The sequence below is a fragment of the Carcharhinus amblyrhynchos genome, chromosome 24, assembly GCF_965287045.1.
Source record: "Carcharhinus amblyrhynchos chromosome 24, sCarAmb.v2.hapA, whole genome shotgun sequence".
In the NCBI taxonomy this organism is placed as follows: domain Eukaryota; kingdom Metazoa; phylum Chordata; class Chondrichthyes; order Carcharhiniformes; family Carcharhinidae; genus Carcharhinus; species Carcharhinus amblyrhynchos.
In genome coordinates, this window is record NC_137347.1 from 43,744,429 (window position 1) to 43,816,517 (window position 72,089).

General features: G+C 42.7%; 2 protein-coding genes and 1 non-coding gene across 5 annotated transcripts; 2 read left to right on the forward strand and 1 right to left on the reverse strand.

The window, feature by feature from the left end:
* Window positions 1-6,781: 6,781 nt before the first annotated feature.
* Window positions 6,782-6,853, forward strand: trnaq-cug (transfer RNA glutamine (anticodon CUG)). The gene has a single exon. It is a non-coding gene; the product is annotated as a tRNA-Gln (tRNA).
* A 5,776-nt stretch (window positions 6,854-12,629) lies between these two features.
* On the reverse strand, window positions 12,630-26,767 carry zbtb8os (zinc finger and BTB domain containing 8 opposite strand). 2 transcript variants are annotated; one of them, XM_080211461.1, is made up of 7 exons: window positions 26,661-26,767; window positions 24,660-24,684; window positions 23,231-23,352; window positions 19,049-19,131; window positions 15,293-15,345; window positions 13,894-13,930; window positions 12,630-13,802 (listed from the first exon to the last, which is right to left on the reverse strand). In XM_080211461.1, the coding sequence occupies exons 1-7, from the start codon at window positions 26,740-26,742 to the stop codon at window positions 13,716-13,718; spliced, it is 489 nt and encodes a 162-aa protein (XP_080067587.1). In that variant the 5' UTR covers window positions 26,743-26,767; the 3' UTR covers window positions 12,630-13,715. The 2 variants fall into 2 exon arrangements, with proteins under 2 accessions (XP_080067587.1, XP_080067589.1); XM_080211463.1 differs by having other exon boundaries at window positions 12,630-13,843.
* Window positions 26,768-26,900: 133 nt separating this feature from the next.
* On the forward strand, window positions 26,901-41,746 carry iqcc (IQ motif containing C). Of its 2 annotated transcripts, none has more exons than XM_080211370.1 (5): window positions 26,901-26,947; window positions 34,553-34,696; window positions 39,133-39,514; window positions 40,342-40,463; window positions 40,607-41,746. In XM_080211370.1, the coding sequence occupies exons 1-5, from the start codon at window positions 26,906-26,908 to the stop codon at window positions 40,643-40,645; spliced, it is 729 nt and encodes a 242-aa protein (XP_080067496.1). In that variant the 5' UTR covers window positions 26,901-26,905; the 3' UTR covers window positions 40,646-41,746. The 2 variants fall into 2 exon arrangements, with proteins under 2 accessions (XP_080067496.1, XP_080067495.1); XM_080211369.1 differs by lacking the exon at window positions 26,901-26,947 and adding an exon at window positions 31,150-31,230.
* The last annotated feature ends 30,343 nt before the right edge of the window (window positions 41,747-72,089 follow it).

Consider the following 72,089-nt stretch of genomic DNA (forward strand, 5'->3'; position numbering starts at 1 on the left):
GTGATGATCAATGGCAATAATACCATGGTGATCAGTTGTGGTGATCAACAGATATGAAGGAATACACTTTATGCATGAACCCGGAACAGTATCCCAACGAATGAAAACTGAAGACTTATCAGAGAGATGTGCACCTAATAAGAAACCTTGGAGAAAAAGTTGAACATGTTTCATTACTTGGAAGTGAGGAATCCACCAGAGTGGAAGTTCACTACAAAATTTGCAAGAACCTGATGGCGCACAAAAATACAAACAAAGCTGTACTTGCATTGTAGAATAGGTGGCAGTTCTACAGGCTCAGTATAATCACATAATTGTTACAGTGCAGCAGGAGGCCATTCAGCCCATTGCGTCTGCATCAGTTCTCCAAATTAGAACATAAGAAATAGGAGCAGGAGTAGGCCATCTAGCCCTTCAAGCCTGCCCCGCCATTCAATAAGATCATTGCTGATCTGTTGTGGTTCAGTTCCACATTCCTGCCCTCTCCCCATAACCCTTAATCCCCTCGCTTATCAAAAACCCATCAACCCGCGTCTTAAAAATATTTAGCGAGGCAGCCTCCACCACTTCAATGGGCAGAGAATTCCAGAGATTCACCACCCTTTGAGTGAAGAAGTTCCTCCTCAACTCTGTTCTAAACCTCCCCCCCTTTATCTTGAGGCTGTGCCCCCTAGTCCTACTGTCTTTTCTGAGCGGGAAGACCCTCTCCACCTCTATCCTATCCATCCCATTCATCATCTTATATGTCTCAATGAGATCTCCCCTCATTCTTCTAAACTCTAACGAGTACAAGCCTAGTTTATTCAGCCTCTCCTCATAGCTCAACCCCCTCAACTCCGGCATCAGCCTAGTAAACCTCCTCTGCACTCCCTCCAAGGCCAAAATATCCTTGCGTAAGTGTGGCGACCAAAACTGCACACAGTACTCCAGTTGTGGCCTCACCAATGCCCTATACAGCTGCAGCAAGACCTCCCTACTTTTATATTCAATCCCCCTCACTATGAAGGCCAGCATCCCATTAGCCTTCCTGACCACCTGCTGCACCTGCAGGCTGGGTTTTTGCGACTCATGCACAAGGACCCCGAGGTCCCTCTGCACCGTCGCCTGCTGCAGTTTTTCGCCACATAAGTAATAGTCCTGTCTACCATTATTCCTACCAAAGTGGACCACCTCGCACTTGCCAACATTGAATTCCATTTGCCAGTTCCTGGCCCATTCGCCCAGCCTATCTAGATCCTTCTGCAGACTCTCCACACCCTCCGCGCAATTTGCCGTTCCACCAATCTTGGTGTCATCAGCAAATTTCGACACCATACACTCGGTTCCCTCCTCCAGATCATCTATATAAATGGTAAATAGCTGAGGCCCCAGCACCGACCCCTGGGGCACTCCACTAGTCACCAACCGCCAATCCGAATAGCACCCATTGACCCCCACTCTCTGCCTCCTATTTGACAGCCAATCCTCTATCCACGCTAACACCCTACTCCCAACTCCATGCCCCCTGACCTTCTGTAATAACCTCTTGTGAGGCACCTTGTCAAAAAAACTATTTAAAAAGGCAAATGGAATAGTGGGAAAAATTTGCAGAGTAAAGGAAAAGCTACAGAGAAAAAAGAAGAAAGTTGCCTGAATAAAAAAACAAAGGACAGGCAGCGCAGAGGAGAAAAATGAGGAGAAATGTTTTCTGTCAGAGAGTTGCATGACTTTCGAATTCTCTGTCTTAGAATGTGGTGGAGGTGGGGGGTGATTGAATATTTTTAAAAAGGATTCTTGTTAGGCAAGAAAATCAAAGGTTAGATTTGGCTAGATGGGAATGTAGAACTTGACAGAAACAGATCAGCCAAGATCTTATCGAATGATGGAGCAGGCTTGACGGGCCAAATGGCCTACTTCTGATCCTACATCATATGTTCCTGATTGTTATCCCAACACAAAGTTCCTAGTACTTTTGCTTTAATTGTATTCTCTCTGACCATAAATATTTTAATTGTCTTACAGCCAGTTTCTCCAAGGACTATGTGATCATTTACTAGTGTTTTCTTACACTCCAGGTCATGTTAATCATTACATGTTATGCTGTTTGTCAAGTAGATGGGCCTCACTCCTTATTGAGGTGTCACACTATGCATATTAGTTACTTCACACCTTTCCCTATTGGGTGGTTCCCTGAAGTTTCCGTCACACAGCACGCTTTATGGTAATCTTCTCAAAAGATCAAAGGGTATCTCCGTCTCAGGATCTTTGCTTATCTCCCCCTTTATGATCTCAATTCTCAGGCAGTGGCCAGATTATCAAATTCAGTTCTGTTAAAAAGTTCATAGGAAAAGACACAAATATCTCTGAGAAAGTTATCACTTTATTCTTCATGAGCCCTGGAGAACCTACAGTTCAATAAAATGTTTTCGTAATATCTTCAAAACAGAAATTAAACAATTCCATTTGATTCCAGGCATTAATGGAGTTTACTTACTTGTTCTTTCCCCTTAAAGAACACTTTATATTCTCAACTGTACCTGAGGTTTTCACTTTAACATTATCCCAAATTCAAATAGCAGTGTTGTTGACAGATTTTGTTGCTATTCAGTTACTTTCTTCCAAAACAAACTTATTTTTGAGAAAGACTGCTTTTTCATTAGTTTTTCTTTTGAAAGTTGGAATTTTGTTTATTCCCTTAAATGTCAGGTAAATATTTATTTGAGTACTTGAAATAGCAGCTCTTGTTGAGTCATTTTATCAATTACAATTTCAGAAACAATTAAGGCTTGTTGCCTTTAAATGGTAATTTTGAAGCCTGGTTCTTATTGGTCAGTGCATTTGCACCAGATCTCCAGTTCTCAAGTACTTTGTCTCAAAAGATAAGAAATGGTGAAATCTGTCAAAGTCGCTTTGTGGAACACTTCACTCAGTCCACAAGCATGATCTCAACCTTGCGGTTTCTTGCCATTTTAACTCAGCATCTTGCTCGCATGCCCACATGTCCGTCCTTAGCCCGCTGCAATACTCCCAAAGCATTATAATTAATACCTGGCCTCTCAAAGCAGGACAATTTATACCTGTGCTCCCAGAAAATGATAATTAATACCTGTGCTCCCAGAGAATTATAATTAATACTTGTGCTCTAAGAGTATTAATATTTGAAAGCATAGAAAACATTCTTTCTGGTTGTATCACAACTTAGTCTGTCTCCTGCTCTGCCCAAGGCCACAAAAAAACTACAAAAGGCCCAATCCATCATGCTCCCATCCACTGACTCTGTCTACACTTCCCGCTGCCTCGGCAAAGCAGCCAGCATAATTAAGGACCCCATGCACCCTGGACATTCTCGCTTCCGCTTTCTTCTGTCAGGAAAAAGATACAAAAGATGAGGTCATGTACCAACAGACTCAAAAATAGCTTCTTCCCTGCTGCTGTCAAACTTTTGAATGGACCTACCTTGCGTTAAGTTGTTCTTTCTCTACATCCTAGCTATGACTGTAACACTACATTCTGCACTCTCTCCTTTCCTTCTCTATGAACGGTGTGCCTCGTCTATATAGCGCTCAAGAAACAATACTTTTCATTGTATGTTAATATATGTGACAAGAAACAATACTTTTCATTGTATGTTAATATATGTGACAATAATAAATCAAATCAGAAGAGAATTATAATTTATACCTGTCCTCCTAGAGCACTCTCACCTGTGCTTCCAGAGAATTACTAAAGAGAATTAAAAAGAGTATTAATACTTGTGCTCCCAGAGTATTGATACCTGTGCTCTGATACCTGTGCTCCCAGTGCTCTGATACCTGTGTTCCCAGTGTATTGATACCTGTGCTCTGATACCTGTGTTCCCAGTGTATTGATACCTGTGCTCTGATACCTGTGCTCCCAGTGTATTGATACCTGTGCTCTGATACCTGTGTTCCCAGTGTATTGATACCTGTGCTCCCAGTGTAGTGATACCTGTGCTGTGATACCTGTGCTCCCAGTGTATTGATACCTGTGCTCTGATACCTGTGTTCCCAGTGTATTGATACCTGTGCTCTGATACCTGTGTTCCCAGTGTATTGATACCTGTGCTCCCAGTGTATTGATACCTGTGCTGTGATACCTGTGCTCCCAGTGTATTGATACCTGTGCTCTGATACCTGTGCTTCCAGTGTATTGATACCTGTGCTCCGATACCTGTGCTCCCAGTGTATTGATACCTGTGCTCTGATACCTGTGCTCCCAGTGTATTAATACCTGTGCTCCGATACCTGTGCTCCCAGTGTATTGATACCTGTGCTCTGATACCTGTGTTCCCAGTGTATTGATACCTGTGCTCTGATACCTGTGTTCCCAGTGTATTGATACCTGTGCTCTGATACCTGTGCTCCCACTGTGTTGATACCTGTGCTCTGATACCTGTGCTCCCAGTGTATTGATACCTGTGCTCTGATACCTGTGCTCTGATACCTGTGTTCCCAGTGTATTGATACCTGTGCTCCCAGTGTATTGATACCTGTGCTGTGATACCTGTGCTCCCAGTGTATTGATACCTGTGCTCTGATACCTGTGCTCCCAGTGTATTGATACCTGTGCTCCGATACCTGTGCTCCCAGTGTATTGATACCTGTGCTCCGATACCTGTGCTCCCAGTGTATTGATACCTGTGCTCTGATACCTGTGCTCCCAGTGTATTGATACCTGTGCTCTGATACCTGTGCTCCCAGTGTATTGATACCTGTGCTCTGATACCTGTGTTCCCAGTGTATTGATACCTGTGCTCTGATACCTGTGTTCCCAGTGTATTGATACCTGTGCTCCCAGTGTATTGATACCTGTGCTCTGATACCTGTGCTCCCAGTGTATTGATACCTGTGCTCCGATACCTGTGCTCCCAGTGTATTGATACCTGTGCTCCGATACCTGTGCTCCCAGTGTATTGATACCTGTGCTCTGATACCTGTGCTCCCAGTGTATTGATACCTGTGCTCTGATACCTGTGCTCCCAGTGTATTGATACCTGTGCTCCCAGTGTATTGATACTGTGCTCTGATACCTGTGCTCCCAGTGTATTGATACCTGTGCTCCGATACCTGTGCTCCCAGTGTATTGATACCTGTGCTCTGATACCTGTGCTCCCAGTGTATTGATACCTGTGCTCTGATACCTGTGCTCCCAGTGTATTGATACCTGTGCTCTGATACCTGCGCTCCCAGTGTATTGATACCTGTGCTCCGATACCTGTGCTCCCAGTGTATTGATACCTGTGCTCTGATACCTGTGCTCCCAGTGTATTGATACCTGTGCTCCGATACCTGCGCTCCCAGTGTATTGATACCTGTGCTCCGATACCTGTGCTCCCAGTGTATTGATACCTGTGCTCTGATACCTGTGCTCCCAGTGTATTGATACCTGTGCTCTGATACCTGTGCTCCCAGTGTATTGATACCTGTGCTCTGATACCTGTGCTCCCAGTGTATTGATACCTGTGCTCCCAGTGTATTGATACCTGTGCTCTGATACCTGTGCTCCCAGTGTATTGATACCTGTGCTCCGATACCTGTGCTCCCAGTGTATTGATACCTGTGCTCTGATACCTGTGCTCCCAGTGTATTGATACCTGTGCTCTGATACCTGTGCTCCCAGTGTATTGATACCTGTGCTCTGATACCTGCGCTCCCAGTGTATTGATACCTGTGCTCTGATACCTGTGTTCCCAGTGTATTGATACCTGTGCTCTGATACCTGTGCTCCCAGTGTATTGATACCTGTGCTCTGATACCTGTGTTCCCAGTGTATTGATACCTGTGCTCTGATACCTGTGCTCCCAGTGTATTGATACCTGTGCTCCCAGTGTATTGATACCTGTGCTCTGATACCTGTGTTCCCAGTGTATTGATACCTGTGCTCTGATACCTGTGCTCTCAGTGTATTGATACCTGTGCTCTGATACCTGTGCTCCCAGTGTATTGATACCTGTGCTCCCAGTGTATTGATACCTGTGCTGTGATACCTGTGCTCCCAGTGTATTGATACCTGTGCTGTGATACCTGTGCTCCCAGTGTATTGATACCTGTGCTCCGATACCTGTGCTCCCAGTGTATTGATACCTGTGCTCCCAGTGTATTGATACCTGTGCTCTGATACCTGTGCTCCCAGTGTATTGATACCTGTGCTCTGATACCTGTGTTCCCAGTGTATTGATACTTGTGCTCTGATACCTGTGTTCCCAGTGTATTGATACCTGTGCTCTGATACCTGTGCTCCCAGTGTATTGATACCTGTGCTCTGATACCTGTGTTCCCAGTGTATTGATACCTGTGCTCTGATACCTGTGCTCCCAGTGTATTGATACCTGTGCTCTGATACCTGTGCTCTCAGTGTATTGATACCTGTGCTCTGATACCTGTGCTCCCAGTGTATTGATACCTGTGCTCTGATACCTGTGCTCCCAGTGTATTGATACCTGTGCTCTGATACCTGTGCTCCCAGTGTATTGATACCTGTGCTCTGATACCTGTGCTCCCAGTGTGTTCTCACCTGGGTCACACTGAGCTTCAGTTCCGCTCTCCAGCTGTAGGGGCAGTGTTTCTCCGGGTGCCGGGTGGAGTTGCCGCGGCCTCGGGGAGCTGCGGGCCGCGGGTCCCGGGTCCCGGGGCTGTATTTCGGGGGTCGCTGGGCGGTGGGAGCGGCCCGTGTGCCGCCTGACGCGGTGATTTTGCGGTAGTTTGGTGTTTGAGCGGTGAGGTGTTGCGGATGCGCTGCGGAGCGGCTCCCTGTTAAACGGGAAAGGCGCAGCTCTCCGCACGGTTCCATGGTGTAATGGTTAGCACTCTGGACTCTGAATCCAGCGATCCGAGTTCAAATCTCGGTGGAACCTTCACTTTTTTGGAAATTGTCATCCTCGCCCTGTGGCTGCAATAAACTTTTCAAAGCAAAGTATAAATCACACACTGCAACTTGGCTTCATCTAATTCAGCTCAGCATTAAATATTAGATGTATTGTAAGAGGTTCTTTGTAAGGTTTGCACAGAAAAAGCTGACAATTTGATCCCAGTGCCATAGAACCATAGGAAACTTACTGCACAGGACCATTCGGTCCATCTTGTCCATGCACCCATGTTCCCTTTCTAATCCCACCTTCCTGCACCCAGCCCATAGCCCCTGTAGTTTACAGGTGCCAAAATGGACGATAACCAGAGCACAGGAATTCAAGAAGTCTCACAACGCCAGGTTAAAGTCCCACAGGTTTATTTGGTATCGTGAGCTTTTGGAGCACTGCCCAAAGGACCTCTACTCTTTTACAGCGCTCCAAAAGCTTGTGATACCAAATAAACCTGTTGGACTTTAACCTGGTGTTGTGAGACTTCTTATTGTCCCCACCCCAGTCCAATGCCAGCATCTCCATGTCATGGCATAGAATCATGCAGCGCAGAAGAGGCCCTTTGGCCCATCAAGTCTGAACTGACACCCGAGAAACAGCTGACTCCAAACCTAATCCCAACTGCCAACACTTGGCCCATAGCCCTGAATGCTATGATGTGCCAAGTGCTCATCCAGATACTTTTTAAACAACGTGAGGCATCCGGCTTCTACCACCCTCCCAGGCAGTGCATTCCAGACCGCCACCACCCTCTGGGTAAAAAAGTTTTTCCTCACATTCCTCCTAAATCTCCTGCCCCTCACCTTGGAACCTGTGCCCCTCGTCACTGGCCCTTCAGCTAAAGGGAACATCTCCCCCCTATCCATCTTGTTCATGTCCCTCATAATCTTGTACACCTCGATCAGGTCAATCCCTCAGTCTTCCCTGCTCCAATGAAAACAACCCAAGTCTATCCAACCTTCCTTCTTAACGTAAATGTTCCATCCCAGGCAGCATCCTGGTCAATCCCCTCCGGATTGGTAAAAAATCAAAAGCAACGAGGAGAAACTTTATGACATAGTGAGTGGTTGTGGACTAGAACATACGGCCTGAAAGGGTGGTGAAGGTAGGTTCAAATCGGGGCTTTCAAAGGGAACTGAAATGTAGCAGGAGGAGTAGAATTTGCAGAGTGCTAGGAAAGGGCAGGGGAGTGGGACCGGCTAAATTACTTTTGAAGAGAGCCAGTACAGATATAGCGGGCATACTTGCCTTCATCGATCAGGGCATTAAGTTTAAAAATTGGCAAGTCATGTTGCAGTTTTATAAAACCTTAGTTAGGCCACACTGGGAATATAATGTTCAACTCTGGTCGCCAGACAGATGTGGAGGTTTTGGAGAGGATACAAAAAAGATTTACTAGGATGTTGCCTGGTATGGAGGACATTAGCTATGAGGAGAGGTTGGAGAAACTTGAGTTGTTCTCACTGGGACAACGGAGATTGAGGGGCGACCTGGTAGAAGTCTACAAGATTATGAGAGGCATGGACAGAATGAATACTTAGAAGCTTTTTCCAAAGATGAAAGAGTCAATTACTAGGGGACACAGGTTTAAGGTGTGAGAGGCAAAGTTTAAGGGAGATGTCTGAGGCAAGTTTTTTACACAGAGGGTGGTGGGTGTCTGGAACTCGCTGCTGGGGCAGGTCGTGGAAGCAGATGCGATCGTGACTTTTAAGGGCGTCTTGACAAATACATGATTAGAATCGGAATAGAGGGGTATGGTCACCAGAAGGATAGGGGATTTTAGTTCAGACGGGCAGCATGGTTGGTGCAGGCTTGGAGAGCTGAAGGGCCTGTTCCTGTGCTGTAATTTTCTTTGTTCTTTAGAGTGAGGTGACCAGGACTGTATACAGCATCTGCTGTGGCCTAATCAACACTCTGTACAACTCCAACATTACCTCCTTGCTCTTATTCTCTACCACAACTGATGAAAGCAGGTGTCCCAAATGCCTTCTTAACTATCGTATTCACATGCTGTGCAACTCCAGGGTTCTGTGAATAATTGCCCCAAAATCCATTACTCCTCTGAGCTACTCAGTGTCCTGCCATTCATTAAATACTCCCTCGTCTTGTTTCTTCTAAAGTGTATCACCTCACACGTGTCAGGGCCAAGACTCCTCCCATCTTATTAGTAACTCCTTGGTTTAATGCTTCAGGCCCTTGACAACAACCACCTATTTATGCAGCATCTTCAACCTAATGAAACATTTTGAAATAAAATATAGCACTGTGCCTTGTGGTGATATGAGGGCAGATGGTGAAAAGCTTGGTCAAAGGGGCAGGTTTGATGGAAGCATTTTAAAAGGAGGAAAGAAAGAGCTTGGGGGCTTCAGAAGCTCTGACGGTACAGCCATCAATGTTGCAGCAATTAAAATCATGGCTTCGCAAGAGAATTAGAGGAGTACAGCTATCTCAAGCTGACTGGTACACCAATCCTCTCAGCCTGTTACCTTCGTGCAATTTCTAATTCCATAACCTCACAGTTTGAAAGTCTGTCAAATCTGCACCATATCACTGGGTTGGTTATCCACCCTTTGATCTGGCTTGACCAATTCAATATTCCACACGCTGCATGAAATCTAATTCTTACTCCTATTTCAGGATTATATTCAAAAATAGTTCCAGCTCCTACTCCTCAACAATAAGCCCCCCTCTGTCATAATACCAGGAGGTGGCGATGCCAGCATTGGGTTGGGGTGGGCACAGTGAGAAGTCTCACCACACCCGGTTAAAGTCCAACAGGTTTATTTGGAATCACAAACTTTTGGAGCACTGCTCCTTCATCAGGTGACTCCGAAAGCTCGTGCTATAAAATCAACTTCTTACTATTACTACCAGGAGTTCAAAGTTTTCGTTTCTAAGCATGATATTACCCATTCATCAGTCTCAGCCTTCTCCCTTTCCAATTTTGATTCCATATAACTTCATCCCAACTCTATCCGGCTCCTTCCAGTTTTAAAATTCTTGTTTTAGTATTTAAATCCTGTACTGGCTTGCACCTCACACCTCACAGCCTGCTCAAGCCCTACAAATCTCCAAGAACTCCTCCATCTACTCTGCCTTCCCCATCATGCCTTCGGCCATCTAGGTTCCCAGCCCTGGGAATTCTGATCCCAAACCTCTCCATCTCAAACAGAAAATGCTGGGAAATCTCATCAGGCCTGACAGCATCAGTGGAGAGAGAATAAAGCCAACATTTCAAATCAATCATGACTCAAAACATTGACTCCACAGATACTGTTAGACCTGCTGAAATTTTCCAGCATTTTCTGTTTTTGTTTCAGATTCCAGCATCTGGGCAGCACAGTGGTTAGCACTGCTGCCTCATAGTGCCAGGAACCTGGGTTCAATTCCTGGCTTGGGTCACTGTCTGTGTGGAATTTGCAGCTCTCTCTGTGTCAGTGTGGATTTCTTCTGCGTGCTCTGGTTTCCTTCTACTGTCCAAAGATATGCAGGTTAGGTGAATTGGCCTTACTAAATTGCCTGTTAATGTCCCAAGATGTGTAGGTTAGGGGGATGAGCAGCATAAATATGTGGGGTTATGGGGATGGGGCCTGGCCAATATGCTTTGTCGGAGTCAGTGCAGACTTGATGGGCTGAATGGCCTTGTTCTGCTCTGTAGGGATTCTACGATCCACAGTATTTTGCTTTTAACTCTCCATTTCTATCCCATCCTCTACAATCCCCCTTAAAACTTATGTTTTGACCATATTTTGGGCCATTTACCCTAATATCTTTGACTTGGTGCCAACTTTTATCTCATTATGTTTTTGTGAAACACCTTGGGATATTTTCTTATGTTGAAAACTCCATATAAACTCCAAGTTGTATAGATTCTGATGTGGGCAAAGATTGCAAGCCAGTTTGTAAAAATACAGGTATTATCAATTAAATGTTTCTGCGGTACATTTAACATTTCCCTTAAAAAAAGCCAATAAGATCATAAATGCTGTTGGAACTTCAGTTACTTTGATGGACAGAGAGCTGGGTTTGTTCTTTTTAGAGAAGTGATTTGATAAACATTCAAATGTTCAAAATCAGCAGGGTTTTGGAAAGAGCCCCTATTGACACGCTGATCCCATTTGAAGACAGGTTGAGAATCAGAAGATAACGATTTGAGGTGATTAGTTACTTTGCCAGTAGTGAACTGAGGAGAAGCTTAATGTTCTGATCTGGAATACAAACTCTGCTGATGATTCAGACCTGGGGGAGACAGCTTGCTGCGTTACAGGGACAAGGAGGGAAAGTGGGATGAACAGAATAGTTCTTGCAGAGATCCAGCACAGATTCAATGGGCTGTAAGGCCTCCTTTGCTGTGGCCATTTTATAATAACTCAGCCAATCTTCTGTAACCAAGTTCTTGCTGACAAGTCAGGCACATATTCTTGGATTGCTACTGCCATCTCTAGGCAGTTAAGGGAATTACTCTACATTCACAGACAAATTGCCCCCATTTTACCAGTGTCACAAACTCTTTAAGTTTGTCTCCATTCTAAAGGAAACATGTTATCATTGAATAATGAAATACTGCAAAGTCTGAAGACATTGGGCTGAATTTTATTCCCAAGTGGGAGTGGGAACAGAAATGGGAGGATGAGGAATTTTGTGCGGCAGGACAGCTTGCTGATCCTCCTAATCCACGTCATCCTTGGACAATTTTCCTAGAGATGGGATTGTGGGGGAAGGCTGCATTCCTACCTGCCCACAGTGGAAGGTCACCAATAGAGCAGTTTAAAATTAATTGAGGCTGATTACAAACACACAAATTGGGAGCAGGTTGTCAAATGTTGATTGGGGTTTTCCACTTGCCTCCATCCCTGCAGGTGGTGGGGGATGGTTTGGCTGCACGGTGCTTTCCAACAGCAGATCAAGGGACCAGTGCAGGATTAGAGACTCTGTCTGTCTGCCTGATGGCGTGGTTCTCTCCCTTTCCCACCAGTAACTGTGGGTTATCCGCAAAGTTCTTTTAATTTGAAAAAGTTCAAGACACCTCCATTTTGGAATGCCATCTCCTTCACTTGACATCCCATTGCTGCTTTCAATCAAGCAATTGGCCCTTCAGTATCGAGTCCATTTGATCATTAATCAGCTAATTCAGGGTAACCCACCATTAACCGTTCCCTACATTGCGGTTTCTGACCCCCCCCCTCCATTTCAGCCTGACAGCAATCATAGAATCCCTCCAGTGTAGGAGGAGGCCATTTGGTCCATCAAGTCTGCACCCACCACAATTCAACCCAAGCCCTATCCCCTTAACCTCATGTATTTACACCCTGCTAGTCCTCTTGACACGATGGGGCAACTTAGCATGGCTAATCAACGTAACCCGCACATCTGTGGGAGGAAACTGGAGCACTTTGAGAAAATCACAGACACAGGGAAAATGTACAAACTCCACAGTTGGTCACCTGAGGCTGGAATTGAACCTGGGTCCTGGCGCTGAGACAGCAGTGCTAACCACTGTGTCACTGTGCTACCCGAAGCCTCCAAAAACATCCTGCTAATGTCTTCAGCCACTGTCACAAGCTCCATGTCATAGTCCCAACTCCATCTCACTCCCGAGCAACTGTCTGCTGCAGAACAAGATTGTTTTCTTTAGGTTTCGTATTTATATCATGCCTCAGGATATCACAGAGTGCTTATAGATAATGGATTACTCTGAAATGGAGTCATTGATGCAGGTAAATGTGACAAACAATTTGCATGAAGCAAACTAAATGAACAAGACCATTATAAACACATTTTAATAACTTTATTGTACATTTTAAAACAGAACTTAAAGAAAAATCCCAATACCTCAAATAATTAATCAGCACAATTGCAGAGGCCAAAACTTTACAGGTTTATGAAGTAATCAAAAATCAGTGGTGTCAAAGAGCTTTTGTAAATAATTCTGAGAACTTTGTTTTAAAGAAATAAACTCAATTTTAATTATGGATTAATAAAAGGATTAAGAAATCTGCCCCACCATCCTCAATGATTTATTTATTGATACAATTCGATTCTTGTGCATTACTACTGGGAAGGTTTTAACGCTGTGATTATTCCAAGCCTATATTTAATATTAAATGCTTATAAAAGTTTGATAATGGTTAATTTTTTTATATCACAAATCATTAGCACGAAATATAAATTCTATGGTGACATCACATTGCTGTCATTGAAAAGTCATTCCTATCGCACTGCCAGCGAAATGATTTGGGATTCACTGGAGAGAAACATTCCGATCTCTCAGTCAGGTGTTTTTCATTTCATTAAAGTTTCACATCTAATAAGAACACACTCTGTGCATCTTCACCAACAATAACAGTAACTCAGTCAATCTTCAAGCACAGCTGTCAAACATACTATCGACGATGCCAGTTCTGTCAGTTGAAGGAAATGAAACATATTCATTCATTTCAAAGGAGTGAAAATTATGTAAAAAAAAATTAAAACCAGATGGTAAATTCAGAGCTGCCACACTTGTTGTTGATTGATCTATCGCACGAGAAGCCAACATTTCCAGTAGATGGAACATGCCCCTTCGCTACAGTATGCCCATTTATAACCTGCTAAATCACCCATTCTGATTACATTTCACCAAAAAGGAAGTAAACTATCGAAAATCCAGACTTTCTATTTGCCTTCTGGTACAGCAAGTTCTTTCAAAAAACCAAACGCTGTGTGTGTGTTAATCATAAATAAAAGGGACAGTTCTCCTGATCGTGGCACTTATCTTATTTACATACTCGATAACAGTTCAATAAAAAGATAAAGATTCACTCTCTGCTGTACATCTTTTGGAATATACAGAAAACCATTCAAAACATTTAAATAAAGTTCAAATATCAATTATGACAAAAATTTGAGGCTTTTCATCCTCGTGAATCTGCATCGCTGAGTAGGTGATAGCTTTGACTTCAGTGCCCTGTAAAAGAGAAATAGTTGGGTCAATTTCACTTGTAATTCCTCGACCAGAGGAAATGTGTCAAGTTAAAATTGAAATGTTCCAGTCCTACCTGCGGATGTTTGGCCAAATCAAACTCTTCTCCCCACCTTTCAGAAAATAAAAAGCACCTTTTTTAAGTGAACCATGAGGCATCAACTTACAAACAACCATCTTATTACGAGCCTTCCATTAGGAAGCATATTTTGTCTTGATTGCTAAAACACTAGTTCAATGGACAAATTTAAATGAATTTCAATTGGCTTAACTTTTAAAGCATTATGAATTCCACTGCCCAAAAGGGCATATGAGTTAGACCCTAAGCACATGCGCTAATAGTCTGTGTGTAATGTTAAATCAATTTTTAATGCTTACATCTTATTAAAACAGAAACAAAAAAACCAATTCTCAATCCACTCATTAGATTTCTTCATCCTTTTCTTACAAAATAGTTTCACTACTGATGCTCAAAGATTAAACAAATGCAAGGAAAATGGCAAAACATTAACTCGCAATACCAAATAGAATAGCCACTGAAAAGAGCAAGTTCACGCAAACAAACTATTTAAATCACTGTGAAAAGGGTTCTCATCCCATCAGCATTTTCCAGCAGTGATTGAGATTGCAGTTATGCCTGAAATAATAAATCTGCACCCGTTGCTATACCAATGGGAATAGTTTTTTTTAAGTGTTTAAAATGGCTCAGCTTGGAACATAAACAGTATTAATAATCGGCTGAAACTCCAAATGCTATCCTATCCCCATTTCTTGGCATTTTCCGCAGTCTATATGTCTGCTTCTACATTGTCTCACTGCAGGAACAAGACAGTTCAGTCTTAGACTTCTGTTATAAAGCTGGTCTCAATCAGGGACTGAGTTCTTTCATGCAAGGAACAGCATTTGGCTGACACTTTTCCCACTAACCATGGAATCCCTAGAGTGCAGAAGGAGACAATCGGCCTCAACAATCCCATTAGGCCCTATCCCTGTAACTCCACATATTTACCCTGTTAAACCTCCTGACACTGAGGGACAATTTTAGCATGGCCAATCAACTTAACCTACACATCTTTGGACTGTGGGAGAAAAGGAAACCCATGCAGACACGGGGAGAATATGCAAATTACACACAGACAGTCACCCAAGGCCAAAACTGAACCCGGGACTCTGGCACTGTGAGGCAGCAGTGCTAACCACTATGCCACTGTGCTGCCCAAAATGAGGCTACAACAGGGACTTAATAAATCTTAGGTAGAAAAATGCTTCCTGCCAGTAAGTAAAAACATTTAACTGTTAAAATTGTAAAATATAATTTAAATCTGGGGCAGGGGAATAGAAATGGGATAATCCAGTGAATGTGTATAAGGTTCGAGTAACCAGCTGGGCTCAGATATTGTCAATTTCCCAAACCTGCCAGCAGCTAAGATTAGTGGTCAATATATTGAATAGTTCAAGTTATACACTGTACGTACCCAATTGATCGAATCTTAAAATTAACTCGATCCAAATAAATCACTTTCATCTCCTGAAAGAGAAAACCAAGAAAGTTAGAATTGCAACTTTAAAATTATTAACAGGAATCAGAAATCAGAATTTCCTACTAAACTGTGGTAAATTTTACAATCATAGATCCCTACAATATGGCCGATTGAGTCTGCACTCACTCTCCGACACAGCATCCTACCCAGGCCTGCGGTTACCCGGTAACCCCATATATTTATCCTGCTAATCCCACTAATCTACACTAAGGGACACTAAAGGCAATTTAGCATGGCCAATCCACCTAACCTACACACTTTGGACTGTGGGAGGAAACCAGAGCATCTGGAGGAAACCCACGGCTGCAAGCTTTGTAGCAACATTTAAAAAGCAAACCCCAGCTATTTTGCAGCTGCTTGGGTTATCTGTTCAGTCAAAATACTCTGTACTTTTTAAAATAAATTTAGAGTTATGAGAGCACCTCTGATGGTTAAGTTGATCAAAGCAGTAGCTAGGTCACAAGGTTCCAATTCCCAGTTGCAGCCTATATCGAGTTACCTAATTACAAAGGCAGTACAAGCCAAGTTGGTCAAGACCTAAAGGACATCAGTGCTGGAACTGGGTCTGTGGCAGCAGGTGATGGAAACATGAAGGAAAAACATACTTGACCTCATCCTCACCAACCTGCCAGTCACAGATGCATCTGTCCGTGACAGAATGAGTAAGAGTGACCACCACACAGTCCTGTCTTCACATTGAGGATACCCTCCATCACGTTGTGTGGCACTATCACCGTGCTTAATGGGATAGATTTTGAACAGATCCAGGAACTCAAGACTGGGCATCCATAAGGCACTGTGGGCCATCAGCAGCAGCGGAATTGTACTCAACCACAATCTGTAACCTCATGGCTTGATAGTATCCCCCACTCTACCATTATCGCCAAGCCAGGGGATCAACCCTGGCTGAATGAAGAGTGCAGGAGGCATTCCAGGATCAACACCAGCCATACCTAAAAATCATCAACCTGATAAAGCTACAACACAGGACTAGTAGTCTCCCAACAGTGAAAGCAAAATGCAACAGAGCCAATGAATCAGATCTAAGTTCTGCAGTCCTGCTACATCCAGCCATGAATTGTGTTGGACAATTAAAACTCACTGCAGGAGAATAACCCCATTCTCAATGATGAAGGAGGCCAGCAAAAGATAAGACTGGAGCATTTGCAACAATCTTCAGCCAAAAATGCTGGGTGAATCCATCTCAAGGTCCCCAGCATCACAGATATCAGACTTCCAGCTAATTTGATTCACTCCACATATTAAGAAACAGCTGATGGCGCTGGAGACTGCAAATACTATGAACCCTGACAATAATTTAGCAACAGCGCTGAAGACTTGCGCTCCAGAACTTGTCATGCCCTTAGCCAGGCTGCTCCAGTACATCTACAACATCGGCACCTAGCTGGCAAGGTGGAAAATCGTCCAGCTATGTCCTGTACACAAAAAGCAAGACAAATTAAACCAGTCTAATGACTGCCCCATCAATCTATTTTTTGATCATCCGTAAAATGATGGAGAGGATCATCAATAGCACTATCGGCATTGCCTCAGCAACAACCTGCTCAGTATTGCTCAGATTGGGTTCTGCCACGGTCACTCAGCTCCTGACTTCATTAAAGCTTTGATTCAAACATGGACAAAAGAGCTGAACTCCAGACATGAGCTTTGAGTGACTGCCCTTGACCGAGTGTGGCATCAATGGACAATAGCAAAACTGGAATCAAGGGGAAAACACTGCTGGTTGGGATCGTACCTGCCGCAAAGGAAGATGATTGTGATTATTGGAGTCAATCATCTCAACTCTAGGACATCACTGCAGCAGTTCCTCAGGGCAGTGTCCTGGGCCCAACCATCTTCAGCTGCTTCATCAATGACCTTCCTTCCAATATAAGGTCAGAACTGGGAATGTTCACCCATGATTGCACAATATTCAACACCATTCATGACTCCTCAAATGCTGAAGCAATCCCAATTAAATGCGGTAAGATCTGGACAATATCCAGGCTAAGGCTAACAAATGGCAAATAACATTTGCAGCACATGCGCCAGGCAATGACCATCTCTAACAAGAGAATCTAACCATCCCCCATGACACTCAAATGCATTACCATCACTGAGTCCTCTACTATCAATATCCTGCGGTTACCACTGACGAGAAACTGAACTGGACCCGTCTTATAAATACTGTTGCTATAAGAACAGGTCAAAGGCTAGAAATCCTGGTGAGCAACTCACCTCTTGACTCTGCAAAGCCTATTCACCATCTACACGATGCAGTGCATGAATTCACCAAGACTTCATAAACAGCATCTTCCAAACTCATGGTTGCAGTCCTCTAAAAGGATAAGAGCTGCAGGCACTTGGGAACACTATCTCTGCAAATTCCCCTCCACGACACTCACCACCCTGACGTGGACATAACTCGCTGTTCCTTCAATGTCATTGTGCGAAAAACTTGGAACTCCCTCTGTAGCTCTGTGGGTGTACCAACACCACATGGACTGCAGCAGTTCAAGAAAACAGCTCATCGTCACCGTCATACTCTCTTTACTTATTTTAATTATCTAAGTTTTTTTGCAGTACCCATTTCCCTAAAGGATATTAGTGACTTTCCCCTGAACAGCAGCTGAGTTTCTGGAATATTCGTCTAGCGATAATATCACTAGGCATCGTAAATGTAAGAAGAGGTCATTTCAACCTAACCAATTGATGGGATGGGTCATCTATTTTACACCTTGCCTGACTTTACTCTCCATCAAAATCAGTGTAAAACTGAATGAAAAACCCAATCTGGTCAAATTTCCCACTGGATTTGGAAGGTTCAAATTAGTCTTGATAAGAACATAAGAAATAGGAGCAGGAGTCGGCCATCTAGCCCTTCGAGCCTGCCCCGCCATTCAATAAGATCATGGCTGATCTGAAGTGGATCAGTTCCACTTTCCCGCTCTCTCCCCATAACCCTTAATTCCCCTGTCTATCAAAAACCTATCTACCCGTGACTTAAATATATTTAGCGAGGTAGCCTCCACCACTTCAACAGGCAGAGAATTCCAGAGATTCACCACCCTTTGAGTGAAGAAGTTCCTCCTCAACTCTGGTCTGAACTGTCCCCCCCTTATCTTGAGGCTGTGCCCTCTAGTCCTGCTATCCTTTCTAAGTGGGAAGAATCTCTCTACCTCTACCCTATCCATCCCCTTCATTATCTTACACGTCTCTATAAGATAATTAACTGCAGGTTCTGATCCTTCCTTGGCATCCACATGTGTACTTTCCATTTATTTACACACCCTCTTCAATGGCTGAACTATTGGGTGAGCAAGTTCAGTTTCCTTGGAAAGCATGTTATACTCGTCTTCATCAGGTCCTTTGGGACACAATCCCGGGTAACTTTTATAAACATTAGCTGTGTATAATGTATCGGCCAAGCCTATTGGCACCTCAACATGTAAAACCCAAGCTCAAAGTGAGATAAAATAATTCCAGCTGCCTCTACTGGAGCGCTTTCAGGCAGCTTTAAAACAAGTAGGATATATAAATTTGCAGAACTGCATTTCTTTCCCAGCGCCCATCAGACACAGCTCAAATTTTCTCAATCATTCCTACTCGTTGTACAAACAGAGCTTAATGTGATAAATTCTAATGTCAATTCACTCCTTTCTTATTTCCATCTTAAAACAATTTACTGACCCTTGGAATGAAAAACATGTCTGCGCTGAATCGATAGAGCCATTCATCCATGAAATTATAAAGCAGAGACAACATGTCATGCCCTAGAAGAAAATAGACAAAAACAAAATATGAAATTTAGGTTCAAATTACTACTTGGTATTATATTTCACATTGTACAAGCAAGTCGTCCAGAATCATGGACAATACTAGAGGATATACTGAATTCTGGTGACCAACTAGAGTCGGCCGCTTGAAAAGGTCAATGATGTTTCACCTCAAGGCATGCAAAACAAAATGTAGATAATGGAAATTAGAGTTTTTGTACACAGCTTACACCTGACACATTAACCCGTCTGTTCACTCCACATCACAGATGCTGATTTGACCTGTTGCATGCTTTCAGTATATCTCATTTTTGTTGCAGGTACAAACTTACTCAAAGACTGATATTCAGTTATCAGTTTATAGTGAATATCCGACAGAAAAAAAACAAATGCCTTTTCATTCAAATTGTGTTCTGAGTAACACCATTACTCATGGTTTTAGATGTTAATTTGGGTTTATTTATTGAAGTTCTTTGTTGACTACCATTGGGTCACTGCACACCAGATACTTGAGGCAATAAAATCTCAAAAAAAATTGTGTCAGAGCTTTGAAGATATTGCAACGCAAATCAACACACAGACAATGCTCGAGTTATGTAACACACTGAACAGTTTTTAAAATTCAAGTCTCGGGGGTGTTTGAGAGGGTATGTTTAAGAGATTTGCAAAACCATTAGACTTCTGTTCGTTTACCATCAACATCTTCATTTTTTCACCATGTGTTGACAGATTTGAATGTCTGCCACCAGATCTGAATATACATTTGCTGCAGCCAGAGCCTCCATTTTCTTTGGTTAATTGGCACTAGATTGTGACTCCCATTCTCTGCATGGCGTGAATTTGCAACACTGGCCTTATTCCAGTTAGTGGTGACTCAAACCTGGGTGGAATTATCAGTGAAACCTTAGGGGGAAGTCATTCCAAGGCTGGTTCGGCAATTCATCTCCGGGGGTACAGCTAAACTTACACCTGCTGAAAACAGGCCTGGATTCTGTTCCAGGAGTTAACAAGGCTTTTCTGCTTGCAACTGAACACCTCTACCAAATACCCCGCAATTCCGAGAGTAAATTTTAATTGGAATCTCCCCATCAGAGGGATAGGGTGGCATTTCAACTTCTGCACCTTCAGTGAGATGACTAACTCTGTTGTGCCACTACAGATGCAAGTATCCACCCAGCACATTCCAAATGATTACACTTGAGACAGGATACAATGGTGCAGGACCCATCCTACCAAACACTAGTCTTCACAAATGCTCTATTTGAAGCTGGGTCATAGCCAACACCTGCAGGGAGTTCCTCAATGAACTTTAACATTTCTGATGTAAAGACAATGGTTAACAGCCGCAGCAGTGTTTGCCCAACCCACCCTGATCGCAACTCAAATAAATGTCAAACTAGTTGCTTCATTCTAACCAGGTAGGGATTTGGTTAACAACATACCATGGCAGATTGTGGGAATTAAAGAAAAGTCCCTTGTTGATCTCAGAGCAAACACAATAAAAATATTTGGCTTATTGTGCAAATGTTTGCATGGAAAGCTTGGTGTGACTCAATGCATGAGCTCATCCATCAGCTTTTTTCTATTCATTTATGGGACATGGGCGTTGCCAACATTTATTGATGTGGAGATGCTGGCGTTGGATTGGGGTAAACACAGTAAGAAGTCTCACAACACCAGGTTAAAGTCCAACAGGTTTATGTGGTAGTAAACGCCACTAGCTTTCAAGGCTTTGCCGCTTCGTCAGATGAGTGGGGAGTTCTGATCACAAACAGAGCATATAAAGGCACACACTTAGTTTACAGAATACTGATTAGAATGCGAGTCTTTACAGCTAATCAAGTCTTAAAGGTGCAGATAATGTGAGTGGAGATAGCATTAAGCATAGGTTAAAGATATGTGTATTGTCTCCAGACAGGACAGTAAATGAGATGTTGCAAGTTCAGGCAAGTCATGGGGGTTTCAAATAGTGTGACATGAACCCCAGATCCCAGTTGAGACCACCCTCATGTGTGCAGAGCTTGGCTATCAGTATCTGCTCAGTGACTCTGCACTATCGTGCGCTGTGAAGGCCACCTTGGAGAATGCTTGCTTGAAGATCAGAGGCCGAATGCCCGTGACCGCTGAGGTGTTCACCAACAGGAAGAGAAGAGTCTTGCCTGGTGATTGTCGAGTGGTGTTTATTCATCTGTTGTCGTAGCGTCTGCATGGTACATTGGTACCATGGTACATTGGGAAGACCATGAGACTCTATGACAACGGATGAATGAACACCACTCAACAGTCACCAGGCAAGACTGTTCCCTTCCTGTTGGCGAACACTTCAGCGGTCATGGGCATTCAGCCTCTGATCTTTGGGTAAATGTTCTCCAATACGGTCTTCACGACATATGACAGCATTTATTGCCCATCCTTAGTTGCCCTTGAACTGAGTGGCTTGCTTGGCCATTTCAGAGGGCAGCTGAGAGTCAACCACATTACTGTGGCTCTGGAGTCAGATGTCGGCCAGACCAAATAAGAGCGGCAAATTTCCTTCCCTAAAGGCCATCAGTGAACCAGATGGATTTTTCCAACAATTGACAATGGTTTCATGGTCATCAGTAGATTCTTAATCCCAGAAATGTTTTATTGACTTCGAATTCCTCCATCTGCCATGGCAGGATTCAAACCCAGGTCCCCAGAATGTTAGCTGAATTTCTGGATTAATAGTTAAGCGATAATACCACTAGGCCATTGCCTCCCTAGTTGCCCAATCATTTTTCGAAGCAATAGAACAACATTATCTACTCTAGCAATTCCAGTTTTCAAACAAACATAATCACTTGCTATCAGCTGAAGTAAATACTAGTGGCTAGCTATTACTGGTGCTAAGACATTATTAATAGACAGAACCATACAGGTAGCACATTGGGTGTCCATCAAATAACAAGGATGTTTATGATGCCTGACCAGATTTTTCCAATTCCCACCTCTTTCATTCCTGCTAAATGTATGTCACTTGTTGGACCCATAAACAGTTGAGCAGAAGCCAGGGACTCAGCATACTAGTATGAACCTGGCCCCAGTTTTGTGGATTCATAGAATCCTTCAGTGCAGAAGGAGGCCATTCTGATAGAGCATTTTACTCAAGTCCCATACCTGTTATCCACATATTTACTCCACAAATCATCCTAACTTACACATCTTGGGGCACTAAAGGGCAAGTTAGCTTGGCAAACCATTCCAACCTGCACACCTATGCCCTCTAGCTTTGGGAAAAGATATTGACTATCTAGCTCATCTGTGCTCCTCATTATTTTACAGACCTCTATAAGATCACCCCTCAGCCATTTATACTCCAGAGAAAAAAGTCCCAGTCTATCCAATCTCTCCTTATAACTCAAACCATCAAGTCCCGATAGCATTTTACTAAGTCTCTTCTGCACTCTTTTTAATTTAATATCCTTTCTATAATAGGGTGACCAGAACTGTACACAGTATTCCGAGTGTGGCCTTACCAATATCTTGTACAACTTCAACAAGACTCCTGTATGCAATGTTCTGACCAATGAAACCAAGCATGCCAAATGCCTTCTTCACCACTCTGTCCACCTGTGACTCCACTTTCAAGGAGCTATGTACCCCGAGATCACAGTCTGCCTTTCTTCTTAAATGAATTGTGCCTATTAAGTTAATTCCTTTGTAATTAAATATTAAAAACAAAATTACATTTTTAGCCCAAATTATTGATCGTGCAAGTTCTTTCCAAACTGGAAAGTGGACTGATGTGCTACCACCCACATTTTCTCTCTTCTCCTAAACATCATTAGCAGACAACCGGACAAGCACACCTTCCTCAAGGTTCATGCTCCACCCTGGGAACTGTGGGTACAGGGCTTGTAGTTGAGATAATGGATGCCCTGTAACCTCCCATCTTTATTCTCCAGGAATTTGATACAAAACAGCACACTGTGAAAGCAAAGCAGTGAACCAAGTGCCCTCCAACTCCAGTGTGCTTCGCGAAAGGATAATACATTATCGACAAATTTTATTTACTGAAAATGTATCTAGACATTTAATTGGTCATAACAGTACATTACTATATCACCATGGTTACCTTCAGCCTCTACTTCAATTGTTGTTATGGGTTGCACAGTTTCAATATCAGTCATGTAACCGAACATGGCCATAACGATCTGTTCAAATGCCTCTTCTAACGTATCGCCCCATGAATGTAACCTGAAAAAAGAAGAATTTCAGGGCCTCAGAACTGAAAGGTAATTGCTTCATAAAAACCACGCAGATTACCAGTTCTGTTACGCATTGACCATGAACTGCGAGGCTAGTAGCCGTCAATTTTGTTTCAGCTACAAATCACAAATGGTCAGCCAAAAAGCATTTAAATGAAAAATCTATATCATAGACTGGTAATGACAATATACTGCAGAATAAGTAACAAACTTCCATCTTCAGTACATCTTTTAGTTTTGAAGAGTGGCCTGCACTCAAAATGTTGGTTGATATTTTAAGAGCTGCAAACGCTGTGGGGTATTTCTAACATTTGCTATATTTAGATCAGCTGATTTATCACAGAAGTAAGACTCGAATTTAAACCTGTTCATCTGCAGTTTTCGCCCAACACCTGTACTTGAAAACAAGTAACAATTTTTTGCAAAGAATACAAAAACCATATTCCAGAGTTGTGTCACAATCTGCAACAAGCACCAAGCGATGCATAGGTACGATTAAACTGCAGTGCAAACTAATTTTGTCCACTATGCTTATCTGATGCATTCAAAGTCATTTAAAATTGATTCCACCAATACCCACACCAGTGAGGTCTGAAAATACTCCAGTGTTGATGTTGTTCAAGGCACTATCTACAGACACAGTTCAGGTTTGTGAGGTCACAATCTAACTGTGATGCTTCATACTTTTCAGATTGCAAATGAAAAAGCACACAACATTTTACATGTCTGATTTTAAATGAAAATCCCAGTGACAATACTGGATCAACTTTGTCCCTTTACTAGGGTAATCCTCCAGCAAGTTTACATGGTCCAATAAAGTGGCTAAATTTCAGGGACCCATTGCCATTATTGCAGAGAAATTATTATTTTTCCTGGGAAGAGAATACTGATTTTATATTTTGTTTGAAACAACTTTTGGAATTCCTAGTTCCATAAGGTTCATCATTAGGGTTGACAGAATTAAATGCATGTTGATTAAGTGGTAGCAATTTTGACAAGACAGTCTTTCTTATGAAGTGACACAAATTTAGAAAATATAGATGAATTAAAGCCAACTGAAGATTTTATTGAAACGCAAGGTCTGAAGAGAATCTTCAACAGAAAGGTGATGCAACATCACTGCAATATTGTGTAGTAATCACTGTGGAATCCCGGAGTTGCAATGAATACCAACATGAATCATACAAATCAGATATTACAGGCTACTTCCTGAATATCAAAGAGTTATATCCCAGATCTGCAATCAGTTTTCATTTTAAACAGTTTGTTTATAAGTAATTTTTTAAAAAAACTTACTGTACATCTGCAGTGTGATCCAAGTCTAAGGAGAAGAAAAATGATTAATATATCTTCAAGATCTGTTATACAATGTACAGAAGTTCATCTGATTCACTAAAGAAAAATTGTATTGTGGTCTACAGTCATCTAAATTATCCACAATACCAGAAGCAATATTGTAATTTTGCTCACTTACTGGTGTCTTAATTACTCTTCACTGCCATGAATTATATTCATTCAGGCACTATGACCCAAGGTCCTGAGTAGAGGTGTCCAGGCCAAAGTGCGGTCTTCCTAATCTTAACTAGTTAAGAGCAGCTAACTCAAACTGACCAAGAATCAAATCTGTAACCTGATGAAAACTCATCAACCCGAAACATTAATTCTTTCACCCTCTCCACAGATGCTGCCTGATCAGCAGAGCATTGCCAGTGTTTTCTGTAACCTTCCTGACCGATACATGTCAGTTAAAACAGTGAGCAATTCATTTAGCCAATAAGTCTTTGGGTAACATTTGGATTATAAAATTTAAATTAATTCTCAGGGCAAACAAAATTACTAAACATAATTTATGGCGTTCTATAATAGACAATTCAAATATGAGCCCACTCAATGTAAAGCTAGTCCCTTATCAACATCTTGAAGGTTACCTATGACCAGAAACAAAACTGTTTTAGTCATGTAAATACTGTTTGGAAAGTGCTGCCTAAGGAACCTTGTTGAGTTCCTGCAGTGCCTCTCGTAGATGGTGCACATGGCTACCACTGTTCGTTGGCAGGTAAGAGGCTCAGAATCCTGTGAGGAGTAGCTCACCTCCTGCCTCCCCAAAGCCTGTCCACCATTAACAAGGCACAAGTCAAGAGTATGATGGAATATTCTTCACTTGCCTGGATGAGTGCAGCTCCAACTACTCAAGAAACTTGACATCATCCAGGACAAAGCAGCCTGCTTCACTGGTACCCCATTTACAAACATTCATTTTCTTCATCACCAACAAACAGTGGCAGCCGTGTGTACCATCTACTAGATGCACTGCAGGAAGTCAACAAGGTTCCTTAGGCAGCACCTTCCAAACACGTGACCATATCATCTAGGAAGACAAGGTCGGCAGACACATGGGAGCATCACCATCTGGAAATTCTCGTCCAAGTCTCACATCATCTTAATTTGAAAATAGATCACTGTTCGTTCACTGTCACTGGTTCAAAATCCTGGAATGCCCTCCCTAACAGCACAGCAAGTATACCTACACTACATGGACTATAGCTGCTCAAGAAAGCAGCTCACACACCACTTCCTCATTCTCAAGGCAACTGGGGATGGGCAATAAATGTTGAATGTGACGGCAACACTCATATCCCATAAGAAAAATAAGTAAATGTCGATTGGGTTTGGGCGGGCGGTAAGATAATCTATTGTCAGGTCAAAAGAGCTCAATTTCTAAAGACATAATTTTTAATAAGTGTCATGACTAGAGTCAAATGAGAATTGCTGCTGGCTCGTGTCAGTAATTAGCTGCTGGCTCGTGTCAGTAACTAGCTGCTGGTCAGTGTATAGTTTTGGCATTTACACATTATCCTTCAACTGAAGTATCTTACAGCATTAATAAAAACACGTTATTGAGAGCTCAATTATTGAGAGTAAAAACAGAAGATTCCAATCACTGTGTCAAGACATGCAAACTCCTTCCTTAGTTACAAATCCCCCTGTTACTGTATACAGAATACCAAACACACACACACACACACACACCTTTAATAGTGTGGTGGAGGCAGATTGAATCAAAGCATTCAAAAGGGCATTGGATGATTATTTGAACAATAATAATGTGCAGAAAACAGGCAGGGGAATGGCACAAAGTCATGATGCTCATTTGGAGAGCCAGTGCCGACATGATGGGCCAAATGGCCTCCTCCTTACTATTCTGGGAGACGATCCCACCTCCCCTTCTCAAATCCCCCCGCCCCCTGGTTAATCCGCACAGGCGGCAGTGCGGGGCTCCGGCAGAGGGTCACCTACATTCATATTTCTTGCTGACGGGCGGGTATTTGGCTTTCACCGCTTTCTGAGCCGCACTCAAATCGTATTCCCGATCGTCCATCACTGAGCCCGCACTGCGCCTGCGCGGAACCACAGTCCCGCCCTCCCCTCCACCCCGGATAGTGACTGGCTGAACGGGCTGTCAATTATCCCAGAGGCGGGCGGTGATTGGTTACGTTACCGCCCCTCACGGGATTGCGTCACTTCCGCTGTGCCGGTTTAAAATGGCGGCGGCGGAGTTTCCTCGGGGTGTGTGTGTTCTCCAGGTCAGTGACCAGCGGCTCCATTTACACACGGAACGGGGGTGTCTGTATTCCCCGTGCCTGCGTGGGTTTTCTCCCACAGTCTGAAAGCCATGCTGGTTAGGTGGATTGGCTATGGCCATGCTAAATTGTCACTTAGTATCAGGGTGGGATTGTGGTCGGTAGAGACTTGATGGGCCGAATGGCCTCCTTCTGCACTGTAGGGATTTTATGAAATTACAATTTTTACCAACTGGAAGTCTGTTTGAAATCATTTGATAGACTAATGGGACTGAAGGTGCGCAAGTCCCCAGGACTGGATGGGATGCATCCCAGGGTTCTAAAAGAAATGGCAGAGGTGATAGTGGATGCCTTAGTAATTACTTATTAAAATTTGCTGGATTCTGGGGAAGTGCTGGAAGACTGGAAAATGGCTAATGTTATGCTGCTGTTTAAAAAAAGGTAGCAGACAAAAAGCAGGGAATTATAGGCTGGTTAGTTTAATGTCTGTAGTTGGAAAAATGCTAGAATCCATCATCAATGGAGAAATAGTGAGTCACCTAGAAAAGAATAGTTTGATCAAGCAGATGCTGCATGGATTTGTTAAGGGAAGTCATGTTTGAAGAATTTATTGGATTTCTGAGGATGTGACTAGTGCGGTAGACAGAGGGGAACTGGTAGATGTGGTGTTTTTAGATTTCCAAAAGGTGTTTGATGAGGTGCCTCATAAAAGGTTGCTACAGAAGGTTGGGGTGCATGGAGTTGGGGGTAAGGTGTTAGCGTGGGTAGAGGATTGGCTGTCTAATAGGAAACAGAGAGTTGGTATCAATGGGTGCTATTCTGGTTGGCAGTAGGTGACTAGTGGAGTGCTGCAGGGATTGGTGCTGGGGCCTCAACTGTTTACCATTTATATAGATGATCTGGAGGAGGGGATTGAGTGTAGGGTGATGAAATTCTGATGACACAAAGATGAGTGGAAAAGCAAACTGCGTGGAGGGTGTGGAAAGTCTGTAGAGAGATCTCTGGATAGTGGGTGAGGACCTGGTAGATGGAGTATAATGTTAGCAAGTGTGAGGTTATCCACTTTGGCAGAAATAATAGTAGGAGGGATTTTTATTTAAAACGTGAAAAGCTGCAGCTACAGTGCAGAGAGACCTGGGGGACCTTGTGCATGAGTTGCGAAAACCCAGTCTGCAGATGATCAAGAAGGCAAGTGGAATGTTGGCCTTTATAGCGAGGGGGATAGAATATAAAAGTCTTGCTGCAACTGTACAGGGTACTGTTGAGGCCGCAGCTGGAGTACTGTGTGCAATTTTGGTTGCTGCACTTGTGGAAGGATATATTGGCCTTGGAGGGAGTGCAGAGGAGGCTGACTAGGCTGATACCAGAGATGAGGGGGTTGGGCCTATGAAGAGAGACTAAATACTGTATTTCTTGGAGTTTAGAAGGATGAGGGGGGATCTTATAGAGACGTATAAGATAATGAAGGGGATGGATAGGGTAGAAGTAGAGAGATTCTTCCTGCTTAGAAAGGATAGCAGGACTAGAGGGCACAGCCTCAAGATAAGGAAGGTGGGGGGGGAGCAGTTTAGATCAGAGTTGAGGAGGAACTTCTTCACTCAAAGGGTGGTGAATCTCTGGAATTCTCTGCCCGTTGAAGTGGTGGAGGCTACCTCGCTAAATATAATTAAGTCACGGGTGGATAGGTTTTTGATGGACAACGGAATTAAGGGTTATGGGGAGAAAGTGGGAAAGTGGAACTGATCCACTTCAGATCAGCCATGATCTTACTGAATGGCGGGCAGGCTCGAAGGGCTAGATTGCCTACTCCTGCTCCTATTTCTTATTAAACATTGGAAGTATGTGTAAATCTTGATTTAGAATCTACAGTGCGAGAGGAGGTTATTTGGCTCATTGAGTCTGCACCAATGATAATCCCACCCAGGTCCTATTCCTGTAACCCCCATGTATTTGCTCTCCAGACACTGACAGTATCTTACTGAGGCCCTCTTCCCCTACCCTATCCTCTTAATCCCACATTTCCCAGTGTTAATCCATCCAGCATACATTTCTTTGGACACTAGGGCAATTTAGCATGGTCGGTCCACCAAATCTGTACATCTTTGGATTGTGGGAGGAAACCAGAGCACCTGGAGGAAAATCCATGCAGACAAGAGGAGACTGTGCAAACTCCACTCAGTCATCTGAAGCTAGAATCCAATGTGCCTCCCTGAGGCTGTGAGGTAGTAGTGCTAACCACTATCAGTGTTGTAAGGTGGTTACCATAGTAATTATAAACATTATCCAGTGATTGGAAATTAAAATCCTGGCACTTTGTGAGTTTTATTTTTCTGTTATAGTGTGTTACAGCTGAATGATTGAAGCTGAAGAAATTTTTTTTCTTCTTGAGTGTTGTGACTTTGTGGAATTTTCTCCCCAGCTGGAAGCAGGCTCACTAAAAATTTTTAGGGCTGTTTGTTAAGGTGTTGAGGCCATAAGCAGATCAGCCATAATACTGAAAGGTGGACCAGCTTGAGGTCTAAATGGCCTACTGCTGTTAGTTTGTATCTCACTCATGCACTTAAACTTGTTTTGCTTTGATATCTGAGCACAGGTGGAGTTCAAGCAGTTCCTAACATTTAGAATGCTCTTGCATAAAACCACCTACAGTGGTGTTAGTGTTAACGGTAAAAGAAATAGGGGCAAGATTCAGCCCTTCAAACCTGCTCTGTCATTCAAAAAAATCATGGTTGTTCATCTGTCTCAGACATTGATCTTTTGTAAATATATCTAATGGATAAATCCACAGCTCTTGTAATAAATCCCAAAATAGCACTCTGACACCTTTTCTGTTCTAAATTACCAACTTTGTTTTGAGACTGCAATCACTATACTCCCAGCACCACTCTGTCAAGCCCTTTTAAGAATTTTGTTAGTTTTATAGGCTTAGTTTACTCAATGTCTCCTCGTATCACAATTCCCCTCCCCAAGAATCAGCCTAGTGAACTCTTCAATGCACCCCCTCTAAAGCAAGTATTTCCTTTCTTGGGATATTTTCTATTTAAAAATGCTCTGTAATTGCAGCCTGTCCTGGCTGACCAAAACTATGTACAATATTCCAGGTATGACCACTAATGCTGTACACAATTGTGTGCTGTACCTGCATGCTAACTTTGATTTGATTACAAGGATACAGAGGTTCCTTCAGTCTAACTACCAACTTTTCTCAGTCTCTCACCATTGGAAAAAGTGCTACTTTTCTAATTTTTCAACTAAATTGAGATAGCCACATTCTTTGATCTTCAGTGTTCTTGCCCAATCATTTGTTTTATTTTGAAAACAAAATAAAACATCAAGTTGCAAACCATTTCAAGGAGAAATTTAAGCCGTAGATTGAAAATCAGGCTTAGACTCTGTCAACACTGAGGTCCGGATCAATGAGGTACTTGAGGTGCGTTCAAGTGTGAAAGGAAATAAAACTAAATATAGGTGGCTGGGTGATAGAATTCCATGAAGCTGGCAGCTGAATCTTTTTACCAGGCAGTACACAATTTGTTACAGATCAAAGGCTTCTAATGCAATGGAGAGGGTTTCAGCGATTTCAGTTTTCTGGGAAGCCTCAGCAACTTCAAATCAAAACTGTGTGCATACATTGGGACTGAGTACACAGCTGGACAGACTGGATCCCCCACCCAAGTGAAATTAACTACTCCTCTCCGTCAGAGGACTTCAAAGCAGTCTGTTGTCACCTGCAGTTTCTGACAGAGAAAATAAAATCTCTGCTATTGATCACAGAGTTGCCTGAAATCATGCCAGGGGTGATATTTAGGTCTGCTAGAGCTAGAAGGGGCAGTCCAGCTGCAATTCCCCATTCCAGCAGAGAGTGGTGAGGTCACCCTTTTGCCCCAAACCCACCCAACCCCCGGGACCTTTGAGAGACTATCCATGGCAGCCTGGCAGCAGCAGCAGAGGAGGAGTGGCCACTGGAGCTACTTCCCCTTGAGGTCAAAGTGTAGGTTAGGGGGTCAGTGCCTATGGGCAGTACATTGTTGGCACTGCCAAGATGCATGGCCTGAAGAGAATTAAAAAGGGTAACTGAGGGGGGGAGGGGCCTGAGGGGGGAGGAACTGTGTGGGGGATCGTTTAAACCTCATACTTGTGTGGTGTGAGGGTGGAGAATTCCCCTCATTGCTGAGAAGTTGATGGTACTTCATCGACCCTCAGGGTTCCAACACGCCAGCTCCTCGCTTGTGAGGACCTGTATGGAGGCCCGCCTGGATCTCACTGGGGAGGCGGATGAAAAGCAGGTGCTGATTTGATTTGATTTATTATTGTCACATGTATTAACACGCAGTGAAAAGTATTGTTCCTGTGCGCTATACAGACAAAGTATACTGTTCACAGAGAAGGTATGATCTGGAGGAGGGAACCGAGTGCAGGGTGTCGAAATTTGCTGATGACACCAAGATTGGGGGAAAGGCAAATTGTGCGGAGGGTGTGGAGAGTCTGCAGAAGGATCTAGATAGGCTGGGCGAATGGGCCAGGAAATGGCAAATGGAATTTAATGTTGGCAAGTGTGAGGTGGTCCACTTTGGTAGGAAGAATGGTAGGAAGGACTATTACTTACATGGCGAAAAACTGCAGCAGGCGACGGTGCAGAGGGACCTCGGGGTCCTTGTGCATGAGTCGCAAAAACCCAGCTTGCAGGTGCAGCAGGTGGTCAGGAAGGCGAATGGGATGCTGGCCTTCATAGCGAGGGGGATTGAATATAAAAGTAGGGAGGTCTTGCTGCAGCTGTATAGGGCATTGGTGAGGCCGCAGCTGGAGTACTGTGTGCAGTTTTGGGCGCCGCACCTGCGCAAGGATATTTTGGCCCTGGAGGGAGTGCAGAGGAGGTTTACTAGGCTGATACCGGAGTTGAGGGGATTGAGCTATGAGGAGAGGCTGAATAAACTAGGCTTGTACTCGTTAGAGTTTAGAAGAATGAGGGGAGATCTCATTGAGACGTATAAGATGATGAATGGGATGGATAGGATAGAGGTGGAGAGACTCTTCCCGCTCAAAAAAGACAGTAGGACTAGGGGGCACAGCCTCAAGATAAAGGGGAGGCGGTTTAGAACGGAGTTGAGGAGGAACTTCTTCACTCAAAGGGTGGTGAATCTCTGGAATTCTCTGCCCGTTGAAGTGGTGGAGGCTGCCTCGCTAAATATTTTTAAGAAGCGGGTTGATGGGTTCTTGATAAGAGAGGGGATTAAGGGTTATGGGGAGAGGGCGGGAAAGTGGAACTGAGCCACAACAGATCAGCCATGATCTTATTGAATGGCGGGGCAGGCTCGAAGGGCTAGATGGCCTACTCCTGCTCCTATTTCTTATGTTCTTATGAAAGGAGAGAATGCAATGTTACGTTCATAGCTAGGTGTAGATAAAGATCAACTTAGTCCAAGGTGGTGCCATTCAAAAATCTGATGGCAGCAGGGAAGAAGCTGTTCTTAACGCAGTTGATACGTGACCTCAGACTTCTATATCATTTTTCTGACAGAAGGAGGTGGAACAGAGAATGTCTGGGGTGCATGGGGTCCTTGATTATGATTTTTTGAGGCAGTGGGAAGTGGAATGGAGCTTCAAGCCTGCTTATTATATTTAAAATGTTGAATTTGAATATGCATTTGACGATCAGGGCTGGGTGGGTGAGCTAGGAGCTTCACAATGGGTTTGGCACCTAACATAAAACCCATTTTTTGTGCCATGCCCGATTCTCCGGAGCATTGTGATTTGGAGCTAGCAGGCCCGGAGTATCCTCCCCAAATTATCCACTTTTCATTTCTATCCCATGAAAAACAAACATGGAAGTGTTTTGTTTGCTTTACTTTATGGCCTTAATGATTGTGTTATGTTTAACAATGAAATGTGATCGTGCATTCATTCTAGGTTAAAGTTTATTTATTTATTAGTCACAAGAAAGGCTTAGATTAACACTGCAATGAGGTTACTGTGAAATTCCCCTAGTCACCACACTTGGTGCTGGTTTGGATCAATGCACCTAACCAGCATGTCTTTCAGTCTGTGGGAGGAAACTGGAGCACCTGGAGGAAACCCATGCAGACACGGGGAGAAACATGCAAACTCCACACGGACAGTGACCCAAGCCAGGAATCAAACCCAGGTCCCTGGCATTGTGAGGCAGCAGTGCTAACCACTGTGCTGCCTACATTTCTATCCCCTTAATAAAACTTGAAATGATGTAGCACCTTTCATGTCCTTGGGATGTTCCAAAATGCTTTCCAAGTTCTTTTGCTGGAAAATTTAATTACAGTAGATGACTAATAGTAATGACATGAATGACCTTTTAAGCGGTTTTGGTGGCACTGGTTGAAGAATGAACATCACCCAAAACTGAGAGTTCCAAGCTCAGTGGGATTTTTCATGTCCATTTTGAAATCGCTGATGAGACCTTGATTTAATGTTTTCTTTCGTGCTTTCATGGGTGTGGTCATTGCTAGCAATCCAAATTACCCATCCCTAATTCTCTTTGAGTCAACCACATTGCTGTAGGTCTGGAGTCACGTGTAGGCCAGACCAGGTAAGGGCGGCAGATTTTCTTCCCTGAAGAACATTAATGAACCAGATGGTTTTTACAACAATGGCTTCATGGTCATCAGTAAACTTTTAATTCCAGATTTTTATTGAATTCAGATTTCACCATCTGCCATGGTGGGATTTGAGCCTGGGTCCCCAGAATATCATTCTGGGTTTCTGGAATATTAGTCCTGCATTATGACTTATTGAATGGTAACAGCCACCAAAGTGGCAAGCCAATACTTGAGCCCAGAAATATAGCTTGAACCCACAATTCTCAAGCTTCTGACTGGGTGCTAATCTTTAGCATCGCTGACGTTTGCATGCTTATATTCAGGGCTGATTTTAACATTGTTTTCCTGCAGATAAAAGCAACCCTGTGTGTGGAAACTCTTTGTGTGTCACTATTGAAAGGATGAATAAATGAATCAATCTTTGCAAATGAACTCCATTGTTTTATTTGTTTTAGATCTTCTGCAAAAGTCCTTCAAAGCTTATTTCCAACGCTGAAATGAAACGAAAATATTTTAATTCGGGCCCTGACTGTGAACTATTTCCTTTTTGCGAGTTGCATAATAATCTGCTGCTTCAAAAGATTTTTCTTTCATAAAGCCAACATTTATTGAATTGCTGTCAATATTTCTGTTCATCACATCCCATGGATGATTTAATACGAAGCATTAGTCAGTAAAGCTGAGTTATTTTAAAACTATTGCACATTGTTTTATGTTCCAAGAAGAGTCATATTGGACTCAAAACATTAACTCTTTCCCTGTTCACGGATGCTGCCAGACCTGTGTTTTTCCAGCATTTTGTATTTTCATTCCAAATCTCCAGCATCCGTAGTATTTTGCTGCTATTTTAATTTTACAGTCGTCTTGCTTTGAATTGGGCTGGTGACTGGCAGTTAGTGCCCAGTACAAGTGTCGAGTATTGTAGACACCTGATGGGGATGGGTAACTGGGGCTGTTGTTTATTTTAGCAATATTCCTTGACATATAATCCTCTCCGCTACAAATTTTAAAAGCATATCTCTACCCCCCATTCTTTTAGGCTTATGTTCGAGGTTATTTGGTGAGAAAAAAGTTCCAACGTTTGCGCCAAGATTATGAAAGTATTGTAAAAGAAATTGAGGAAGGTATGGATTTGTTGGAATGGGATGGCAAGCAACTACTGAGGCCCAAATTTAAGAACCAGGTATGTTTCACTGGACAACAGTGTGTTTATTTCTATATATATATAATTTCTTTTTGAAGCATCTTGTTTGATACGAATTTTAAGATAACAAAACCACTCTTGCATTGTCCAGGAAAAATTCTCCAGAAAAATAAATACTGGAGCCCTTTCACAGAATAATTCAGAATTCTGAATAGCAATTAACCATTAAATTTACTGAGTGTGTACTCAATATTAAATAGTCTGTGATATTAAATGGGCATGATGTGGAGATGCCGGTGTTGGACTGGGGTGGGCACAGTAAGAAGTCTCAATACCAGGTTAAAGTCCAACAGGTTTATTTGGTAGCACATGCTTTCGGAGTGTTGCTTCTTCAGGTGAGTGAGGAGCTGTGTTCACTAATAGGGCATATATAGACACAAACTCAATTTACAAGATAATGGCTGGAATGCGAGTCTTTACGTAATCAAGTCTTAAAGGTACAGACAATGTGAGCGGAGAGAGGGTTAAGCACCTGTGAAATAGCAGGTAGTAGTTATTATATTTTTTATTTATTAATTCATGGGACATGGGCATCGTTGGCTGCTAGCATTAATTGCCCATCCCTAGTTGGCCAAGGACAATTGAGAATCAACCACATTGCTGTGGCTCTGGAGTCACATGTGGGCCAGGTAAGGACAACAGATTTCTTTCCTTAAAGGACATTAGTGAATCAGATGGGATTTTCTGACAGTTGTCAATGGCTTCATGGTCATCAGTGAATTCTTAATTTCAGATTTTTAAAAAAATCAAATTCCACCATCTGCTGTGGCAGGATTCGAACCCAGGTGCCCAAAACGTTAGCTGGATTAATAGTCCAACGATAATACCACTAGGCCACTGCCTCCCTGATGAGTTACTGTAATGTCAATGGTTTACACACCTTTGCTCAGTTCGCAAACATGACCCCAGCCTTCCTGTTGCTTGTCATTTTAATTTAGCATCTTGCTCCCATGCCCACATGCCTGTCCTTGGCCTGCTACAGTGTCATGATGATCAGTGTTCCAGTGAAGCTCAACACAAGAGGAGCAGTTTCTCATCTTCTGATTAGACACATTACAGACCTCAGGACTCAACATTGAGTTCAACAACTTTAGAATATGATCTTCTCCTCCATCTTAAACTGTTTTTAATAAAATTCCATTCGTGTATTGTCTCAATGCAAAAATCCTCCCTCTGCCACACCAGGCCATCTGTTTCTTGTTCTTAAGGTTGCTACACTTTGTTGCAATCTCTCACAGCCACACTTTTAATATCCAACACATTTCCTCCTGTCTTTAATTCTGATGAAGAGCCTAATAGACTTGAAACACTGGGGCGAATTTTCCTGTTCTGCCTGCACAGGAATCAGAGCAGGAAAGGGGCAGACCATGAAAAGGTCCGTCGACCTCGGGCAGGATTTTCCAGTTTCGGGACGAGAGCAGCCGGAAAATCCTGCCGACTAACTCTGTTTTCTCTCACTACAGATACTGCCAGACATGTTGAATTTTTCCAGCATTCTTCAGTTTTGATTTTCAAAACACCTTTTGTGTCCTGGAGATGTCCTAAGTCTTAGTCAGTTAATTATTTTTGAAATATAATCAATTTTATAGACATAAGAGTACATCAAAAGTTGATGTGAAATAATGGACTATTGTTTTGTGTGCATTAGTGTCCCTCTTTCTGTCACTCTGTGTTACTGAGGGATTGTCGCACTGGCTAGTCATGTCCTTCCCATCAGAACTTGTACCGCAACACTGTCTGCCCTACTGGGGAGATGTAAAAGATTCCTTAGCATCTTTTAAACATGAGTAAGTGATTTCACCTAGTATTCTGGATAACATTCATTAATCATCACACTCTCCAGTTATTTATCTCTTTGATGTTTGTTAGACTGGCTGCGTACAAGTTGGCTCTGGTGTACCTTGCACGACAATGGTGGCTGCACTCAAAAAATAGTTCATTGGCTGTGATTTGCTTTGGGACTTCCTTGTGAATGGAGCTCTCATACATTTTCTTGCCTCTTAATGACTTTCTGACCTAACTAAAAAGAATTGAATGCACTCACCATTATCTGCTACAATCTTCTCCAGTCACCTATTTGACTGTTATAAGAACTGTTTTTGTTTCTTTCAGCTGATATCAACCCCTATCCCTGTTCTCCTGAGAACAGTTTTCTTTTAAGTCAGTAGAAATATTTTTGTTTGAATCTGATTTATCCTTGCCAATGACTAGTTAATCATTTTGGCTTTCTTTTACTATATGCCTCTGTTTTAACTCCAGGAATAATTGAAATTGCACATTTTTGGCACCAGGTTATTTTGGAGGTATTCTGTTTTTCAATTTTGGGTGTGGAGGAGGTGGGGAGGAGCAGGGGGGTGAGGGCAGGGTGGGTGGGGGGAGAGATCGGGGGAGGAGGTGGGGCAGTTGCTCAGTCAGCCTCATTCAAGTCCTTGTCATAGGCTGAAATTCTCCAGGCTCTCTCAGCCTGCTAGTGAGAATAGAGAATTTGCCAAATCTTCATTTACGGTAGTGGGACTGGAGAATCCCAGCCACAGACGAGGTTAGAGAACTCCGATCGTAATTGTAATCTAAGTTTAAACTTCATTTTATTAGTCATAAGTAGGCTTATATTAACACAGCAATGAAGTTACTGTGAAATTTCCCTAGTTGCTATACAATCTGGTGCCTGTTAGGGTCAATGCGCCTAACCACGTCTTTCAAACTGGGAGAAAACCGGAGCTTCCGGAGGAAACCCACGCAGGCATGAGGAGAACATGCCACACAGACAGTGACCCAAGCTGGGACTCGAACCTGGACCTCTGGTGCTGTGAGGCAGCAGTGCTAACCACCGTGTCACTGATTGCATATTGAGGTTATCCTCCTACTTCATGATGCTATTTCTATTAAAAGTAATGTTCGCTATCTCTAAACATCTTAACCTATTTCGTGCATTACTATACAAGCCTGCCATGTCAGAATCTTGTAGCTGGATTCATGTCTATAGTCCTCCATTTTACCTATTGGCTACTTGTCCTTTACATTTTCCAGTTGTTGCTTCTCTTGCTTCTGCTGATCTACCATTTTGGATTCATGTCAAAAAATGTCCCAAATCTGCGACTCCAACTTTTTGTTCTTTTCTCTCTTGCTGCCATCTCTTTTAAGAATTTAATTTGCTCTCCTCCAACTTTGATCACTTTAAATCTCCCATTGCTCTATTTATCCTCTTTCTTGCCAAAATAAAGTTTGTAACTTTATTTTGGCCCTGGAGGGAGTGCAGAGGAGGTTTACTAGGCTGATACCGGAGTTGAGGGGATTGAGCTATGAGGAGAGGCTGAATAAACTGGGCTTGTACTCGTTAGAGTTTAGAAGAATGAGGGGAGATCTCATTGAGACGTATAAGATGATGAATGGGATGGATAGGATAGAGGTGGAGAGACTCTTCCCGCTCAAAAAAGACAGTAGGACTAGGGGGCACAGCCTCAAGATAAAGGGGAGGCGGTTTAGAACAGAGTTGAGGAGGAACTTCTTCACTCAAAGGGTGGTGAATCTCTGGAATTCTCTGCCCGTTGAAGTGGTGGAGGCTGCCTCGCTAAATATTTTTAAGAAGCGGGTTGATGGGTTCTTGATAAGAGAGGGGATTAAGGGTTATGGGGAGAGGGCAGGAAAGTGGAACTGAGCCACAACAGATCAGCCATGATCTTATTGAATGGCGGGGCAGGCTCGAAGGGCTAGATGGCCTACTCCTGCTCCTATTTCTTATGTTCTTATGTTCTTATAGTTTTTCACTCATTGTTATTTTGGATTTTTTTTACAAGCATTGAAACAATGGTTTTGTGTGTTTGTGTTGTTTTAACATTCTTGAATTCAAGTCCAAGGGTAGACTTGATGTGCTTCCGAAAGCCATTGCTGACAGCATGCAAGTCCCATGATGTTGCAGTGTGCGTAGTATCAAGACTGCTTCATTGTGCATCAGTAGGTTTTCAGATAAAGAACTTTGTTTGTCTTTTGTCTAACTGTATCAGTAATTGAGATTATTTTTCAAAATTGTTTCAAAGACAACTGGAGCATGAATATTAGAGCCGTTTTGTGGGATAAATTTTCCTGTCACACTAATTGACTAATCACTAAACATTTTTGTTTACTTAGCAGCTTGATAGGTAAATTGCTAAGGATTATTTTAGCATTTCTTGCTGTACACAGAATTTGATACCATGATTGTTCCTAATTTATGTAGCTGTTTCTGTATGTAGCTGCCACATGCTGTCTCCTCAGATAGTGAAGCAGAAGGTGCCTGTGTGCAGCAAGATTTGGACAGCATTCAGGCTTGGGCTAGCGGTACAAATGTTACTTCAAGAATTAGCAGCCACCTTGCTTTCTTTTCTACAAGGCTTCAATCAAGAATTTGCTTTGATGAGACTTGTTTTCTTCTTTGACAGGATGCAAAAGTGAAAGGCATGAATGGTGTAAGTAAAAAGAAAACATCTGAAACACTTTGTCATGAAGACGAAGGAAATGGAATTTGTCCATTATTTGTGAATGATGAACCAGAAAAAGATGGTGCAACATTCTCCAGCACAGGAAATACTTGTACATTATCTGAGCAGCTGGAAGTTCCTAGCACTCCAATTGTAGTTCCTGCTTCAGCTGATCCGGCACCAAATCAGATTGAAGGAGTTATTCAACCTCTAGAAATGGAAAAAACATCCCCTGCAAGTGATGATGAGAGGAAAGATTCTGATACCACAATGGACCTTACTGATGTGACATCAGTCTGGAATAATACATCATTGGAGCTTTCACCTAATGTCATCAGTACAGGTAAAGTGCAAGATTCAGTGAGTGATGTGCTAAAGCAAAAGATCTGTATGGAGTTTGCACATTCTCCCTGTGTCTGTGTGGGTTTCCTCCAGGTGCTCTGGTCCACACACCCCACCAGTCCAAAGATATGCAGGTTAGGTTATTGGCCTGGCTAAATTGCCCCTTTAGTGTTCAAACAATGTGTAGGTTAGGTGGATTAGTTGTGGTAAATGTGTGGGGTTTTGGGGATAGGGCAGAGTGGAGGGCCTGGGTGGGAAGCTCTCTTGGACAGTAAGTGCCAATACAAAGGGCTAGCTGGCCTCTTTCTGCACTGTAGGAATTCTATGGATAACCTTGAAGGAAATCTCTTTGTTTTTATAATGCTTAATGGTTAGAAATGTTTTGAAATGTTAAATCGTGCAGATACTTAGAATACTTCTTGATTTGATTGTACATTTAAAAACTCTATAATTATTTACCAAACATTAGATTCTGTGGTGGATGATGATAAGATTTTGTAAAAAAAATCAATAAAATGTTTCTCTTTTACCTGCACTCACATTTGAATGTGTTCCTATTTGGATCTGATTAAATTGTGTTCCCAGAAAATTATTTTCTGCATTGTTGTCTATCACAGATTCAACTGTACTTGCCTTGACTTGCCAACAGATTTTAGTAAATAGTGGATACATTTTCTTAAAATGTGGGTAAACTTACAAAACTGCTCCTCTGACCCACTTACTTTTTAATCCCCATTAAAACTTGTTGGTTTGTGAATTGCAATTAAATATAAGAATTAGTCAATGAAAAATCTCATGATCAGGAATGTTGTTTTTTGAATTCTGCAGAGCCTTTGTGTAAATTACAGAAGAAAGAGATGCCAGCAACACTACAAGGGCTACAGAAGTATAGAAGTAGCCTTGCAATGGAACTCTTGTGGCTGCAACAGGCCATTGCCAGTCGTAAAAATGTAAGTAAGAAGTTGCTATGTGAGGAGTGCATCTAATCCAAAAACTGTGTATAGTCTGTCCTTGTGCTATAACCTTATAAACAACTGTGTGCACACGTGTGATGTTACTCGCTCATAGCGGTGGTCTTATTTTATTTTAACAGTATTTGACGCTGAAACAACGATTGGGTACTCCAGAATGATGGTGCGGTTTCAGAATTACCAACACTGCATAAACCGTGAGAAGCAGATCTGAACAATCCATGGAACAGTTCTTCATGAAGTTAGTTGGCAATGAACTAGATGCAAGAGGAATGATATTACATCAATTCTGTGTGTGTGCGTGGGGTGAATGCAATGAAATGGAACCTACCAGAAACCATTTCTGGAAAGCATTAGATGAAAAGAATATTAACAACATTAACTTAATGCATTCCTTGAAGCAGTACTTCAACTTGTATGTTCCAGGGTATGATTCTCTAATGGTTCTGTTAAACATTGAGCCCTGTTTTGTTTACTGCAAAAAATAATAATCCTTTCAAATTTAGCGTGATAGGTTATTTACTTGTGACTGGTTTCCTGGCTAGTGGTCTAGAACAACTTTCACTAATCTTGGAGTTCAGCCAAGATGCTGCCAACCAGTTCCATCACTCAGCAATTTGTCTGGATGTGTTTAACTGTACTGGCCTGCAGTAGAAAGGAAATACCTACTGCTCACTTGAGTTACCTTTCCTCTGTTATCCCAGGGGCTTTATCTTGCCCAAACGGGATGTGGTGCTTTAGGTTTAATGCTACAAATAAATAATTTGGATGGGTATGGGAGCACATTTAAGACTAATATGCAATAGGAGACAAGTGCCCACAATTTATTTCACAATAAATGCATTCTGATAACAGTACATAGAACAGAATAGAAGTGAAATACTGTGGATGCTGGAAATTGGAAAGAAAAATGCTGGAAAAACCTCAGCAAGTGTGGCAGTGTTTGTGGAAAAAAAAAACAGAGTTACTGCTTCAACTCCATAATTCTTCTCCAGAGCATGGACCAGAAGCCAGGTACTCCCCTCGGCTAGTAGCTAAGTGAAACATTGATTTGTGCTCAAGTCTCTTTTTGTAAAGGAGAAAAGCGAGCATGAACCTTTCCTTGACTACTGTTTAAACAATGACCATGAATTAAAACATGCACTTTGTGATGTCATGTCACTTTTGATATTGAGAAGTATTTTTGAATTGTGCACTTACAATGCATCAGGAAAATTCTTGGTATAGATATATATTTGCAATAAATTTAAATTATTTCTTCACATTGCTCTCCTTGGTTATTTTTAAAATATATCAAAAACTTCTATCTTCTGACTCAAGATTCCTAAGAACAAGGAATGGGAGTAGGCCATTTAGCCTCTTGAGCCTGCTCTGCCATTCAATACAATCATGGCTGATCTCATCTCAGATTCAGCTCCACTTTCCTGCCATTCACCATTGCCCTTCACACCCATTACTCATTAAAAATCTGTCCACCTCTTCCTTAAATTTACTCAAGATTCTGGCATTAACTGCATTCTGGGGTTGTGAATATTACAAACTCATGTCCCTTTGAGAGAAGTAACTTCTCCTCATCTCTGTTTTAAATCTACTACTCCTTATCCTACAACTGTGACCTCTTGTAGTAGATTGCCCCAGAAGAGGAAACATCCTCTCCACGTCTACTTTGTCAATACCCCTTATCTTGTACACCTCAATTAGATCGCCTCATTATTCTAAACTCCAGGGAGTATCAGCCTAACCTTCCCAACGTTTCTTTGTAAGACAAACTCCTCATCTCTGGAATCAATCTAGTGAACCTCCTCTGAACTGCCCCCAACCGCAACCGCATTCCTTTTCAAGTAAGGGGACCAAAACTGCACAATGTTTTAAGTGCAATCTAACTAAAGTTTAGCAACACTTCACTACCTATATATTATATTTCTTTAGCAATAATTGCCACCATTCCATTTGCTTTCCTTATTACCTGCTATACCTTCATACTAGTTTTCTGTGACTCATGCACAAGGACACTCCAGTCCCTCTGCTCTGAAGCTCTCAGAAGTTTCTCTCCATTTAGATAAGTTGCTTTTGGTTTTTTCATACCAAAATGGATAACCTCACTCTGATTCATGTTAAACTCCATTTGCCAAATTTTACCCCTTCATTTAACCTATCCATATCCATTTGTAAATTTCTTCCATTATCGCAATTTGCTAACCTGCCTATTTCAATGTCGTCTGCAAATTTGGCTACCTTCCCTACTACCCCTGTATCCAAGTCAGAAATTTTGGGGTCCAAAGACTGAACCCTGTGGCACGCCAATAGTTACATCTTGCCAACCCAAAAAAGACCCATTTATCCTGACTTTCTGTTGGTTAGCCAATCCCACATCCAAGCTATTAGCCAATCCTGTATCCAAGCTAATCCCATGCAAACTAATCTTGTGTGTGGCACCTTACCAAATGTCTTTTGGAAGTCCGGATATACGACATCTACAGGATCACCGTTATTCATCTTGCTTGTTGCATCTTGGAAGAACTCGGAGCAAATTAGTCAAACATGAGTTACCTTCGTAAAACCATGATGGATTGCATTCTGACTTTCTAAATGTCCTGTTTTTATTTCCTTTATAATGGATTCTAATAATTTCCCAATGACAAATGTCAAACTAATTAGCCTATAGGCTCCTACATTCTGCCTCTCCCTTTTTGAATAAGGATAGTATATTCACATTTTTCCAGTCGACTGGAACCATTCCCATATTCAAAGAATTTTGGAATATTGTAACAATGGATCCACTATCTCCAGCACCACTTCCATTAAGACAATAGGCCATCAGAACCTTAGTACTTGTCTGCCTTCAATCCCAATAGTTCGCTCAGTACTTTTTCCCTAGTGATGTTAAGTTCCTTCCTTTCTATAACCTGCATTTTCTGTTTCTTTTGGGATGGTATTCATGTCCACCATGAAAACTGAGGCAAAAATTGATTTAGTGTCTCAGCCAATACTGCATTCCTCATTATTAATTCTCCAGCTACTCCCTTCCTCTTTATATATTTACAGAAGCTTTTGCTGTCTGTTTTTGTATTTTAATTTATGGTTGCTCTTTTTATTATTTTTTAGTGACCCTTTGGAAGATTGGGAAAATTTTAAAGATCAATGTGCCACTTTGCAATACAGGCTACCTTTGCCAATTTAAATATTCCAGTCAATGTGCATGTTAAAATCATCCATGATTATTGCCTTTCTTACAAGCCTTATCTATTTCTGTGTGTCACTGCAGAACTACTGTTTGGGGACCTATAGATTACTCCCACCAGGGACTTCTTTCCCTTGCTATTTCTTATTTCTACCCAGACTGATTCTACCTCTAGGACTCCAGTGCCTGTCATTTCTCATTTACAGAACTGACCTCTTCCTTACTTAAAGCTCCACCATTTCCTTTTCCTTCCTGCCTATCCTTCCGAAATACTGAGTACTCTTGAAAACTCAATTTCCAAACTTGGTTTCACTGAAACCACGTCTCCGCAATTGCCACCAAATCATTCCCATTTGTCTAAACTTGCGCTGTTAATTGATTAATCTTATTCCGAATCCTTTGTGCATTAAGATACAGAAGTCTTGTTTTATTATGCAATTCCTTCCCTTTTGTACAAGTCCTTGCTGCAACGTGACTTTTGTATGATCTGTCACTACCATTTTCTTTCTGTTGACACTCGAACGCATCACTAACCTGTACTCCTATGTTTTTTACCTTGGCTTCCTAATTTTCTGTGTACCTGAACTCTGCCCCCCATTATGTATTTTAAAGCCCTCTCTAATTGCCTAGTTGTACAGTGCGCAAGAACACTGGTCCCAGCATGGCTCAGATGTAAGTCATCCCAACGGTACAGCCCCCCACTTTCCACAAACCTAAACCCATTCTCCCACAGCAGTCGCATATTCACCTCCCTAATTTTACATACCATGTGGCAATTTGCATGCAGCTCAGGTAACAGTCCAGGGATTATAACCTTGGGAGTTCTGTTCCTTACTTTAGTGCCTAACTCCTCAAACTGCATACGCAGAAACTCCTTCCTTATTCTATCTTTGTATTGGTATCTATATGGACCATGACCATGGGATCCTTCCCCTTCTACCACAAGTTCCTCTCCAGTGCAGAGCAGATGTCATTGGGTAGATAACAGAGCCTTCAAGATTCTAATCCTGGCTACAGAGAACCTGATTATAATATCCCCAACTGGGACTACATTTGTCTTTTCTCTCCCCCTCTTGGACAGCTCCCTGAACCATGGTACAACGGTCAGTTTGCTCATCCTCCCTACAGCCCCCGTTTTCGTCAACGCAGGGAGCAAGGATCTCGAACCTGTTGGATAAGTAAGGGCTTACGAACTGACCTAAATTAATCCTCTGCTAATCCTACAGTTTTTGAAAACAAAATAAAAATGAAATATAAACCTGGATCACAGCAATTTGTTGGACTGTAGGTTTGGATCAATTTCATAGTCTACAAACCTTTGTTTGCAGTTGATAATCCGGCAGTTCCACGTTCAATTAAAATTCCAGCGATTGCAACTCCAGCAGCTCTATAAAAATATTTTGCCCCCCACCATCACATCTGTGCCAGCACAGGCCACAAAACTGTTTGATTTGAATTGATTTATTATTTGTCACATGTATTAGCATACAGTGAAAAGTATTGTTTCATGCGTGCTATACAGACAAAGCATACCATTCATAGAAAAGGAAAGGAGACAGTGCAGAATATAGTGTTACAGCCATAGCTAGGGTGTAGAAAAAGATCAACTTAGTGCGAGGTAAGTCCATTCAAAAGTCTGACAGCAGCAGGGAAGAAGCTGTTCTTCAGTTGGTTGGTATGTGACCTCAGACTTTTGTATCCTTTTCCTGATGGAAGAAGTGTAACAGAGAATGTCCAAAGTGCGTAGGGTTTTTAATTATGCTGGCTGCTTTTCTGAGGCAGCTGGAAGTGTGAGTCAATGGATGGGAGGCTGGTTTGCATGATGGATTGGGCTACATTCACGACCCTTTGTGGTTTCTTGCAGTCTTGGGCAGAGCAGGAGCCACATCAAGCTGTGATACAACCAGAAAGAATGCTTTCAATGGTGCATCTGTAAAAGTTGGTGCGAGTTATAGCAGACATGCCAAATTTCCTTAGCCTTCTGAGAAAGCAGAGGCGTTGGTGGGCTTTCTTAAATATTGTGTCAACATGGGGGGACCAAGACAGGTGGTTGACGATCTGGACACCTAAAAACTTGAAGCTGTTGACCATTTCTACTTCGTCCCCGCTGATGTAGACAGGAGCCATGTTCTCCACTATGCTCCCTGAAGTCGATGACAATCTCCTTTGTTTTATTGACATTGAGGGAGAGATGATTGTGTAAACACTGCAGTTGACTGCGGGATGCACTTGGCATTTCAATCACACAATGGCGTTGGCCCAGTCCAGTATGAGAAGCTCTGGATAAGACCACACAAAACCTTGTCAAACTTTATATTTCCCTGCAATTTATCACTAATCATTGATCTTTTTCGGTTTGGCAAATAGCACAGGAGAAGAAGAAATCTGATGCAAAGTACTTTGCTGAAATTAGTTTATCAAGTAGAGCAGTTACCCAGAACAAGGTCAAGCATGTATTGTGACATTTTAAAATCTGCAATGCGGTTGTACCTCATTTTTCCAATAATAATATTGAATTTTGAATTCATTTTAGTTTTGTTTGAGACTGCGACAAAGTGGCTGCAACTATTAATCTTCCCAAGATTAAGATCAATAATTCCTTTTATTGTCTAAAATTGATTGCAGTTAGGTGTGGCAACCATCCTCCTGATTTAGTGGATGATTTGTGTTGGAATCCTGCTCCATATTGACAGGGAAAGTTCAGCTTCAGTTCCTGTTCAATAACACAGGCTAGGAGGAAATCAGGGTGTTACAGCTGATTCAGTATCCCCATGTTTGTGGATTCGGTGTGTAGTGGATGGGGTTTTTAAATAAAGTCCTGAGGTTAAGACAGCAGGAAAAGGCATTCCTGTTCGCTGCCCAGTGAACAGTGAGTGAAGATGGTGGCTCTTGTTATCCATGTAAAATGGCAAAGGGAGTTCAGCATTTTGGATGAATTTCAGTTTTGACAAGGAGCAAGATGTCTATTCTGAGATAGGAATATTCTCATCCACTTGTTGACCAGTTAAAATGAATATTTGCCATTCAGCAGGCTCGAAGGGCTAGATGGCCTACTCCTGCTCCTATTTCTTATGTTCTTATAAGTTATAGCGGAATTAGTCAATGTCCTGCTCTGTTCCCATCACCATTCACCCTATGAGAAATCCTTATTGAGCAATAAGGAAATTGACCACCAGAGGGCAGCTAAACTCCCTTGTTTAGGTGTGGAGCTTAATGTTCTTTAACGAGGTCAATCTTATTGAGTATTTGTGAAAATTTAACCCAGCAATTAAAATAAAACTCACGATTGGACAAGGGAATTCATTAAGGTTCAATATCTGTTGCTGGGAATTTCCATGTTCTGATTTGCCTCCTGTCATTTTGGGAAAAGCTCAGTTGTAAAGGCTGGTTGGTTTCTGACACACTAAACAACCAGAACCCTGAAGAAATTCCTGACCCATATTAAAGTGAAGAGTTACAATACTTGCATTGTGCTTCCTAGTCTTTGATCCTGCTTGGCCCTACTGCTTAGAGGTTTTATTGGAATAAGAAGGACAGCCTGATCAGTGGCCATTTCTACAAGCAGCCTCTATCTATCATGGATATAAAAGTGGTCTCAACTTTGTCCGTGGGCTTTAACCTTCTATTTGCTGTGAGGCCTCTCCAGTCATTTATTCCTTCAGCCCTGATCCCCACAGAAAACCTTCACCCTCTCCCACTTTGTCCCTCTGCTGTGGCCCCTACATTTTCTTCCTCCAAGTTCAAACTCATTTCACCAGCAGTTGATCTGATTGGCCCATGTCCCAAAGTGCTTTCTGGACCTCACTCTACCGAAACTGCCCATTAATACCCCAGCATCCTGAAATGGAAAGTCAGATCCTAACACTAATGCTCAAAATGGTATGCAAATTTATTTACAAAGATTATAATTACCACAAAAAGCTCGCAGCAAACAATCAGTAATGCGATGCTTAACTTGTGTTTAAAATTGTCCTTTAAATATATTTGATTTGTGAACGCTTTAAGGAGTATTTGAAGGATGAAATGTGGGTTGTTCTGGTGATGCTGCTGCCAGGTACAAACAGAAGAACAAGGAGCTGGAGACAGGGGAAAGCAGAATCACATTTGTCTTTCCAATTGTAGGGTTCAGTGTGCCAGATCAAAGTCCTCCCTCTCCCAGCAGGCGCACAGTAATCAATGCTGCCATTCAGATAGATGGAGTGCGAACAGCAGGCTTCCGGCCTTCCTTTGAAGTAGAGGCAGGTGTCTTTAAAGAATCACCAAATTATTCCTCAACTGCCTGTTAATCAGACTGTTAATTTTTTTCTGCCACTCAAGTACACAAGTGAGCAGAAGAGACAAAGGTCCACCTTCTCCCAGGCTAGTAAACCCTGTCATTTCAGAATCCTATGGCATAAACCTAACAGATTTTATACGGTTAAATTTTGAACACACAGACAGACAGACAATCCCACCAAACTGCCTTTGAAGCTGGAAGGTTCCTCCACAAAGTATTCACAAGCTGTCTTTCTCTGCCAAACATGAAAGGATCTCGTTAAGTATGCAATACTAACAGAAGCCCACACATCTTTTGCATATGTTGGTCTCGGCAAAGTTTAAAATGCAGAAAATTAACAGCTTTTTCGTGATTGAGCTTAGATTCTGTTTACCGCCACAGGTGACACAGGAAATGTGTGTTATACGTGTTCCAGAGATGTGGCACTGCTTTACTTCAATGTCTCACTTGGGAAATGCTTATGGCTCAGGTTCAAAGCACGGGAAAAATAGAGTGTGAGCTTTCTAGCACTTTATTACACTGCGATTGCTGAGGTTTAATGATGTGGCTGCACCTGTGTAAGCTAACAACAGTTATTCAAACAAGAGGAACGATCCCAGCCCCCACTCCCCAATCTCTTATTCATGGGTGTGTCACCCATTTTGATGGACCCTCAGAAGAAAAGGGCCTGATCGTCTGCAATGCTCTCCCTTTGCCAGCAAATTGGATCCGAAGGGAAAAAAAACACATTGGTTCAGGGATTTTCACAGTAACTTCAAGGGTAACTTGAAGGGGAGGTTGTATCTCACTAACTTGATCGAGCTTTTCGAGGAAGTGACGAAAATGATTGATGAGGGTAGGGCAGTGGATGTTGTCTGCATGGATTTCAATAAAAACCTTTGACAAGGTCTCTCATGGCAGACTGGTGCAGAAGATGAAGTCACATGGGATTGGAGGTGAGCTGGTAAGATGGATACAGAACTAGCTCGGACAAAGAAGACAGAGGGTAGCAGTGGAAGGGTACGTTTCTGAATGGAGGGCTGTGATAAGTGGTGTTGGTCAGTACAGGTTTTAAGGGCCTGTTCCAGTGCTGTAATTTTCTTTGTTCATTGCAGTGTTAATGTAAGCCTACTTGTGACACTAATAAATGAACTTAAGTTAAAAACTTAAAAACATAATTATTTGTGTTATGAATTCACGGATTCCATTTTTGGACAGAAACCAGCAGACACTAACAGTGATAGTCATTGCCTTGGGCTTTCAGCAGCGGTGGGGGGTGGGTTGGACAGAGTAGACAGGGGGAAACTATCCCTGCTCGAAAAAGGATCAAGGATAAGAGGGCACAGATATAAAGTGATTTGCAGAAGGAGCAAACGTGATGTAAGAAAAATCTTTTTCACCCAGCGAGTGGTTTGGGTTTGGAATGCGCTGCCTGGGAGAGGGTGGAGGCAGGATGAACGGAGGCATTCAGAGCAATAGAGGATAATTTGAATACAAACAATGTGCAGGGTTACAGGGAAGAGGCAGGGGAAACGCACAAAGTCATGATGCTCATTTGAAGAGCCGGTACAGATATGGTGGGCCAAATGGTCTCTTCCTGCACCATGATAATCCTGCGATTCTTTGATTTGCAATGACAGACCCAGTCTTAACATTATTACAAAGTTCTCCTCACTAACAACTGGGGCCCTGTGTCAAAGGTGGGAGAGCTATAGACTAGCAACAGTCTGACAGTCATAGTCAAGGATTCCATAACTTACAGACAATGTCCAAGACACCATCATTCTTGTTCCTGGGTATGTACTGTCCCACCAGCAGGACAAATACAGCAGAGGTGACAGGCAGCCCAATGGTATATAGGTGGGAGGGAGTTACACTGGGAATTATCAAAATCGACTCTGGGCCTCACGATGTCTCATCGCATGAGTTCAAACATTGACCAGAAAAATCCCTCCCTAACGGCATTGTGGGTCAACCCGCAGCACACGGACTGCAGCGATTCAAGAAGGCAGATCACCACCACCTTCTCAAGGGCAACTAGGGATGGGCAATAAATGCTGGCTCAGCCAGTGATACCCGTGCCCGATGACTGAATTTTAAAAAACCCTGCTGATGACCCTTTACTGCCAAACACCCCATCCCCTTCCTAATCAACTGCTGAATCAGTACTCCTCCATTCTGAGCGGCACTTGGAGGAAGCTGTGAAGATAGTGATTGGACGCTGAGTGGGGAACTTCAACACCCACCACAAAGAGTGGCGGAGTGGTACCCAACTGGCCGGGTCTGAAAGGACATCGCGGCTAGACTGGGACTGCGGCAAGTAGTGAGGGAACCAACAAGAGGGAAAAATATACTTAACCTCATTGTCTGTTGCCTGCCTGTTGCAGACTGTCCTTGACAGTCTTGGTAGCGGTGACCACTGCATAGACCTTGCAGAACTGAAGTCCTGTCTTCGTACTGAGGATATCCTCCATTGTGTTGTGTGGCATTGCTGGTCTGCTAAATAAGATAGATTTTGAACAGATTGAGGAAGTCAAAACTGGGCATCTATCAGACACTGTGGGCCATCTGCAACAACAGAATTGTACACAATCTGTAGCCTCTTGGCCCAAGATATCCGCCACTCAACCATTACCACCAAGCCAGGTGATTAACCCCCATTCAACAGAGAGTGCAGCACTTGCATACCTCAAGATACAATGTCACCCCGGTGAAGCTACAACACAAGACCAACAGTGAAAGCAACAAACAGTGGAGCTTAGTGACCCCCCCAACTAATGGATCAGACCTAAGATCTGCCATTCTCCCTCATCCAGTCTTGAATGGTGGTGGACAATTAAACAACTCACTGGAGGAGGAGGTTCCACAAATTCCTCATCCTCAATGATGGTGAAGCCCAGCAGGTCCCAGCAAAAGATAAGGCTGACACACTTGCACCAATCTTCAGCCAGAAACGGCAAGTGGATGATCCATCTCGGCCTTCTCCGGAGGTCTCCAGCATCTCAGGTAGCAGTATATCGCCAATTCTACTCACTCCGTGTAATATCAAGAAATGGCTGGATACTGCAAAGGCAGTGGTCCCTGGTAATGTTCCAGCAATAATAATTAATGAAGAGTTGTTCCAGTACAGCTACAACACTGGCATTTACCCAGCAATGTGGAAAATTGCCCAGGTACGTCCTGTCCACAAAAAGCAGGACAAATCCAACCTGGAAAATTACCACCTCAACAGTAAAGTGATGGAAGATGATTTGATTTGATTATTATTGTCACATGTATTAGTATATAGTGAAAAGTATTGTTTCTTGCACACCATATAGCTAAAGCATACTGTACATAGAGAAGGAAAGGAGGGGGTGCAGAATGTAGTGTTACAGTCATAGCCAGACTGTAGAGAAAGATCAACTTAACGTGAGGTAGGTACCTTCAAAAGGCTGTTGGCAGCAGGGAAGAAGCTGTTCTTGAATCGGTTGGTAGGTGTCCTCAGACTTTTATACCTTTTTCCTGACAGAAGAAGGTGAAAGATGGAATATCTGGGCTGCACGGGGTCCTTGATTATGCTGGCTGCTCTTCCGAGGGAGTGGGAAATGTAACAGAGTCAGTGGATGGGGAACTGGTTTGTGATGGTCTGGACTTCGTTCATCACCCTTTATAGTTTCTTGCAGTCTTGTTCAGAGCAGGAGCCATACCAAGCTGAGATACAACCAAAAAGAATGCTTTCTATGGTGCTTCTGTAAAAGTTGGTGAGACTTGTAGTGGACATGCCAAATTTTCTTAGCCTCCTGAGAGAGTAGAGGCTTTGGTGGGGCTTTCTTAACTAAAATGTTGGCATAGGAGGATCAGGACAGGTTGTTGGTGATCTGGATACCTAGAAACTTGAAGCTCTTGACCCTTTCCACTTTGTCCCCATTGATGTAGACAGGGGCATATTCTCCTTTTACACTTTGTAAAGTCAATGACTATCTCTTTTGTTTTGGTGACATTGAGGGAGCAATTCACCAAATTTTCTATATCTTTCCCGTTCTCAGTCTCCTCATTGTTTGAGATCAACAAACTTGAAAATTGAGTTGGAGGGGAATTTGGCCACACACTCATAGGTGTATAAGAAGTATAATGAAGGGCTGAGGACACAGCCTTGTGGGGCACCAGTGTTGAGGATGATCGTGGAGGAGGTGTTGTTCCCTATCCTTACTGATTGTGATCTGAGAGTTAGGAAGTTCAGGATCCAGTCGCAGAGGGAGGAGCCGAGGCCCAGGCCATGGAGTTTGGAGATGGATTTTGTAGGAATAATGGTGTTGAGGCTGAGCTGTAGTCAATAAATAGGAATCTGACGCAGGTGTCTTTGTTATCTAAGTGTTCCAGAGTTGAGTGTAAGGCCAGGAAGATGGCGTCTGCTGTGGACCTGTTGTGGCGGTAGTGGATCCAGGCAGTCCGGAGGCTGGAACTGATTTGTGCCATGACTAACCTTTTGAAGCTCTTCATAATGATGGATATCAGAGCCACCAGATGATAATCATTAAGGCACACTGCCTGGTTTTCCTTTTGTACCAGGATGATGGTCGTTTTCTTGAAGCAGAAAGGGACCTCAGATTGGTGTAAAGAGTACTTAAAGATGTCTATGAATATTCCCGCCAGCTGGTCCATGCAGGATCTGAGTGCTCAACCAGATACCCCATCAGGGCCAGTCACATTCTGTGGGTTTGACTTTTGAGAAAACTGCTCTGACATCCGCGACGGTGACCTTGGAAACAGTTTCATCCATGTCACCAATAGCGCTATCACGCGGCACTTGTTCAGCAATAACCTGTTCACTGACGCTCAGTTTGGGTTTCACCAGGGCCACTCAGTTCCTGACCTCAAGAGGTGAGGTGAGAGTGACTGACTTTGAAATCAAAGCAGTTATAACTGAGTCTGGCATCAGGAGGAAGACCCTCTGCTGTCTGGAATCATACCTGGCACAGGGAAAGATGGTTGTGGTGGAGGGGAGAGGGTTATCATTGACCAGAACCTGAATAGGACTAGCCATATCAATACTGTGGCTACAAGAACAGGTTGGAGACTGGGAATTCTGCAGCAAGTAACTCACTACCTGACTCCCCAAAGCCTATCCACCATCTACAAATCAAAGTGTGATTGTGCACCACTTGCCTGGATGACTACATCTCCAATAACACTCAATAAACTCAACACCATCCAGGACAAAGCACCCCATCCACCACCATCATTATCCACTCCCTCCATCAGCAACACAGACAAGTGTGGTAGTTTGTATCATCTACAAGCAACTCACTAAGGCTCCTTCAACAGCACCTTCCAAACCTGTGATCCCTACCGCGTAGAAGGACAAGGACAGCAGACACATGGGAACACCACCACCTGTAAGTTCCCCTCCAAGTCACTCACCACCTGCCTTGGAAATATATGTCTGTTCCTTCACTGTCACTAGGTCAATGTCTTGGAATTCCCTTCCTAACAGCACTATGGGTCTACCTACGCCTCAGCAACTGTAGCGATTCAAGAAGACAGTTCACCACCACCTCCTCAAGGGCAATTAGCTTTGGGCAGTAAATGTTGGTCGAGCCAGTGACATTGACATCCAATAAATGAATAAATAAAAAACCGACTTGGTCAAGGAGGACAGAAAATTCATTGGAAGCTTCAGGGGGAGAGACAAGGATAATTGAGGAAGAAGTGAAATTAGTGATGAAGGATTGATATTAATGTTAACATGGTGTCAATTCCTGTTGAAATTCATTGTCCTTGTCAGATTAACTTCATATTAAATGATGCTTTTATTATCTCCTGCCAATAGACTGAATGTTAAAACCATTTATTCGATTCAATTACAGTTAAGCATGAATAGTGTCATTGTTTTTCACCTTCATTCCCTATTTTTTATCATTTACATGTTGCATTTGAAAGTCTACCATTTATTTATGTTATAATAAAGAATTTTGGTTTTGCCAAATTTAATCCAAAGCTACATTCTGCTTCATTTTCCACCTTGTAATCATTTCTTCTTTAATTAAAGAAATTGTATATTTTGGCATCTGTCTATCTTGGGAAGAGATGGGCTGTACCCAGGGTTTCTGTCACTTCTGGATTAGACATGGTATGTTGTGACTGTAGAAATTGATTTGCAAGTGGCAATCCCTTCCTCAGGTGGCACAGATGAGTGGTGCTGGCTTGAGGTTGAATGATGTTTTTTGCTTTCCGGCAGATTCTCTTCTCCTCCATCTGCTCCTTTATCTTGAGCTTTGCTTTCTTCATGTTCTTCCTGACTGCTTGTTTCCAGGAATCAGCAGCAAGGACTTCCCATGAATCTACTCTGATCCTGGTCAACTTGCAGACTTGCTGCAGACATTCCTGTATCGCCAACGCGGGTGATCTGCCAGTCTTGTGCCAATAGCAAGTTCGTCATAGAGCACATCTTTGAAGATGCAGCAATTGTCCATTCTCTCACATGACTCAGCCAACAATGTAGCTGTTGACTCACGGGCAAACATGTGGGGGATCCCTGCTCACTGATATACTTTTATATTTGGTGCCCTGTCCTGCCAGGAGATGGCCAATATTTGTCTCAGCTTTTGTTAGTTTACAATAAGTTGTCCATTCTTCAAACTGAGAACACAAGCTTGGTAGACACAGAGCTTTGTACTTTACATTCATCTGCCGTTCGTCCACACTCGACTTTTCAACTTTGACCTTCAGCGTGGGATGCCAGTGTGGGGTGTCATCAAAACACCAACTATCCAAGTAGGACATTATGCACTTCAGACTTGGCAATGTCTTGCCAGGTTCTGCAGTTTGGAACTGGCTCTGGCACACAGACAGACTCTCTCATTTGAGTGGCCAAAAATGTACAAAACAGCATGAAGAAAAATATGTTAGAGTGAGTTGGTGCCAGGATGCAGCAGTGCTTTACTCTGCTGCTGATTCTGAAATTCTCCAATGATATTTCAATGTAACTGGCGACCTTTCTGAAATTTACAGGATGGGAGGGGAGACTGGGGATCATTGGGGGGGCAGAGAGAGTCGAAGGGTTGGGGGAATCGGATGGTTGGGATGGTCAGGTTGGGGAGTTGGGTTAATATCATAGAATCCCTATTGTGCAGAAGGGGGCCATTCGGCCCGTCGAGTCTGTACCCAATCTCCAACAGAGCATCCCACCCAGGCTCACCCTCTGCCCCATCCTAGCAACCCCACACCTATCCCTCTTATCTCCCTAACCTATACATCTTGGGAATCTAAGGGGCAATTTAACATGGCCAATCCATCTAACTCGCACATCTTTGGACTGTGGGAGGAAACTGGAGCACCTGGAGGAAATCCACGCAGACACTGGGAGAATGTGCAAACTCCACAGAGACAGTCCCCCAGGCTGGATTTGAACCCGGGTCCGTAGCGCTGTGAGGCAGCAGTGCTAATCTCAGTTGGTAGTTGGTTGATGTGGCTAGTCAGGCTGGCTTGGAGGGGTGCTGGAGTTGGGGAGAGTTGGAGTGTCTCTGGAAACTCCGAATGCATTGAATCCACTGAATGCTCGACTAACAGCCTGGTTTCATTCCCTGAAATTGGATCAAGTACCACTCCTTCTCTTGTAGGATTTTCCATGTTCTGGGTCAAAAAACTCTCCTGGATGTGCTTTAAGAATTCTGCCCTCCCTAAGCCTTCCTAATTCTGACTATCCCAAGTAAAATTGGGGAAGCTGAAATTCCTGATCCTTATTATGTTATTGTTTTTACATTTCTCTGAGATCTGCCTGCATATCTGCTCTTCTATCTCTCCCTGACTGTTTTGGGGATCTGTAGTAGACTCTCAGCCACACAATTGTCCCCTTATTATTTTAAGTTCCAGCCATGTGAGTTCAGTTGAGGAGCCTGCTTAAGATATCATTGCTTCTCGCTGCAGTAACAGGTTCCTTGATCAATATTGTGACACCACCTTCTGTTTTACACCCCACCCTATAAGATTCTACATCCTGGAATGCTGAGCTGCCAGTCCTGCCCCTCCCTCAGCCGCTTCTCTACGTCTACCTCAGCTGAACCAGGTAACATTGAGAGAACCTATTTCTAATTTGCATAATTACAACAAAGCTCTGGCAAAAATGAAATGAGCTTGAAGCTTGTCTAGTGGTCACTTCACTTCTAATAAAATGAGTTAAGTAATTTTTGCATCTTGTTATATTAATCCTAAAATGTTCTTAGCAGATTTCTCATGTCTCACATTATAAGTGTTGCTGGGCCCATCCAGCTATCTGAAGCAGATATCCCTCCCTGACCCCAGCTTTACTCCTGCCCTTCCCCATTGGAGTCATGTGGCAGAATTCTTGCCGGCGGGTTCAATGTCAGCTCTGGTGGAGAGTATGACGCGAGGCTGGTGTCCACTATGGCAGGTCAGGAGAACCTGCCAGAGGCTGGTGAGAACCTCATTTGCATCCTGTTAACTCTGAGCTCCAACACCAGATCTCCCGCGATGCCAGTGGGAAAACATATCAACGTGAAACACATTTGGAACAATGTGGTGTGTAGGTGTCAGGAATCACCTGAATAAAGCTTGGGGTTGCCTCAGGGACACCTTCCATGTTCCTGTCTCCGCCATGGGATTTGGTCACAAAATGGGAGAATTCCGCACACTCATTTATATCCTCAGCCATTTACATGGTCAAGGCAACCCTGAGAGTAAATGCAACATGGTAAGACCTACCTGCAACAAAAACAAAAGATTCAAGGACAGCTAAAGACCCCTGTGTTTGGATAAAGATCTTATAAAAGATTTCCAATATTAATCCTTTTCAGTCTTTGGTCTCTTAGGATCCCACCAGACACTCATGTTGGGAATCTAATGGTAAATAGCTACATCCTTATGTTTCTCTCAGTGTGGTTGCACTGAAATGTTCTGAGAATGTTCCTGCATAAAGTCAGGCATGAAGTGGGTATGCCGGCGTTGGACTGGCGTAAACACAGTAAAAAGTCTGACAACACCAGGTTTTAGTCCAATCTATTTATTTGATAATATACTCACAAGCTTTCGAGGGACACCCTCTTCGTCAGGTGAATGGAGAGTTCTGGCCTCAGACAGAGCATATAAAGCACAGACAGTTTAGAGATTACTGATTAGAATGCGAATCTTTACACCTAACCTGCTGTTCAAGACCTGAAGTGGCTGATAATGTGAGTGGAAGGAGCACTGATCACAGTTTAAAGAGATGTGTATTGTCTCCAGACAGTACAGTAAGTGAGGTTTTGCAAACCCAGGCAAGTCACGGGGGTTACAGATAGTGCGACATGAACCCAAGATCCCTGTTGAGACCGTCCTCATGTGTGCGGAACTTGGCTATCAGTCTCAGAGACTCAGAGTAACCCCCGTGACTTGCCTGGGTTTGCAAAACCTCACTTACTGTACTGTCTGGAGGCAATACACATCTCTTTAAACTGTGATCAGTGCTCCTTCCACTCACATTATCAGCCACTTCAGGTCTTGAACAGCAGGTTAGGTGTAAAGATTTGCATTCTAATCAGTAATCTCTAAACTGTCTGTGCTTTATATGCTCTGTCTGAGGCCAGAACTCTCCATTCACCTGACGAAGAGGGTGTCCCTCGAAAGCTTGTGAGTATATTATCAAATAAATAGGTTGGACTAAAACCTGGTGTTGTCAGACTTTTTAAAGTCAGGCAGACAGCTGGCAACTCACTGCACTGCTCAGCTTTGTTGGAATTGCAACTTTTGCAAATGCAGCTCCAGCTCCAAGCCCCCCCGCAACCCCCCCTCCCCCCAAAACTCTCCCGGTCAAAGGTCAGGAAAATTAGCCCTCGGCTATCTTGCAGCTTTTAGTAAAACATCTCAGAACAGATGAGACAAAGCACAGATGGAATTTTGGATGCGGTTAATCCTTTGGGAGGCTCATGTTCAAATCCAGCACAGAGAAAGGAGATGGATGCTTGTTCTTTTCAACAGTTGAGTTGATTATTGAATTAAATTAAAATAGTTTAAGTGCAAAGTTTAAACTTGTTATCTGCTAAGAGTGAAATTGACATTTTAAAGCCCACATAATGGAATTGTCAGATCAGGCAGAGAAAGATTGCTATTTTATTTCTCAATTTCCTTCTATTCCCACATAGAATCCCTACAGTGCAGAAAGAGGCCATTCGGCCCATCGAGTCTGCAATGACCAAAATCTCACCGAGGCCCTACTTCCATATCCCGACATATTTATCCACTAATCCCTCTAACCTACACATCTCAGGACACTAAGGGGCAATTTTAGCACGGTCAATCAACCTAATCCGCACATCTCTGGACGGTGGGAGGAAACCGGAGCACCCGGAGGAAACCCACGCAGACACGAAAAGAATGCGCAAACTCCACACAGACAGTGACCAGAGCCGGGATCAAACCCAGGTCCCTGGAGCTGTGAAGCAGCAGTGCTAACCACTGTGCTACTTTGGGAAATTGAGGTATAAAAGGAAAATGTAGGCAGCAGTTTACATTACAAATCACGAGTGATTGACTTGCCTAGTGCTGAACGATGGCATATGGGAGAGCAAAGAACATTTTTAATAACTGATTATCTACAAACAGTGTGGGGGAGGAAAAAGTAACTTAATAAACCTCGATCTGTGTATCTGTATTGCTGAACAAAATGGAGAAGATGCTCGCCATATTTCCCAACAAAGGATTCAATGAATTATAGAGTGCGGCAAATGTGGCATAAATTGTACCCTGTGCTGTACCCCAGAATTCAGTCTTCAAGGTAGATAATTATTCAGTGTACACTTTGCGTCACTCAGATCTCTCAATGCTTGCATTTAGAACTCGTATCTTCAACTACAGCTGACTGAAAGAGGAACGCACGCTCTTTCACAAAGGCTTCTATCTTAATAAATACCCCTCAGAGGTGATGGAGATGTCCTGTGAACATTTAAACCACAATAGAATCATTTAGTTCCTTTGAGGTCACAGAATACCTTTTGCTGTTAGGCTACTGACACAAAAGTGTTCCTAGGTCACTCTAAAGACTGTTTGGAGCAAGAATTTTCAATCATAATCTGAGCCAACATCTGTTGTGGGACTGGGGTCTGAAGGCTAAAGTCTATTGGCTTCTTGTGACTATTTTAATTTTATTTTGTAGAATCTGGATGGAAATAGGCTGCAGTTTGGGGAAATACATGTTAATATTATCATAGCGCAAGTAACTCCAGTTTAATCTGGTTTTTATGCAGATACACATATGTGGATGTCAGAACCAAGTCCCCTTGTGTGTGTAGAGTATTTTTGAGCTAAATTACTTACATTTGGAACTGTCCTGTGCTTCAAAAAAATCATTAAAAATAAACAATTTTAGGTTTGTTTTCTGTGTATAAAATGGAAAAGCATTAGCAAAGGTAAATGGATTTTTTGTTGCATTCTTAGCTTTTTATATATTTATTATAAAATGGTTCATGTTAGAGTAAAGAAACATCAGATTCATTTGAAAACAAGTATTTTTGCGCATGAAAGTAAATTAACCAGGGTATTTCTAATAAAAATGCAGCATAGTTACAAATCGTCCAGTGTGAATGAAGAAAACGTGGTCAGTTGCCTTGAGCTGATTCAGATGTTTCCAGCAAACTTGTCATTAGGGAAAGGTGTCTGATTTGGTGGAGTAATTCCTCAAACAAAGCACTAATTAAAATAAGAATTTGTTCCCAAAATTCAACAAAAGTACTTCTTTGCCCATAATGTTAGATGTTAGAATGTAATTGATGACAACTTTGGATGTAATGTGACCAATGGGAACAAGATGTAAGGGTCAGCTGACCCAGTAAAACATGGAACCAATTACAGAGTGATGTAATAGTCAGCTGACCAGCTGATTCACTACAAATAAATAAGGAACTATGTAGAATTGTGGGAAGCTTGGAATCCCAAGTTTGGAATAATGATCTTTCCTTCTTTTGTTGTATTTTCATTAGCTGCATTTTGAAGAGTTCCTCCTGAAGAAACGTTAGGTTGTTATTTTCGTTTTCTCATGTTATTTGCGTTTCTCTGGTGTTCCCTTCATGAGGTACAAATGAAATCGTACAGAACATAGGGAGACCATTCAGCCCATTGTGCCAGTGCCAGTCCCTGCTCCACTGGCCTTGAAACCTCAAATATTTATCCAATTTCCTTTTGAATGTTGTCATTGGCGCTGCTTCGTAGCTGTCTTCCCGGCAGTGCATTCACAACTCACTTTGAAAACATTTCTCCTCAAGTCCAGCTGATTCTTTTATCTTTTTATATTAACTTAAATCTGCATTCTCTGTTTACCAACCTTCCTGTCAGTAAAAATAGCCCCTCCCTGTGTCCTCTTTTGCAATTCTCAGAATTATAAACACCTCCTATTACATCTCCTCTTATCCTTCTCTGCTCCTAAGAACAATCCCAGCTATCCAGAGTGTAGCAATCTGACATTAATTCTGATTAAGTTTGTTGAAATGTTAGAGTTTCTTCATGAAGGACCAAAAGGTATATGGAACCACAATTTTACCATTGCCCATACTGTGACCAGGAAGGAACCCTGCACCAGCCTAAAGGGGTTGTCAGTCTCTCTCCATTGTGTAAAACAAAGGACATGTCAGTTGCTTCAAGATAGAATCCATGAACAAGTCTAACAGTCGTACCCTTAATAATCTTCCAAGAATTACATCTGTAATGTTTTAAAAGAGATGGAAAAACAATCTTAAGCTGTAGATTTTGGAGGTGCACGTTCAACATATGGGTCACATGTAAATAAGGAATTATTTTTCATGAGTTTCCTGCTTATTATACAGAATTTGGACATGTTTGAATAGTGATGACTGTTTAAAAGCAATTATTTGTAAATTGAGATCATTTTTTAAACATATGAAGACAATTCACATGAGAAAGGATCCAAAGGTCATTTAATTTCCTCCAAGAAAGGAAATAGGAATGACCTTGGTAATTATAGGCCAGTTAGTCTTACTTCGGTGGTCGGTAAGTTAATGGAAAGGGTTCTGAGGGATAGGATTTATGACCATTTGGAAAGATGCAGTTTAATCCAGGATAGTCAGCACGGTTTGATGAGGGGTAAGTCCTACCTCACAAATTTGATTGAATTCTTTGAGGAGGTAACTAAGCGTATAGACAAAGGTAGAGCAGTTGATGTTGTATACATGGATTTTAGTAAGGTGTTTGATAAAGTTCCCCATGGTTGGCTCATGAAGAAGATAAGGAGGTGTGGGATAGAAGGAAATTTGGCCGATTGGATAAGTAACTGGCTGTCTCATAGACGACAGAGGGTGATGGTGGAGGGAAAATTTTCAGACTGGAGACCAGTTACCAGCGGTGTACCACAGGGGTCAGTGCTGGGTCCTCTGCTATTTGTGATTTTTATCAAATGACTTGGAAGGGGGAGTCTGAAGGGTGGGTTAGTAAACTTGCTGACGACATCAAGATTGGATGAGGTGGAGGGCTCTCGCAGGCTACAAAGAGACATTGATAGGATGCAGAGCTGGGCTGAAAAGTGGCAGATGGAGTTTAACCCTGATAAGTGCGAGGTGATTCATTTTGATAGGACAAACTTGAATGCAGATTACAGGGTCAACGACAAGGTTCTAAGGAATGTGGAGGAACAGAAAGATCTTGGGGTTCATGTCCACAGATCTCTGAAGGTTGCCACTCAAGTGGATAGAGCTGTGAAGAAGGCTTATAGTGTGTTAGTGTTTATTAACAGGGGGTTTGAGTTTAAGATCCATGGGGTTATGCTGCAACTATACTGGGTGTTGGGTGAGGCCACATTTGGAATATTGTCTTCAGTTCTGGTTACCTCACTATAAGGAAGATGTGGAAACATTGGAGAGAGTGCAGAGGAGATTTACCAGGATGTTGCCTGGTTTGGAGGGTAAGTCTTACGAGGAAAGGAAGCTGGGGCTTTTCTCTTCAGAGAGGAGGAAGATGAGAGGCAACTTAATAGAGGTTTATAAGATGGTGATGGGGATTGATAGAGTGGACGTGCAGAGATTATTTCCTCGGGTGGATGTAGCTGTTACTAGGGGGCATAACTATAAGGTTCATGGTAGGAGATATGGGAGGGATGTCCGAGGTAGATTCTTCACTCAGAGAGTGGTTGGGGTGTGGAATGCACTGCCTGCTGTGATAGTGGAGTCGGACACTTTAGGAACTTTCAAGCGGTTATTGGATAGGCACATGGAGCACAACAGAATGATAGAGAGCAGGATAGCTTGATCTTGGGTTTGGACATTGTCGACACAACATTGAGGGCCTAAGGGCCTGTACTGTTCTGAGCTGTTCTATGTTCTAATTTCATTAGAATGGGAAGCTTCACAACATGTAATTTTTCTTAAAGTACTTTTCCTGTCAACACATTACATTTTTTTTCATTTTCTGTACAAGGAAATGTGCTCTGGTATCTATCCCAACTTTTCAACATGGTAAGGGATCAGCTTGGCTCAATTGCCTCTCAATCAGGGGGCCGTTAAGTTCAAGCCTCCCCCAGAATTTGCGAAAAGAATTCATTTCAATGAATCTCCGAGACAGATGGAATGACAAAGCCTCACACGAGACATTAAACTGAGGCCCCATCTGTTGGTTCAGTTGGGTATTAAAAATCCCATGGCTCTATTCAGGTAATAACATGGAGATCTGTGAGTGTCTTGGCCAACATTCTCTCCTCAGCCGAGACTACCATAAAGAAATTAGTTATGCAATCAACTCATTGCTGTTTCTGGGAGCTTGCTATGCACAAACTGGCTCCTGCTGATGCCTACAAATTAAAGACGTGGAGATTTTTGAAGAGGATAAGGTGCTTTGTATGACTTTTCATTGTCATTGATAAAAATAAGCAAATTTTGAATAATCTTTTCAGAAAATAAGTCATTGGAAGGTTATCTACACATTGTGACCAGTTCAGCTCACAGGAGCTTAGTTTGGAGCCATCTTACTCACTATAACCTTTGAAGTTGCTCTTTTGTTTTCCTCTACTCATCAATCAATATTGATGATTCAATTACAAAAAAGCTTTAGACTTTTGTTCGATGGTTCATTTGAAAAGGTCACCATGTTTATGAATAACTTTCTGCAAACTTCTTAACACATTCACATAAATTACAGTGAAAAACATCACTGTCACTTGTATGCAAAATCTTCATGAAAAAGATTATGTATGATTCTTTAGGGTGAGCACATTTTGCCCAGTCCACAAGAGTGGTTATAAAATTATCAGGAGGCCACTCCAAGATCAAACATCCAGCTCACAATCGGATAAATGGTCAACTGAACACTTATTTTTTCCTAGCACTATACGCACCAAACTTTTTCCTTTAAGACACTACCTCTCTAATGTTGAAATCTTTTCATTAGATACAATTTTTCTCCCTGGCATCTTTCTCTCTATGACAAGGATATAAGAATTGTGTTTATCCCCATTACATATTAATGAAAATAGAATGAATATCATCAGAGTCTTAATAATATGACAAATGTTTTGCTTCAGTTTAATACTTATACGTTTATAGACATGTACAGTGAAGAGGGGAAAGATGACACAAGGGGGGGATTTCTCCTGTCCCGACGCCACAGGAATTGTAGCGGGGGGGGGGGGGGGGAGGCGGGGGCAGACAATGCAAAGGCCATTGACCTTGGGTTTTGAGGCGAGTGCGGCTGGAAAATGCTGCCCAAGGAATTTATCCTGCTGCCGCAATTTTGTGCCAGTGTTCACCATGGGGTCAAACAGCGACCCGGGCACAAAATCTCACAAGAGTCAGAAAATGGGAATCTCATGGGAGAGATCTTGTTATCCAGTTCTCCCCCCTCCTTGCCTGTGATGTAACAAGTCTAGTACTCAGGAAGGTTGTGAATCTCATTTCAATAAATTTAAATATGATGAGTGGGATTTGTTGCCATAACGTTCCCCCTGCCCCACATTTGGAAATCCCCCCCCCCCCCACCTTGTTGATGTGATTTCACATTGAAGAGGTTTACAATTGGTGATGGCAACCTTTACAAGCACAGTATAGGGGGCATCGCTGGGCAGTACCCTGGCAATGTGCCTGGTTCCCTGGCCAGAGCAGAGCCACGGGTCCCTCTGGGGAGCTCCATTCAGGAGGTTCTTATTTATGAGGGGGTGGGGGGTGGGGGGGGGTGTTGCCCTTGTGTGACGGGGGAGGGTAGAGGTTACCCTAGCCATGGGAGAGGGGTGTATTTTTTAAATTGCAGATTAGGGCACCCTCTAAAAAGAATGCACTGATCACAGTGTTACCAGCTCTATTAGGCCCTGCCCTGCCAGTGTGACTGTGTCGATCATGCCAAGAGATTTCTGTGCACAGTGCTGCTCAATATGGCAAGAAGATTCAGCTCTGCAGCCAGCGAGCTGGCTACACGCCGGATTCCTCACCTCAGCCAACAGTCTCCAAATAACCAAAAATTCAACAATCTTCTATACCCAAGACTGATGATTGCGTGTTGAGCATATAATTTTAAATTAGTGTTAAAAGAACTACAATTTTAGAAAGGGTAAGATTTTATTTTGCAGCTACCTTTTCATAAAGAAATCCTTAATAAAAAATCAGTCAGCAGAACAGATACATGTTCACACAATGCAGCAATGTAGGGATTCGTGGGCAACAGTCAGTGGACAGCACTATCAGGAAATTCTACAGGAGGAGTTCGGTGGACCTCAGCTGAATAAATTCATCAGGATTTCTCTTGAGATTGTGGAATACATGAGGTCAACGTGGCCTTTTTTTTTGAGTAACAAAATAACTTGTTTTTTATGTTCCAAAACACAGGCCTATTGTGTGTGCAAAGTAACCGTAATATCAGAATAAAAAGTGCCCTACTCTCAGATATAAAACGGGAGTGTATGTAGATATATGATCGCACTGACAGGAGGGGAGCATTAATAACTCAAGCAATTAGACAATCTCCATTTCAAAATCTTGTAGCCTAACCATTATCAGAGTCATAATAAAGAGAATATTTCCTTCACTACATACTATAAAAAATGCATAATCTCCATCTTTGTGGCCTTTATAGACAAGCGTTAGACATATTATAAATCAACCTTTTAATTGAAATTGTGATTCCTTTTTTTAAAAAAATTAAATGTTTATTTATCAAATGTAAAATGTTCTTTCCAAAAATCCACCCTCATTCTTTATGCACCACAAGACAGATTACTATTTGACACAGCTGACTGAATAAACATAAAAAGAATGCATTTCCTCATGCAGGTGTCTAGACACCATCACAATAGATGCTTATAGCTTGGCTCACACTCTCTCCATATGTATCCTTCTAATATTAATTCCGTAGAGAGAAGCTCAGGGAGACAGAAAACCACAGGCAACAAACCACTGAAGAACAATTTATCTGAAATCCTATTTAACCCTTTTAGATCTAGCATCATTTTTTTCAGTTATTTTCCAAAAATCTTAGAAATCTCTGCACTATGATTTTGGTATTGGAGAGTGTGGTTGAAATGACCTGATTAAATGACCTTCAGGAGACTGGGTGGCACAGTGAGATAAATGCAACACTAGACCTTCACTTCTGACTCTTTCCTTCTGACACATCTCCCCCGATCCCAGATTCAAAGCAAGATCTTTGAGCAGCTCCTATCTGGATAGCACAGGACACAGAAAAATACTTAATTCATTGTTGTTTAAACTAAATTGGGAATCGCACTCTGAAAATACATGGCAATGGGCAGCACGGTGGCACAGTGGTTAGCATTGCTGCCTGACGAAGGAAAACTAGTGGATTTTGCTACCAAATAAACTCTTGGACTTTAACCTGGTGTTGTGAGACTTCTTACTGTGCCTCACAACACCAGGGTCCTGGGTTCGATTCCTGACTTGGGTCACTGTCTGTGTGGAGTCTGTCCGCTCTCCCCACATCTACTTGTGTGTCCTCTGGGTGCTCCAGTTTCCTTCCACAGTCCGAAAGATGTTGGGTGCATTGGCCATGCTAAATTCTCTCTTAGTGTACCCGAACAGACGCCGGAGTGTGGTGGCTTAAGGGATTTTCACAGTAACTTCATTGCAGTGTTAATGTAAGCCTAATGTGACATTAATAAATAAAGTTTAAATGGACGTGGTAGGAATCTCCACTAGTGCAGAATAACATGGCAATCAGTAAGTATCATAGTATGAAGCCACATTGATAGGAGAATGTGGAGAGATTCCATTCATAGCCAAAAAATAATAGTAGCGGAGTGGATGGTGATGATATAGTCTGGAGTTTCAATACATTACAATAGGATCAGGAAGCATTTCTGTCTATTTCATTAATTCACAGGTTCAATGTATATTCCTGCCTCTATGGGGCAAGGCTGAACCCAAACAGAGGCAAATCTCCATAACAGGAGGAGGACAAACCATCTGGAAACCCCTGACATCGTCAGAGGAAATCTTGGGTCAGGATTGAAAGATCAGGCAGTAGATCGGGAAGCAGCTGATGCTTGGGATTGAGAAAATTCTGTTCCCTTTACCATCAATCCTGTTCACTCACACACTGTTGATGTGCATGCTTGCACACATCAGCCGCACAGCTTGGTGAGAACTCCTGTGAAACGTGTTGTTCTGAGGAACTGGCTCATAATAATTTGCTTTCTTCTATCTCCGCAGATAAGGTGGAAGAAAGTATCCTCAGGCTCTCCTGACAACACCGATCGGCCGGGGGTGCAGCAGGCATTCAGCCTAATCACCACAAATCCAGTCGTTAACTCACTGAACATCATCAAATAATGGTGGACTAATGTAAAATGAATAAATCATGACTGTTGCCTAGGAATGAAGCATCAACCTGCAGTATTCTGAGTTAATGGTCACATACAAGCAAGACATTGATGGATGTAGTAGGATGAGCAATATTGATGCCACCAGTGGACCCCAGAATGTTTAAAAATCTTGCTTTTAATGGAAACCAGGTCCATTATCCCTGAAGCCCCAAACTGGGGCAAATAGATGTCACCGTTTTGCACTGGCAGACAAGACATTTATTTACTTGTATTTTCCACTGATTCAGTGCAGAATGACTGATGTTGCTGATGTACACATTTACTGCATTGGAAATAAAACAAGCTAATGCCTAGTTTGCCTTGGAGTATGTTGGTCCCCCCTGTAGCCCATGGTGCAGTGAATTCTTGCACCCCCCCCGCCCTCCCCCCTCACCCATGGAGTCTCTGAATGTGTTGTTCTGTGACGTCAAGAAAATCTTTTTGGGTGGCAGGACACTGGTGCACAGGTACCCTCCTCCAAAAAATACTTCCCTTTTCCTTAAATGACTAGGTGGAAACTAGGGACCCTGTTTTGTAAAGATACCTGTGTGTTTATTCTGCTTTTGGTCAGAAATGGTGTTAAACCTCCAAGTTGGACATTCAGGCTCTCCTTTTCTGAAATGTGTTTCTTTATTACACGTTTCTTTCATTCCTGCTGAATAGTGAGATGTGAGCAAACAAAGCAACTAACACCCCAATAACGGCAGCGATTCTAAGCCCTCATGGTAATGAGCAGAGGCAGCTTTCCACTGCCTCACAGGATTAGTTTCCCCTCACAGTTGGGGATAAAATATAGCATCTGCATCAAAAGGCATTCTGGCTGACTGTCTGGTTATTGGAAGACGACACTGTTTTGCATTCAGTTGGGAGTGTTAGCCAGAAAACCCACGAGAATGGTAATAAGATGTAGAAATGGTGCTTTCTTCCAGTGTATGTGATTTATAAAAGTTTCTTTAAAAACATAATGCTGGAGAGGTTTAGAGGCACCTTGTCCAAGGATTGTAGCTTATCTTGAAATGTGGAAGTAGACACCTTAATTAGCGCATGGCCCGTTAATGGATTTGAAAACAAGATAAATAGTTACTGGGATTCTCCAGCCTTGTTCATTCTGCTGCTGCCAGCGAGAATGGAGAATTTGATGCTCATCCAAATTTCCATTCACTGCAGCGGGACTGGAGAATCCCAGCCATGCGCAATGTCAGAGAATTTCAGCCAAAGGACTGCAAATATAGACAAGATTTTCCCTCCTGTGCTGTGACCATTGGGAAAAGCAGTGTTTTTCCCGTTGTTTGCAGTGGTAGGTTTTCATGCTGTATTGTCCGAATACTGCCTCAATGATTATAGAACAGCAGGAAACATGTTGGATTGTGGGCTTTGCTGGAGACTGTCAAGGCCTATAAGGATGCCCCGTATCCCAGGAATGTCCGGAGGAGGTCTTTCTGTTTTTAATTTCAGATTTCCAGCAGTTGCAGTATTTTGGTCTCTGAACCTATAATTCTTTGACTCAGAGCTCAGTGAGAACTCTACAAGTGAACCACAGCTGACATCTTGTGTTTCACCCCACGGGAGGGCAAGGGCAGCAAGTGGATGGGAATTCCTGCACCTCCAAGTTTCCTTCCAAGTCACACATGATCCTGAAATATACCCCGACAAGAATGGGGAATTTGGAGCTCAGCCAAGTCTCTGTCCACTGTGATGGGACCGGAGAATCCCAGTTCCGGGCGAGACTGGAGAATCCCAGTTCCGGGCGAGACTGGAGAATCCCACTTGCAGGCGAGACCAGGGAATCCCAGTTGCGGGCGAGGCCGGAGAATCCCAGTTGCGGGCGAGGCCGGGGAATCCCAGTTGCGGGCGAGGCCGGAGAATCCCAGTTGCGGGCAAGGTCGGGGAATCCCAGTTGCAGGCGAGGCCGGAGAATCCCAGTTGCGGGCGAGGCCAGAGAATGTACCTTCTTCACACTGACTGCAGCAACTCAAACAACTCACTGCCACTGTTCTGAGGGTAATTAGGGATGAATATTAAATGCTGCTTTTGGCAGCTACACCTATGAATGAATACAGAATAAGGCCCATTTCAGGCATATCAGCATCTGAGTTTGGAGCAGGAGTAGGCCATTCAGCCTGCTGAGCCTAGCCCAGCATTTAGTAAAATCATGGCAACTTCATGTCGGGAGTATTGGTTTGATGTTGAAGTCACGTTGTCTCGTTTGACCATTTTCTGTTTTAATTGTCTTTGGTGTTCATTCATCTTATTTTATTCAAATTATTTGGAAATTGTGCTGAATTCCAGCTGGTTCCAAGCTGAAATTAAATTTAGTTTTTCAAACACGCAAGCTCATGGTGTTGGTGTTGCTAGCTTTATACTGGGACATTCTGGTCACACTGAGGTGGGTTTCCCGTCAGTAGCTGCAGCGATCCATTTAAATCCCACTGACTTTGATGGAGATTACTGCCCTTAGTTTTAGTTTGCAGAGCCCTACTTGGAGATCAGTATTTATCTTGACTTTTTGTTTTCACTGGGGGTGTCCAGGGACAGGGGAAGTGGGTGAGAATGTGAGGCTGAGGTAGGTGATCAGCCTTGATCTTACTGAATGGTGGGCCAGGCTGAGTGGACAGAATGGCCTCAATCTGCTTATCCTTTGCCCTGTTGTTTTACACGTCAGCACACAGTTCAGAACTGGAAGACATTTCTACAGTGTACGTGGGAGTAGCTGACATGGAGACTGAGTGCACAACATAATGTCCCCACTGAGAAAATAACTCATTGCCATTCACTTTAAATGGACATGGCTGAATAATAACCGTGAGCATAAGGATACAGGATGCAGATAAACACGTATCTGCAAAGGATTGACCAGTTAGCAGAGGAATGGGAGAACACAGATTGGGAAAGAAATTATGCGACTGCTGTTTTCTCATTTGGATATACAGCCTAAATGTAATAAAAAGATATTTTGTGTAAATATGTACGGAAGAAAGATTTGAATTGACTTATTTGGCGCTAACACGGGTTTCATTAAAGCTGGTTCTAAACACACATGAAGGATGTTTTGTATATTTTTTAATTCCATCATTACAAATCTTGGGGAAATAATTCTGGATGACATTGTAGAGTGTGCAATATTTGCATATTTTGAAATTTGCAAAGTAAATCTAATTCTCTCAGGCATTACATAGTCAGAGCTTGTTGTATATTATTTAAGAAGGTATCTGCATTTTGGCTGCAGGCATTGGTTTGTTTATTAAGGATTTAATGTATTCAAAAATTCAGCTCAGTCATCAATGATTTAGCAAGTTGTAAAACCACCAAGTATAAATGGAGGAGTTGATCAATTATTAACTATTCACCTGTCCATTTTATTTATATGACTATTTTTATGATACCAAACTGAATTTATTACAATGTTTCACCCACATTTTCTGTGAATTTTGTTTTTTTGATTTGAAAAAAATGAACGACACGTATTTAACATCCTATATCTCATTCGTAGGGCAATCAGGGGCCCCTAAAATACTGTTCTAATTTCAGTGTAGGTTTGATGAATTATTGTTGTGTCATTTGGAAGGAGTGTAATGTTAAACCGCAGATAGGGATCATCATCCAATTAATCCTTATACACTGTCACACTGCCTTGCTGCCAGAAGCATGTACAACATTCTGATGTGGGAGTAAATGCTGCATTATCATTTGCAAATAACCCAGAAAATTATTAAAATCATGGGTAGCAGGCAACTCAGTGGGGGAGGAGGGGGGAGACAGAAAGAGAGAGAGTGCAGAATGATGGAATTTTACTTGACAGGTGGGAGTTTACACAGAATTGGCAACCTTGCACCTCTGCTGTTTTCCACAAGGATGCTGTCTGATAGCAGGACATTATGGTTAAAAATTAGTGTTGAGGGATATTTTTGGGGATTTATTCAGAAGCACAGGTGTAGCTGATCGCTGCACAATCAGACTGTAAATTTGAAAGTGAGATAGTGTAAAGAGTGTCTCACAGTCTGGAAATTGAAACTAAACAGTATTCAGCATGAACCCCTTGCTGGCCATCACACTCTTGAGCCTGTCTGTAATTCCCATGGCTTTTCACTAAACATTATAACCACCACACAGTGAAGTCACATCGGAACCCAAATGACAAATTGTGAGTGGAATTTTCCCCAAATCAGCAGCAAGAATTCTGGAGTGATATGCACCGGTCTCTCAGGCACACTCCAGACTGCAATCGTTCCACACTCTGTCATTTTTGTGGGACAGCGGTGAGTTGCTGCCTGGATTTGAGGAGGGAGGAGCCTAAACACACCACAAAGTCCAGCTGCAAAGTGCTCAAGGGCTGTTTTGGAATGACACCCCGATCTCACAGTGCACTGGGAGACCGCCTCCCCCACCCTATCCCCCATGGACATCAGGACACCGTTCCCTCATTGCAGCATGTTATATTTCCCCACCCCCACTCCAAGATGGACTGCTGGCATCGGGGCATTGTGGACCCAATGATCCCATTATGACCCCCCACTTGCCCCCACCTCATGGTGCACCTCTGCATGACCCCATTTGTGCAACACCCCATGTGATCCCCTGTACAACCCTCATTCAGGCCCCACCCCTCCCTTGGCACTTCCCTGGCACACTGACCAGTGCTTGGTGCACACTGCCAGGGTGCCAGGTGGGCACCACCAGATGGGCACTGCCATGTTGGCACCGCACAGCCATGTTCCCGACCAGCTGGGGGCTTCAATGGCCCTTGAGTCCCCTGGCCTGGCTTCACATCTGGCGCTAGTGGAAACGAATAATTATTCTCACTGGTCTCATACTGCATATGAAGGTCGAAGATCCTGGGAGCTGGGAGAATCTGGTATATAATTACTTGCTATTTAAATATCCTAATTGCCCTCGTGCCCATTTTGGGCACAGTCTGGTTGCTCCATTAGAAAGAAACCGCGATGATTTCAAACCATTTGGTGCTAGGTACAAAGCTGATTTCTAGGCCCATGTGCCATTGGCTGGCATCAGTGTGATCTATGCCAGGTGCAGAGAGGTTGGAAAATCACCCCCAATATCTCTGCCCGCCATTGCAGTGTGTATCAAATAATGTCTGTACTTCTCACCGATATGAGCTTCTGTTACAAATAGATATTTACCGCTGTTTGGCCCCAGTGCCATTCTTCAGCTTCTGGAGAGTGAAGATTGGTTTTGATGTTGGGAGACTGATGAATACTGAAGAAGAATGATGATGGTGGGCCTGGAGATGTGCAGTGTTATGTAACGGGTGCATAGTAACAGCAGCTTTTTCCATGGCAGCAGAGCACAGGAATACTTATGTTCTCTCAAGTGGGGATTGAAATTCATACCAGCACATCATAGCTGCAGGCTAGCAAAATATTAGTTAGACTA

Bases quoted from the DNA above. Each gene is read 5' to 3' on its own strand.
- zbtb8os (XM_080211463.1), bottom strand. From the start codon at position 26,742: ATGGACGATCGGGAATACGATTTGAGTGCGGCTCAGAAAGCGGTGAAA. The intron at 13,931-15,292 runs GTACGTACAGTG...ATTTTCTGAAAG, and splicing joins TTTAAGATTCGATCAATTGG to GTGGGGAGAAGAGTTTGATT. The intron at 13,844-13,893 runs GTAGGACTGGAA...CCTCTGGTCGAG, and splicing joins ATTTGGCCAAACATCCGCAG to GAATTACAAGTGAAATTGAC.
- iqcc (XM_080211369.1), top strand. From the start codon at position 31,186: ATGGAGGCCCGCCTGGATCTCACTGGGGAGGCGGATGAAAAGCAG. The intron at 34,697-39,132 runs GTATGTTTCACT...CTTCTTTGACAG, and splicing joins GGCCCAAATTTAAGAACCAG to GATGCAAAAGTGAAAGGCAT. The intron at 40,464-40,606 runs GTAAGTAAGAAG...TTATTTTAACAG, and splicing joins CCATTGCCAGTCGTAAAAAT to TATTTGACGCTGAAACAACG.